General features: G+C 43.0%; 3 protein-coding genes and 1 long non-coding RNA gene across 8 annotated transcripts in view; 3 read left to right on the top strand and 1 right to left on the bottom strand.

Moving 5' to 3' along the window:
- The first annotated feature begins 3604 nt into the window (after positions 1–3604).
- Positions 3605–5083, top strand: LOC113010179 (uncharacterized). The gene is made up of 4 exons (XR_003270291.1): positions 3605–4045; positions 4130–4174; positions 4259–4323; positions 4400–5083. It is a non-coding gene; the product is annotated as an uncharacterized LOC113010179 (long non-coding RNA).
- A 19833-nt stretch (positions 5084–24916) lies between these two features.
- Positions 24917–45660, bottom strand: LOC113019590 (NLR family CARD domain-containing protein 3-like). The gene is made up of 10 exons (XM_026163362.1): positions 45572–45660; positions 45368–45487; positions 45150–45269; positions 36907–36985; positions 36004–36229; positions 33999–35805; positions 32876–33049; positions 29801–29971; positions 25663–25709; positions 24917–25505 (listed from the first exon to the last, which is right to left on the bottom strand). The coding sequence occupies exons 1-10, from the start codon at positions 45658–45660 to the stop codon at positions 24976–24978; spliced, it is 3363 nt and encodes a 1120-aa protein (XP_026019147.1). The 3' UTR covers positions 24917–24975.
- An 8816-nt stretch (positions 45661–54476) lies between these two features.
- Positions 54477–55366, top strand: LOC113010094 (N-lysine methyltransferase KMT5A-A-like). Its single transcript, XM_026148942.1, has 3 exons — positions 54477–54500; positions 54630–54875; positions 54965–55366. The coding sequence occupies exons 2-3, from the start codon at positions 54806–54808 to the stop codon at positions 55300–55302; spliced, it is 408 nt and encodes a 135-aa protein (XP_026004727.1). The 5' UTR covers positions 54477–54500; positions 54630–54805; the 3' UTR covers positions 55303–55366.
- Positions 55367–56742: 1376 nt separating this feature from the next.
- LOC113019575 (CST complex subunit CTC1-like) overlaps positions 56743–63666 on the top strand; it is an 11235-nt gene continuing 4311 nt past the window's right edge. For 2 of the 5 annotated variants that reach the window (XM_026163342.1, XM_026163343.1), the window contains exons 1-16: positions 56743–57335; positions 57569–57653; positions 58033–58132; positions 58208–58430; positions 59431–59660; positions 59739–59868; positions 59940–60236; positions 60317–60439; positions 60526–60755; positions 60876–61020; positions 61094–61296; positions 61369–61538; positions 61637–61751; positions 61895–62300; positions 62426–62515; positions 62840–62977. In XM_026163342.1, coding sequence (XP_026019127.1) covers positions 57033–57335; positions 57569–57653; positions 58033–58132; positions 58208–58430; positions 59431–59660; positions 59739–59868; positions 59940–60236; positions 60317–60439; positions 60526–60755; positions 60876–61020; positions 61094–61296; positions 61369–61538; positions 61637–61751; positions 61895–62300; positions 62426–62515; positions 62840–62977 — 2988 coding nt within the window. In that variant the 5' untranslated portion in view covers positions 56743–57032. Of the gene's footprint in view, positions 57336–57568; positions 57654–57765; positions 57923–58032; positions 58133–58207; positions 58431–59430; positions 59661–59738; positions 59869–59939; positions 60237–60316; positions 60440–60525; positions 60756–60875; positions 61021–61093; positions 61297–61368; positions 61539–61636; positions 61752–61894; positions 62301–62425; positions 62516–62839; positions 62978–63666 lie in introns of those variants that run through there. The other 3 variants (XM_026163341.1, XM_026163344.1, XM_026163346.1) reach the window with 3 other exon arrangements.

Below are 63666 nucleotides of genomic sequence, written 5' to 3' on the forward strand. Positions count from 1 at the left end.
GATTTGTTCTCTCTCTCCTCCAACCTTATGTGCGTCCCTACCCGCCTAGACTAGGGGCGTAACATAAATGGGGGCTCGTCCCTTTCTGTTCGTGTGATTGGTTCGTTTCCTTTTTGCGTTTGTGGTGGGGGGGAAACGTCGTGCGCGAGTTTTGCGGCTCTGGAGTGCGCGGATGCGGTTGGGTGTCTGCGGTGTTGTGTTTTCCTTTTTCGTTTTGCTCGTGATGTCGTTTGACATGGATGATTTGCGCAACGTCCCTCCATTGAAAAGTTGGGGCGGTGCACAAAAGCAGATTTGTTGGTAGTGGCTAACTTATTCAGGGGTGGATGTTCCGTTGAATGCTAAGAAGGCGGAAATTAAACACTGTTTGGTGGAGAGACTGGTGGACAGGGGAGTGTTTGGGGGCAGAAAACCTCGCCGAGTGGGTCTGGGAGTTTGGAGACGGCAGTGGGGGCGGAAGCTGCTGGGGCCGTCCCGAAGCCTTCCAAGGGGCGGATGCCGTCGGGGGCGGAAGCTCCTGTCGCCATTCAGTCTCCTGTATTTTACCCGGCTGGCCAGGTTTGGGCGGTGTTTGGTGACGGAGGATCTCAGGCTTGCCCTTCGCTTGAAGGAGGTGGAGTTGGCGGCTAAGGCTAAGGAAGTCGAGCTCATGCATCTCCGCATTCGAGCTATGGAGCTTGATCGTTCTCGAGCGAGTGACGCTGCTCCCGTTCCTGTAAGTACACTCCCCGACACTTCCACCATAGAACAGTTTTTAACGCTAGCAAACAGGTTGTTTTGGTACCTCCTTTTAGGGAAGGAGAGGTTGACTCATATTTCACTGCTTTTGAGCGCATCGCAACCACTTTAAAATGGCCAAAGGACGTCTGGAGTCTGTTGCTGCAATGCAAATTAATAGGAAGAGCGCAGGAGGTCTGTGCGAGTCTTCTTATTGCGGACAGCTTGGATTATGAGGTTGTCAAATCCACTATTTTGCGGGCTTATGAACTTGTCCCAGAGGCGTATCGACAGAAGTTTCGTGCCTGTCGCAAGCTTGATGGTCAAACGTTTGTGGAATTTGCACGTGAGAAAACTGTCTTATTGACAAGTGGGTGGCTGCCAGTCACGCGGAGGACTTTACTCAGCTAAAGGAGTTGATCCTGCTGGAAGAGTTCAAGACATGTCTCCCTGAAAACATTGTCGTGTATCTTAATGAGCAGAAGGTGGGGTTACTGTCTAAAGCCGCGGTCCTTGCCGACGAGTTTGTGTTAACTCATCGTGCTGCACTTTCGACAGAGCGCCGTGAGTACACTTCCTCACCTCGTCCTGTCAGAAGTTATAGGGTTTCCCCTAAGCGCCAGACACGTTCTGCTGCTATTCCTATGTCAGATCGCAAATGTTTTTATTGTCATGAAATCGGCACCTCGTTGCTGCTTGCCCATCACTACACGCAGGGAGCAGGCCAACACGGTGAGGAAGCCGAAAAGTGTGGGTTTTCGTTCGTTCTATGTCAGCTTCCACTTCACCTAGCAATGGAGTGGGAAGTGAAGGCTTTGATGAGAGCTACCGCCCTTTTGTGTCGGAGGGGTTTGTTTCGTTGAATGAAAAGAGGAGGATCGGGTGCCGATCATGATTCTGCGTGACACTGGGGCCGCGCAGACTCTTATTTTGAAGGGTATTCTACCTTTTTCTGATGACTCTTTTTGTGGTTCGGATGCTCTTGTCTGGGGTGTAAAAATGGATGTACTACGTGTGCCATTGCACAATGTGTTTCTCAATCGCCGCTCGTTTCGGGTTCGGTACCGGTTGGCGTGCGCGACCAGTTGCCAGTGCCCGGAGTTGCGATGATTCTGGGGAATGATTTGGCTACGGAAAAGTGTTTTCTACCCCGAGAGTGGTTGAGATACCGGTGCCTGATATTTCATTACCTAACCCTGTCGCTGAGGAGCATTCCTCCTCTGTTTTTCCTGCTTGCGCGGTAACTCGTGCGCATAGGCGCAAGTACGGTGACGTGGATTTATCTGATTCTTTTCTCTGTGCTGGTGGTGGTCCGGAGTCTGAATCTGAAACCCGTGTTCCACTGACGGGCGACTCTGAGGCGATGCTGCCTATTAGCCCATCAGTGACACCTCAACTGTCTTTGGAAATCAACAAAAAGGAGTTGGTTTCGGCACAGCAGAGTGACCCAACTCTTGTGAGTTGTTTTTCGCGGCCAACTCTAGCGACCAGTACCCTCGTGTTTATAGTGTCGAGGATGACTGTTGATGCGTACTTGGTATCCGCCTACAGCTGGTGATTTGGGTTGGAATGTGTTTAAACAGGTTCTGGTGCCTCAACAGTACCGACCCAAAGTTCTTTGGTCTTGCCCATGACAGTTTTTCTGGACATTTTGGTATTAGGAAAACCTACACCGCATTCTGCGTCATTTCTTTTGGCCAGGATTGAAGAATGACGTTGCTCAGTATTGTCGTTCTTGTCACACCTGTCAGATTAGTGGTAAGCCTAACCAAGTCATTCCACCCGCTCCATTACACCCTATTCCAGTTTTAGGGGAACCTTTTGAAACACATCCTCATCGACTGCGTTGGTCCGCTCCCTAAAACAAATCGGGTCACCAGTACCTCTTGACTCTGATTGTGTGTTGCTACCCGTTTTCCCGAGGCAATTCCGTTGCGCACCCTTAAGTTAAACCAGTTGTTAAGGCATTGGTGAACTTTTTCCTTATCTTTGGTTTACCAAAAGCTGTTCAAATACACCAAGGCTCTAATTTCATGTCTAGGATTTTTGCTCAGGTTTTGCAGTCACTTGGCATTAAACATCGGAAATCTAGTGCCTATCATCCGGAGTCGCAAGGTGCGCTCGAGCGGTTTCATCAGACATTGAAATCGATGATGCGGAAATTTTGCCTTGAGTCTCAAAAGGAGTGGATGAGGGGTTGCCGCTGCCTTCTGTTAGCCATCCAAGTATATCAGTGTTAGAATACCATTATTACTTTCGGACTCAGAGTTTAACACCAAAGTCCGGGCTGACCCAGGACCATTGCTGTGCAGTCACATGCGCAGCATACAAAGTCCCTCACATCGGAGCAGGATTGCTGCAATGTTAATGCAACTAAGCAAACGGATCCAGAATTTGTTACGCGGCTGCTGGCTCTGTGGGTTTTTGCCAGCAGCTCTACCTGTACTAGATGCACCTTGCTCCTTGTCTTTCTTATCTCGGACTTTATGTCCTTACAAGAGTTTTCTTTTTTCCTTTGGGTCTTCAAATGTTCAAAGGGCTTTGGAGCGTGATGTCACGGGGTGCGTTGGGAACGGATTTTGGCCCGCCATTCCGCCATTTTGGGTCTAAGTGAACAGGAGGCGAAAACATAGCCATGGTTCGTTCTTGCTGTGTGGTCGGCCGCAATGTCCGGATCGCCAAATCCCGCCCTGGTTCCCAAGCCAAACATCCAAACCAGTTGTAAGTAAAAAAAGTGATTTTATTTAAGGACAAGAAGCATAGCTCCAGGGTGAGCCCAGGCCAAAATAATAAACAAAACCAACTAAGTCCCACCAGAAAAGACTAACTAAACCCTAAGAAAGAAAAAAGAACAAACAAATGACAGAGCTATCCCTCGCTCCCTGACCAAGAAAACAGGAGAAAATGATTCCAAAAGAAAAGGCAGCTCACCCCTTCCGCTTCAGCCCACGAGTGCCTAAGCTTACAATTCACACTCCCACAAATACACAAGATAAACGCAGGCTGGGAAAACCAGGGTCAGGACTGCGACGGCTGTCAGGCTACTCGCTCGTTCCACACTCTCTCTCTCTCTCTCTGGAGCTGTCAGAGCGGCTTTTTGAATGTGGTCACCTGTTCCATGGTCCAATCAGCTCACTACTCTTCATTAGGGGAGGTACCTGTAGAGAGTCTTAAGCACAGTAAAGAGACACAGAACAAACAGCCCACACAGTGTTCTTATGGCCACAGCCGTAACAAGGGATTTTATTAACGAGCCTTTATTTTCAATGTAATACAGGGTTTTCCAAGCCAAGACTATGGAGTTGACTGTGGGATCTTCATGCTGATGGTAATTTTTCTCTTCTCTTCTTGAGATTCAGAAGCTAATTTAAGCTTCTAAAAAAAGGACATTTTTATTTTTTCTTCCAAATAGTCTGCTCTGTACGTGGCACTGGATGCTTCATTTGACTATACTATAGTAAGTATTCTATTTACTTTCACAGCAATGGAGTCTTGAATCTTTTGAAAGTTGTTAAATATGTTTCATATTAATATTTTACAGTCAGACATGCCCTACTTGTGTAAATGGTGGTGCTTGCTGTTGATGGAGAACTTTGATCTCAGGAGGTATTTATATTTTGACTTCTGTTCTATGTTGTGTCAAAGTTTACACACCTTAACAATATCAACAATTTCTGTTAAGCTCTGGCAAGCTATTTGCACACTGGAGAGAGGAAGCCAAAGCTGTGCTTGAAGGACAACACGTGCCCATTGTCAGACTGAAAAAGTTCCAGGAAGTCAGTCATGTCAGTATTCACTTTAAACAGTAATTACATGGTTAGTGACATTTGAATAACTGTTAAAAAACTGTTCTGCAACAGAGAAATAACTATGTTTTCATCCCCGTTTGCCTGACACAGGAGCCAGCAGTTGTTGCAGATCTGCGTCCTGCTGTGCAGTGGGTTGTCCAAAATAAGGCACTTTTCCGTGGACACGTAACAATGCCCAAATATCTGTCCTTAAATCAAGAGGACCAGCAGAGGGTCTTAAGAGACATGTCAGAGGAAGAAGACACTGGAGCAAGGGACTTGTTCCTCTTTGTTTTTCAGTTTGCAAAGGACATGGAGCTCTTTTTGAAAGCATGTGCTGATGAGCAGGGACTAAGGGTCAGTGCTATGTTTGACATGTAATGGACAAATGAAGGCACTGGCTGTGTTTGTTTGTTTAATATGTCGTTGTTGTTTTTTGTTTTGTTTTTTGCATAGTACAAAATTCCAATTAAACTTATTTCAAAATGTTGTTCACTTGATTCTGTGTCCATACTTATAATAAAGGATTACAGTGAAACAGCATTAAATGTAAATGTAACAGCATTTTTTTTAAACTTGTATTTTCAAAATAAAAAGCTTATTGTTGATATTAACAGTAAAGAATTGTAATCAATAATATTTTTATACATTTTAAACACTAACACTGGGCTCTATCCTGGCCATCTGTGGACACTTCACTTATTCTTTTTTTTGACTACTGCACTGGAGTGGACCAAAACAATGACACGGGTTTGATCTTAAGGATCTAATAGTTGTGTGTTGTGCATGACATTGCCACACAAATATGTATTTGCAAGATAGAGTAGAATAAATATTACACAGGCTGCAGTGAATCTCTGTTGATACAGACTATTGAGCTTTGAGTTTCCCAGTCAAACTTAGCTTGGAAGCACCTGCTAAAAACACTTTTACTCTTGTACATTTCATAACAAGACACCATAGCCAAAATATTAACAAAATATATATTATTAAAAAATTCAAAGCTGCAGCACATACAGCAACAAACACCGTTAGTAAATGTGTCCTGGAGTTTCTGCAGGTGCAGAAAGTGCTGCTGCTGTAAGTCAGCCTAACAGCTTCCAGATCACTTTTCTGGAAAGATGGTAGGAAGGGCATCACTGCTCATTTCTACAGTCTCCCAGATCTTGGAATACAATCCCTTTGTACCACGAAACCACTTCGCAGTACTAGGAGTCCACTAAAACCTATAAAGAGAGTGATCCTGGAAGAAATGGGGCACACACTAGTGACCTCAACAATTGCAAGACAGCCTTTTTCCCGATGCTCAGATGGGGAAAAAAAGGAAGTTTCATGAAAACATTAGGACTTTATCACCGTTTTATCTGAAAAGTTAATGGTAATATATAACCTAACTGGCTATAAAGAGTAAAAAATTTAGATACAATTTTGATTTTGATGAAAAGGACTGGTGCTATTTTAAAGAGTCACGTCGGCAAAAGTAGATAAATGTTTTAAGAAATATACATTTTATAGCATTTTGTGAACATACACAAAAAGTGGCCATTTTTGGCAACAAACAAGCTGAGAGAGTTTTATATTTTTTGCTCTCCTTGAACAAAAATAATAGTGCATAATAATCAATGTTGATGTTAATCAATTAGATGTCCCAGACTCTACTATTAATAATACAGCAGTCCCTCGTTTATCGCTGGTGTTACGTTCTAAAAATAACCCGCGGTAGGTGAAATCCATGAAGTAGCCAACTTTATTTTTTACAATTATTACAGATGTTAAGACTGTAAAACCCCTCACTACATGCTTTATACACTTTTCTCAGACAGACATGAACATTTTCACACTTTTCTCTTTTGTTTAAACACTCTTAGAGTTCAAACCTTCGTAGAAACATAAGTCCAGTATCATGGAATGAAACCTAAAGGTGCATTTGAGGGTGCAAAACGTTTCGTCGGCATTGTTGTGTTTGTTTGGGAGAAAACTTACAAACATACAGTACAGCACTTCAGAGTTACACTGCTAGCGAAGATATATGTAAATTCGACAAGCTAAACGCATTCTGTACTGTACAGCAGGAGTCCCGAACCTTTTTGCACCACAGACCACTTTAATGTCAGACAATATTTTCAGGGAACGACCTTTAAGGTGTCGCGGATAAATACAACAAAAGAATTTAAAAAAGAAACTGTGGTATTTTGTAAATATAATAATAAACGTGACTTGAGCTGTGTGCCAACAACAATGACAGTGACATCCTCCTCTCTGCTTCTTAATGCTCTCTGGTCGCTATGGTAACGCGTAAATAGTTCTTTCAAAATAAGACACACAACTACAACCATACATTTCACATCGGAGGATCAACTATCGCAGAACGGTACCAAAGGACTCACGGACCGGGACCGGTCCGTGGGCCTATTAGGGACCGCTCCTGTACAGGAGACACTGGACTAGATTGATTGACAATGGTCTACAGCAATCAGAACGCACAACACGATGTACTGTAAAATAAATAAATCAGCGAAACAGCAAGTGTCGCGGAAGGTGCGCCGCGTTATAGCGAGGGACCACTGTACACTTTTGGCCACGAACAATTTAGGGGATGGTGAATTTTTTTGAACAAACCCAGAGTGTTAAAAACCCCACTTAAAACCATTTTTATTTCTCAGCAGCATCAATAGTAACAAAAACGCAATTTAGTTTTCGCTGTCAAAGTCGATTTAACTGAAGTTACGTGTTTCCGGTTACTGTGGAGCTCCACAGTGGCTGCAGCCAGGTGCTCTTGGTTAAAAGACGCGCAGCTGCATTTTGAATTAACTGGAGCCGGCAAAGAGAAGAGTGTTGGAGGCCCGAGTAGAGGGAGTTACAGTCGTCCAATCTGGATATTCTGCCCTCACTAGGGTGTGAAGCTGGTTTCTAGCTTGGCAGATAGCTAACAGGTCCACAATAAACATCCAGGAGTCAGCGGATACGTTTTAGATGTTTACTGTTGAAGCACTGTAAAACTGGTACAGAAACAAAAATAAAATATTACATTTCTGCTGTAATTGCATTTTCTTTACAACATCAAACATTAAGCCATGCACTACAATGTATATAACACATAAACACAAACTTATCCAAACCCTTTCACTGGTTATTAGGCCCACGCATTTAGCGATTAGCTTAATGCTAACATTACATGGGAAATCCCATAGACGGGCTAACGTGTTAGCATCGCGGCCGTTTTACCTCACAAAAGAAAGTTTTCCACACAAACCTCTAAACTGCTACACAAAACTATCGCGGGAAAGCTTACAAAACAGATAGCAACTACTTACAGGCATGTGCTCTCTCAGGCTCAGCAAGAAAAAGTGAACAAAAAGTGGAACAGACAACAGTTTGGCTATAGGACTGTTTTTCACTGGTGAGGTACTACGGCAAGTCTGCTGGTACAAAAAACACACACCCAAATGATCATGCCTGCCTTAAAGGGGCAGCACACTGGATGTATTATGCGTGGATAAGCTTTTCAAGGTCCTTTAAAGGAAGGAACGGCTTTGCTTTAGATATCTGACGCAACTGGTAAAAGCTGTTTTTTTATGTTGGTGTAATGCAACTGAAGTAATGTTGTTAAGTCTTTGAACTCATATTCGTTTATTGTCATGACTGTATTTCAGGGCTGGACTGGCCATCGGGCATACCGGGCATTTGCCCAGTGGGCTGCTCGTGATTTTTCGTTTTTATTGGCCGATGGGGTTTTCTTCCTTTTCTTTTTTTAACGGTATAAATGAGTGGTGGTGGATTGGCCAGTTGGTCATGATCGACTCTGGGCTGGACCAATTACAGCCGAGGAGGTCAAACTTTAAAGTTAAGGTGAAAAGGAACGGGATTTGTGCCGTACTACTTCAGCTAGAAAGTTGCTAATTCAATCATGAAACTGATCAATGATCAGCTGATCGGCTTTTCTCTCTGCGCCAGAAAGAGGAAACCAGCGGAGGTCGAATTAAACAACAGCAGCACGTTTAAGCTTGATCAGCTGTTGTTAGAATGTATTTAATATTAATTTCTAGTATCAGCTGATGTTTGCTGGAGCCACAGCTGTAAAGCTGCTGGTCATGATATGGTTTGGATATGTGGTGAGAGGGAAACATGAAGATGAAACCAGGAGATGTCCTTACTGAATCATCAGAGCTGTGATGGAGAAACAGGTTTACCTTTCAGGTGACAGGAATGAGTTGAAGGGAAGTTCTGAACTGTTTCTGTGTGCTACTGTTTAGAATACCAGAATAGGGAAGGTGGTGTAGGTTTAAGTTTAATTATAAAGGCTTTAAAGGATTTTTGACTTTTCCTATAATACCATGGTGGGCCGGTCACTAGTCAAAATGCCCATATTTTGTGCCAGTCCAGCCCTGCTGAATTTGAAGTTATTTTTATTTTTGTATGATACCTGATTTATATTGAATATGACTGAAGTAAACTAAAGTCTAAACTACTTAGTCATTTGTTTAATTGTAATTTAGGATTATATAACTCACATATAAAACTATCAATTGTAATTTTAAATGGTTTAAAAGCATGTAGAATAGCATATGTAGACAAGTACATTTCTCCTTTTTATCAAGAAGCAAAGACAAAAAGGAAAAAAAACTGAATCATTCGTCCCCACCAATGCCAAAACGAAATCTACGCCCTTGCACACAGCTGTGTCCAGCAAGCTCCACCCACTGCTCCTAAAAAGGTGTGGTCAGTGATGGATCTCAGCTTCCCGTGCCCCTCCCCTCCCCTGCAGCCGAGCCACAAACATCCACAGATACACACAGTGTTGTTAACGGTTACTCCACATGCACATGACACTGACACACCTTATATTTGGTCAGACTTACAGAAACAGCCAACAGTGCACTTTCCAAGAACACAGGTTTGTAGGAGTTTATACATTAGCTGTGTGATCATACTGAGAACACACAGGACTCAACAGGCCTCAGTATCAGCTGACAGCATCTTCAGCACCATCTGTTCACTGATGTCCTTCACTGATCAATAATCAAATAAACACATCAAACTGATTGATCAGTGATCAGAGCAGATGGATCAGTGGAGCTGATCCTGATGGCCTCTGCTTATTTCTCGGCCTGATTTTTCCCTGCAGAGGAAACAGAAGAGTCACTCCTCACACACACACACACACACACACACACACACACACACACACACACACACACACACACAAACATGAATGAACTAACTAACCTTTGACTGTGAGCCACACCCTCTTGTATCTCCAGGCCTCCTTGCTGTTGACCTCACATCCGTATCTCCCAGCATCTCCCACTTTGAGGTGTCTCAGGGTCAGACTGAGGTCTCCAGACTTCAGAGCGTCTTCATTCATCTCAGTGCGACCTTTGTAATGGTCGTCCTGTTTGTCGGGCCAATCAGAGCCGTTCTCATACACGTGGACCTTCCTGTATTCTGGTTCATAACATTTCCACACCACTTCACTGTCGTCAGGCAGGTTTTCTGTGGTTTGAAAGGGAAGACAGATGGACTCCGCCCCCTCCTCCTCCTCCACCTGACACTCTGAGAGGACAACAAACAACGTGAGCATGTTAACATTTTACTTGTTATTGATGACACACCAGTCGTGGACTTTATGTTTTTACTTAATCCCCCAGTTTTTATGTTGATTCATAAAAGCTGAATCAACATAAAACGTCTACAGCCTGTTCATAGCCCAGCATCATCCTTAAACCATTGGCTGTCTGAGTGGTGTGTAGACTCATGTGGGTCTCTGAGATTCTGATGAGGAGAGACAGCATCTATCCAGCTTTGGAAGAAGCATTTAGGGAAATCTGTATGCAACACTGAGACCAGGATGTTTCCGGCTCACACGCCTCTCTGCAGACACCTGCTGCTGTTGTAAAGGTTTCCATCACTCGTCTCATTTTAGGACATTGGGAACAAGCTCAGGGTTTGTTTTTGCAACACTATAGCCGGGCTGATAGAGTCAGAGCTCTGAAGTCTTATGTGTGATTCTCTCACACTCATCTCATCTCATGAACGTCCTCACAATATCTGAACCACTACAAAAATGAATCAAATTTACAGTTTCCCACAAACTTATCTTTGAGCCTGGTTGATGCTTTAACTGCTGACATTTACCAGTTTCTCTCCCACAAACTACTTCAGTCATTACAAACCACTGACTTACCAAACACAATCTGTGAATAAGGATCATTTGCAACACTGACCTTTGACTTTCAGCTCCACTTTTTTCTCCATCAGGACTTTTCCCTCCCTGCTGTAGGCGGTGCAGGTGTAGGTGTCCCTGTCTGTGTGTGTGGGGTATGTCAGGGTCAGATTGAGGTCTCCAGTCTTCAGCGGGTCTTCGATCATTTCTGTTCGGCTCCTGTAACGTCTGTGCTGTTTTTCAGAGTCTTCCTGATACACGTGGACTATCCTGCCATCTCTGTCCTTCCACACGACTTTATTTACCTGAGACAGGTGAACTGTGGCTTTGCAGGGCAGCTTGGCAGACTTCACACCTGAACCCACCTCCACCTCACGAACTGAAAGAACAACCAAGCACAACATGAGCTGCACAGCATCAGCACACTTCCTTTGACAGGATGAAGTGAAATGTTTGCAGTAAAACATGTTGGACTGGTTCCAGTCTGAAACGTGTTCCTTTGCTCCATGAAGAGACTGTGCTGTGTTTGGTGTCCAATCAGCAGCAGAGCTGAACTGAACGTGTCTGCCAGATACCACAGAGTCAAAGCTTTCTGCGTCTCATGGTTTCACTCCAGTCAAAGCTGTGAAGAGTGTAAAAGCTCGAGGGAGAGGTGGACGCAGTGTTTCTGTAACACTCATCACACATCTGACTGCACTTACAGTAAACCATGGACAGGGTAAGACATGGACCTGCTGTCCTGATGTTACTCTGTGTTTTCTGAAGTCCTGCTTCCAGCCTGGAGATGAGCTTCTTCAGTGGTTGTCACAGCTTTTTCTATCCATGGGGCCTTTTTTCTTTAACTATTATAAGACTAATCCATCTGACCAAGAGAAGGATCATCAGAGGAGAGCTGAAACTAACAGGTGTGGTTATTGATTGCACCTAACTGTTATGTTATCAGTCAGTTGCATCATCAGTGGATAGCAGGATGGACACTCCTGCAGGCACTTAGAGCTCAGCGCGTCTCCTCACTACCAGCTTTAGTTACTTTCTGTTAGCCTATTGTTGAAATCTCCCAATTCTTTGAATCTTTGGGCTGAAGGAAGGACAATACTCGGTGTATAAATGCTCAATCAACAATCATTTATTTCCATACAATTCAACACTTATGAGCATTAGAACCATCATGATGGGGAGACCTGCATGAAGAGGGTCACAGCAAGTCTCAAAATGGTGACGGGTTGCTCAGCTTCTTATAGCCTCTAGCGGCCCCCACCTAGTCGTAAAAGCCTAAACATTCACATTCTTTCTCTCTTACTAAGTTATGACCTCGGCTCCTTGTTTCTCTGCTCTCTGTAAGGTGGGGGTCTGTCTCTTCTATTATCGGCACAAGGTCCTCTGCACACAACATTCTCTTCATGATTCAGCAGTATGAAATGTCAAGAAACAGTGTAACACATTCAACAGTGTCGAGTAATACAGGTCAATCCAATAGATCTAATGATTTTCACACTCTTTTAAGTCAGAAGTATAATGCAAACTAAAACTACATACTGATCACACCATCTAAACTAAAGGATAATATCTGTCCTACAGCTGTTATCATAATTCAACTACTTTGATTACATATATAAGGTAACATATGGTAACAGAATAATATCACACTATAATGATAATACCAGAAACTTTGGCCCTTCAAACAAAGAGTCGGTCCAGACGTCTTGTACAGGATAACTGGGATCTAACAGTTCTTGGTAACCATCAGTGATGTAAAGATCACTAACAACTCATTCAGGACAGAGACGTCAGCTATGGTGCTGTCAAATCACCAAATCAAACTTTGCTGATTACCTTCAAGGTTCTGATATTTCATCAGATGGTCCAATAAAACACTCACCTTCTTTGTTCTTTAACGTTTTGTATCTACAAGACAGCCATGCAGCAAACATAACAGCCAGAAGAACCACAGGAACCAGGACACCTGAGAGGACTTTGAACCAGACTGCAGAACGAGGAGGAAGTTCTGTGATCGACACACAACAAACAACCTGAACATCAACCAACAGATTTTTAGAACTTCCCATGAGCATGCATCTGACCTGACAGCACTGACCTGTGACCTTCAGGTCTACATAGGCCTTGTGCTGATCTTGTCCATACTTGCGGTATGTGCAGGTGTAGTTTCCACTGTCAGAGACTGTGGGCTTCCTCAGAGTGAGGCTGAAGTCTCCAGTCTGCAGAGCCTCGGCTCTCAGTGATGTTCGACTGAAGTAACGAATGTTCTGATCTTTAAAATCGTCACCACTCGGCAGACGCACGTGGACCGTTGGGTCCTTGAGCTCCTCACGGTCCCACACTGCTGCTGTGGACTCAATGGTAACATCAGCTTGTACCTGACAGGGCAGCAGGACAGACTCCACCCCCTCATACACCTCCACCCCTGAGGCATGCTGGGAACCTGAGGATAAAAATATAAAGCAGGTGAGTGCTGTGATTTTGTAACAGCTGAGAGACACAGGACATCAGGTAAAGTTCCAAAGAGTTTCCAGATGGTTCACAGATGAACTAAACAGGTAAAGAGGAGCCGACTGAGTCAACAACCAGGAAAGTGAGTGACTGAGTAGAAGCAGACGTCCTCATGTGCAAACATGTCAGCCTGTCTGACTCTGAGCCGTCCCTCTGATGGACACAGCTCTGATGCTGGAACATTTTGTGGATTTGTGTGTGACATGTATACCTATATAACTATATAGACTATCTATCTATGTGCACTGAACATAGATATTTTAACTTTCACGCAGTCTTAAGCACATGGTTTATTAAGGGGGTACAGTGACAGTTGATGTACGGGGAGATTTCTCCTGAGTAACTCAACCTCCCCAATACACACTCGTCTTTCATGCAGCACAACCAAAACAGTTACACTGTATGCGTGTCTGTGATTATGTCATACGATATAATCACACACACACACACACACACACACACACACACACACACACACACACACACACACACACACACACACACACACACACACACACACAGTGAATTTCCTTTCAGTGTGGAGATGATGCAGCAGAATTTAGCTTTGTGTTGGGTTCTGATGAAAAACAATCAGTAAGGTTTCGTTTGTATATTTACAACAATTATTGCAAAATGAATCAGAATAATCTGAAGGAAGCTGACAAATATGTAAAAGATGCCACTGTGACATGAAACAGGTGAACAGCAGAGATGCAGTTTGTTCACAATAAGTTCAATATGACCTAATGTTATATTAACAAAGTTACCATTGAAATGTTAAGATACTGAAGTAAAAAACTGAAGACATTTACTTCAACCTTCAAATATAAACAGCTTCTAAACAAACTGCTGTGATGTTGTGTTTCATGAGTCATCAACCTGTTCTTCATGAGCTGCTTCAAAATGAATAAAACACTGAGATCTGTGTGAATGTGTGTCAGTGCTTTATTCATGATGAACTAAAACCTCACTGAGCTTCATAGTTCTCAGTTATTTGAGCCACATGGTGGGATCCACCCTGCATCACCCGAGCAGGGAGGGCTTCATTCAGCAGGACAGAGAGCAGACATCAGTGCACTGCATATATAATAACCTGTGTGTGTGTGTGTGTGTGTGTGTGTGTGTGTGTGTGTGTGTGTGTGTGTGTGTGTGTGTGTGTGTGTGTGTGTGTGTGTGTGTGCGCACATGCATGCAGAGTATCAGAGCAGCTTTCTTACCGAGTAAGAGGAGCATCAGCATCAGTGGCATCTTCATAAATCTGATCCTCAGTCAGACACACGCAGCAGCACTGCAGACACACCCAGAGGCTGCTGCACAAACACCAGCTTACTTTCACTTTCATTTTCACGCAAGGGTTAAAAATGATTGATTTTTAGTTTGAGATTTATTATTATTGTTGTTTTTTCTGTCCTGTTCAGCAGCTTTAGAAGGAGAATTATGATCTGAATGCTTCGTCAGTTTATTTATCTTGTATGTGAATAAATAATATGTATTGTGTAACAGTGTTTGAGCTGACAGGCTGGGAGGGGCAGATTATCAAGACGAAAGAACAAGCTAGAGTGATAAAGAGAAAGAGAAAAGAGGGAAAATGTGCAGTAAAGCTGTTCAGAGGCTCTGAAAGATAAAATTATCTGAGAGTCCCGATCAAAAGCTTAAGACTGCTTGAAAAATGTCAAAAAATCCTGTTTTGCTTGGTTGGATCTTAACAAGGTTCCAAGTAGAGCTTCAACATGCAACAAGAAGAAATGGGAGAAAACAGTTTTTGAGCCTGCAATTTATTTAAAACAATGCTTAAACTGAAACAGGCAGTTTTACAGCTGATCAAAAGTGAAACTGAACAGGAACATGCAACAATGTAACTATGACATAAACATGAACCTGAACAGTGAAATGCTCTGTGATGTGATGTGACTGGGCATGAAGACAAAACAGACAACCTGACAAGGAATGAACAGAAACACAGAGACTAAATGCACACAAGGAGGTGATCAGGGGAAGTAGAAACACACGAGGAAACAGCTGACTGGAATACACCTGATGACCAACGTTCCCTCTAATGTTTCATGTGTCTGAACACACAAACTGAGCGTCCCTTGGACCACTGTGAGCGACAGCAGACGTGTGCACTGTGGTCACGCCAGCATCCAATCCATCCAAGTTACATGTTTATTAAAATAATCAAATTACAGCATTTATGTTAGACTACTTTTAATTAACTGCTTTAGCCCACTTACAATGAAAATAAAATCTTGTTCCTGACCTGTGCAGTATGTTAACACTATTGGAAGTAAAAATAACTTGAACTCCAATTTTGAAAACACAACTTTATTATTATTTTTTTCTTAATCTTTAAATATAGTAAACATACCTTGTGTGCCACAGACTGCTCCCAAACACGAGGGGACAAGTAATACCTCTAAAACACTTAAGTTGGCTTTATTAAACGTTAGATCTTTAGCTGGGAAAACATTTTTAATTAATGATTTAATCACTGAGCACAGCCTTGATTTTATGTTTTTAACTGAAACTTGGTTGGACCAAAGTAACAGTGGAGCTGTTCTCATCGAGACGACCCCTCCTAACTACAGTTTTATCAGTGAGGCCAGGGTGAGCAGGAGAGGAGGAGGGGTTGCTGTCTTATTTAATGAATCATTTCAATGTAAGCAGCTATCTCCTGGAAGTTTTCAGTCTTTTGAATATGTGGCTTTACAGCTGAAGGCCCCATCCAAAGTTGTGTTTCTTAATGTTTACAGGCCTCCCAAATACTGCACAGACTTTTTTAATGACCTCAGTGAACTGCTGTCTGTGATCTGTGTTGATTTTGACTGTGTAATTATTGCTGGGGATTTTAACATCCATGTGGACAACCCTCAGGACAAAGGGACTAAAGACCTGAGTAACACTCTGGGCAACTTTGGGCTGACTCAGCATGTAACAGAGGCCACACATAATAGAGGACACACTCTTGACCTACTGATCTCCAAAGGCCTGAGCATTTCAAAGGTTACTGTGTCTGATGTGGGCCTGTCTGATCATTACTGTGTTTTCTTTGAAAGTAAAATCTCAGCCCACACAAATATATCAACAACAGTGATCACAAAACTGTGTATAACTGAACACAGTAGTGCAATTTTTAACCAGGTCTTCCCATTAACACCTGACCTGTCCAGAGGGTCAGTCAATGAGCTCGTCAATAGCTTCAATGCTAACATGTTAAATGTAATGGACACTATTGCTCCCATTAAGGTGAAGGTTATCTCTGGAAGGAAAAAGTCTCCATGGAGAAACTCCACACTGGTGAAAAATGAAAAAAGAGAGTGTAGGAAAGCTGAGCGCAGATGGAGAAAAACAAACCTCCAGGTTCATTATGACATTTATAAAGAGAAACTTCACAATTATAATTTACAACTGAGGAATGCAAGGAGGTCCTACTTCTCTGACATCATCACTAAAAACAGCCATAATGCTCGGGTCTTATTTTCTACAGTTGACAGGCTAACAAACCCTCCTGTGTCAGTGGCAGCTGAACTTCATTCGACCATGGCCTGCAATGACTTTGCCAAATTCTTCACTGAAAAAATCCAAAAGATTAGACAAGCAATTGGTACATCAACAGCAGATCCAGGATATGTACTGTGTCCACCAAAAAACTGTTTAAACACCATGAAACAGTTTCAACCTATTAACAGCAAAGACCTGGAGGACATCTTAGGTCAGCTGAACTCCTCCTCCTGCTGTTTAGATGTCCTGCCAACAAGTTTTTTCAAAAAGGTCTCAAAGACTTTAGAGTCAGACCTGTTACAGATCGTCAACTTTTCTTTATTATCAGGTGTGTTTCCAGAACCACTAAAAACTGCTGTAATCAAACCTATACTGAAAAAGGACAATCTTGACAAGACACAAATGAACAACTACAGGCCGATCTCAAATCTCCCATTTTTAAGTAAGATCATTGAAAAAGCAGTTTCCCAACAGCTCAGTTACTTCTTAAAACAGAATAACTGCTACGATGCCTTCCAGTCAGGTTTTAGACAGAACCACAGCACTGAAACCGCTCTGACCAAAGTGTTTAATGACATATGTCTGAATACAGACAGTGGAAAAATGTCAGTCTTAGTTTTACTGGATCTCAGTGCAGCATTTGATACAGTTGACCACAACATATTACTCAAACGACTGGAGAACTGGACAGGTCTTTCAGGAACTGTACTAAACTGGTTCAAAACATACGTAGAAAACAGGAAATACTTTGTATCAATAGGTAACTTCACATCTGAGCAGACAAGTATCACATGTGGAGTTCCCCAAGGTTCCATCTTGGGACCCCTTCTGTTTAACATTTACATGCTCCCACTGGCACAGATTATAAACAACAACAAAATAAACTATCACAGCTATGCAGATGACACACAAATATATATCACAATGTCACCAGGAGACCGAGGCCCTGTACAGGCTCTTGGTAAATGCATTGAGGAAATCAATGACTGGTTGTGCCACAATTTTCTCCAGCTAAACAAAAACAAAACTGAGGTAATAGTCTTTGGCGCCAAAGAAAAACGATTACAGGTCACCAGAGAACTTCAATCTATACATCTAAAAACCACAAACCAGGCGAGAAATTTGGGTGTAGTGATGGATGCAGACCTAAACTTAGAAAAACACATTAAGACAATAACAAAGTCAGCTTACTATCACCTCAAGAATATATCAAGGATAAAAGATCTGATGTCTCAACAGGACCTGGAAAAACTAGTCCATGCATTCATCTTTAGTAGGCTTGATTACTGTAACAGCATCTTTACAGGTCTACCTAAAAAATCAGTCAGACAACTACAGCTCATTCAGAACTCTGCTGCTCGAGTCCTCACTAAGACCAAAAAAGTGGACCACATCAGTCCAGCTCTGAGGTCTTTACACTGGCTGCCTGTCCGTCAGAGGATAGACTTTAAAGTTCTGATGCTGGTCTATAAAGCTCTGAATGGTTTAGGACCAAAATACATCAGTGACCTCCTGACCCAGTATGAACCTTCCAGATCCCTCAGGTCATCTGGATCCGGTCTTTTATCAGTTCCCAGAGTCAGAACCAGACACGGAGAAGCTGCATTCAGCTTTTATGCTCCTTATATCTGGAACAAACTCCCAGAAAGCCTCAGATCAGCTGAAACACTCAGTTTATTTAAATCCAGGTTGAAGACTCACCTGTTCTCAGCTGCATTTGAATAAAGCACCAAATCCACACTTTTAAGCTTAAATTTCAAAACTTACATTAACTACTGATCTTATCTATTTCTGATTTTATCTGTTTTGATTTTATATACTGTTTTGTTTGTTTGTTTGTTTGTTTGTTTGTTTGTTTGTTTGTTTGTTTGTTTGTTTGTTTGTTTGTTTGTTTGTTTGTTTGTTTGTTAAGTGGGTTTAGAGCTCTGGGTAGCTCCCCAGCTGGGTCTAGACTGGGTCTAGAGAGTATTTTAAATTCAGGGAATTTAAAATAGAAAGTAGCTCGTCCACAGAAGGACTGGTAGCTCCCCTTACGATAAGGGTTCAGATCGCGCGAACAGGTGTGAAATGTGTGTGTTTAGTTAGTTTGTTTGTTTGCTTGTTTTAATCAATTTTAAATCATGCTTTTTATTTGTTTTTGTTTCTAATGTCTCTGTAAAGCACTTTGAATCACCTTGTTGTTGAATTGTGCTATACAAATAAATTTGCCTTGCCTTGCCTTGCCTTAAATAGTATCATCAACATCAGTACATCTGTACATCAGTTGAAAAGCTGCATCAAAAATTCAAGTAAGGAGTTACTTGTCCAATGAAGCCTTCAATAGGTGGACTTCATTTTTAAAGCAAAAATCTGAGTAATTTTCAAGAAGCGACATTTGTGAATGAAAAATTTTGCAACTATAAACAAGTTGTTAATCCCAAATTCTATTTTCTTATTTTCTGTTTGTAGGCCAAATCTAATTACTTGAAAGGTTAGAGAAGGGCAGTCAATATTTTTAGAGGTTAACCAGGACTGAAAATCATCCCACAAACATCTGGAACTCTCACATGAATAAAAAAGGTGCTCTGTAGTCTCAATATCACTGTTGCAAAAAGTGTGTTCGTATCTATACTGAATTTCTTGTGAAGACAGTCGTTGGACGGGTATATGGCATTTAAGATTTTAAAGTGATTTTCTTTTGCTTTTGGTGGAATTGGAAAAGAAAGATACTCAGTCAAAAACCTCGAGTTATAATCTTTAAACAAATATTTTCTTTTTAATTGAGAAGGAAAAAGTTGTTTGGTTAGAATTTTGCATGTCTTTCCTTCAAATTGACGATCATCAATAATTAAGGACGGCTCACGAATTATAGAGGAAGAACAGGTTAAACTGGCTTTAGCCATCTGAATCATTGCAGGGGGAATGGCTTTCACAACTTTAATGAATTTACTCTGAGTACATGATAAGCCATAATTATCTATGAATTTATTATATGATAATAATAAATATATATTTTAATATTTAATTTAAATAAATACTTATTTTCCACCCTGATTTATGAATAAATTCTTTACAAATCCTACCATGTGGATTCATGGATTTTTTTTTCACATTCTGTCTCTCACAGTTGAAGTGTACCTCTGGTGCAAATTACTGACCTCTGTCATCATTTTAGGTGGGGGAACTTGCACAATCGGTGGCTGACTAAATACTTTTTTGGTAATTTATTTCAACATGTGAACAATATACAAGTACATTTAGAAAAGAAATGAGAGAAAAAAATATACTATACAAATTACATACAAAAAAACATTCTGATTAATTTACATGTTGAAAGGGAGTGGGAAGAAGTATACACTTATTTAATCCCACCCCTGTCCCATAAATTATCAGTTAATATTTAGTCAGCTTCCTTACTGATATAATTTGTAATAAAAATAGTGAACAGATTTCTGATATACTATATACTATAATATCACATCATGAATTTTTTGTTTGTTTGTTTTTAAATAGAGACATTCACTTAATTTAAATATTTTCCTTTTCTTTATAGATCGAGAAGATCATATTTTTATAACTCTTTTTGAACAGTTTTATGTTTGGACATTGCTTTAATTCCATATTCAGTTTGTTCCATAGTTTCACTCCTTGAACAGAAACACAAAGCCTTTTCTTGTAGTACGTACCTTCATTGTTTTGAAGTTACAAAACCCCTTAAATTATAACTTCCTTCTTTCAAAAAAAAACATACTCTGAATATGACCTGGCAGTTCTTTATTTTTTGCTTTGAATAGAATTTGTGCTGTTTGGAATTTCACTATATCATCAATTTTCAATATTTCAGACTGCAAAAATAGTGAGTTTGTATGTTCCCTATAACCTGCATTGTGGATGATTCGAATTGCTTTCTTTTGAAGAGTAAAAAGTGAATGTAATGTGGTTTTATAGTTATTGCCCCAGACCTCTGCACAATAGCTTAAGTATGGTGAAACCAGTGAACAGTAGAGAATATGAAGTGATGTTCTGTCGAATACCTGTTTTGCCTTGTTTAGTACTGCAATGCTTCGTGATACTTTGGAATGAATATATCTTATGTGAGCTCTCCAGTTAAGTTTTTCATCAGTTAACCCTTAACCCTGGTAGTTTGCCCTGGTTCAGCTTTGACAAAGTTGTCATCTTGTACCCTGTCAGAGCCCCTCTGTATGCTTGCAGAGACCCCTACAGTAGGGCAACATGCAAATGTCCAAACCTTTGTGTTTTAGCTTTATTTATGTCTTACACAGCATCCAACTCTTTAGCTGACTTAATAACTTCAGCTAAAGTGAATAGTTAGTCTAATTCATTAGTGCAGCATTACTGGATCACCTCTGTTTGAAGTGATATAACGTGATGTACAACTATCACTGAAACAGCAAACTTTGTAAATAAACAAACAACACTTCTCACAAAATGTGTTCTTTATACCTGACTGTATACCTTCAAGCCTGTAGTTATATTTATTATCAGTTAGAGCCCCTCCTCATTGTTCTTCTTTGGTGCAACCCTATAAATACAGTGTACCCCTTTTGCCTCTCCTCTTTTCTACAATTCCCCAGTGGGAGACGTGGGTAATTCGTATGGGACTCATGGACCATCTCTCTATGAGCACTCAGTGCTTTAAACAGTTCGTCTCAGTTTAACCAGCAGCCTTCACACCACACATCACACAGACATGGAAACTTCAAACCCTCAGACTGAAGACACCATCATAAATAAATAGATTGTGATGAAGATGAAGAACTGGAACCAGTTTGCTGTGGTTTCTTCTGTTCCTGTCAGAAATAAGAGTCTGGCAGCACTTTGCTCTCCTTCCACATGTTTAAGGAGGAAGTGAAGAAGAGCGAGTGAGTCAGTCGTCTTCCTCTGTGGGCCCAACATCAGGCAGCAGCCACGTATTTTTAAAAACCCAGCACACTGCTTCAGAAACACTGAGTCCAGGTGACCAGAGTCATGTGATCAGTGAGGTCTTCACTCAGGACGTCACTGCTTCAGGACCTGATTCGGAGGTTTATAAGGACGTGGATCATTGGTGTTGTGTGAGAGCTGGTGAACCATGGGGGACATAAATAAAAACCAGGCCATCAGCAATTTACCTCTCAGTTCTAAAACCTACATAATACACTATACATATAGTTATATGGGTTATAGTATGTTATAAATAAATGTAGCTTCACGCTGCACTTCATATGTTTTTCCACTAGATGGCAGCACAGAGGCCTGTGTTGGAAAGCTTTGAGTAATGAAGTGTTTTCAATCCAAGCTTCAGAAAGCTTCATGTGATCATCAAGGAAGCAACCAGGAAATATCTGCTGTGTGTAAAAACAGCAACACAAGCATCCAGGATGAAGACAAGAAACTCAAAGCTCACACACAAAACAGGTGGAGCTAATTTTGTGACGTGTTTCTGTAAAAACACCACAGAAGTGAATCATCAAAGTTTCCATGTGAGCTGATGATGCTGCTGCAGAGTTTCTGTGAACCTCCTGTGACCCCGCCTCCTCATACAGAGACATCTTATTGGCTTTATTCATTCTGCTCAGCACAGACCTGCTGCACCCTGGATCCCAACAAGAGCTCCAGTTGGATCCAGTTTGATCCAGTTTCTGCAGTAAATCTAATGACGGGCGTCTGTCTCTCCTTAAGCTTTTCTGCCCACAAGGAGAGCTCTGCCTCCTGCCGCTCACGGGTCGTGTCATTCTGTCAGGCATGTCGTGTGTGGAGGTGAGGAAGACATGACCCAAACGCTGGACTCACGGTGCAGGATAATGGTGTTAATGGTGTTTTATTGTAGGTAGGCTGGATGAACAGAACATGAACTGAAATGACTGACTGGGTGACTGAACTGAACATACATGCGGAGAGACAACATCAACATCAATGACACAACAAAGAACTGGAGGAAACTGAGGACTTAAATACACAGACTGATGCGGATGATAATGAGAGACCGGTGAGTACACAGCTGAACATAATCTGGCTAACGACATGAGAGACGAGCTGATACGGGAAAAACAGGAAGTGAGAACAACATTGATGTGGCAAAATAAACTGAACATGAACAAACTGAAATCACTGGGTCATTGACCCAGCAACCCTGACAGCTGCATTGCTGGCTGATCCCAAAAGGTTGATTCTGCTCATCTGGACGTTTTCAGTGGGAGAAACGTTTGGTCACTGATCCAGGTGACTTCTTCAGTCTTAGCTGACTGCAGGTTTCCAACCTTATAAACAGCACATTTGCACAATGATTGAAACTAGCAGCAGTGGTACCTGATATATATTATAGTAATAAAATACATAGACATATATAATACATACTAATGATGAAGGAACTGAGCTCACAGTCCATTTTTCATTTAGTGAACTTCTCAGTTTATTTTGGGGGGCTCAGAAATGCTCACTCTGTTTGTACATCACTTATTGTCAGCAATAGACTCATTCTGCTTTGTGGAAATAAACATGTGACATTATTTCCTGTGTTTTTGATGCAGCGTTTTATCAAACTAGAGCTGCATGATAAACAATGAAACGGCTTCTAAAAGTTTGACGTCAAAGAATAGAATGAATAGAATAGAATGCCTTTATTGTCACTATACAGTTGTACAATGAGATACAGAGCATCTCTGTCACCAAATTCCAGCATATTCTTCACCAGGACCCTTTGTGATATTTTTCATGTTTCATACAAACTAAAGTGATACACAACATACGCAGTGCTAAACACAGATATTTACATGTTTCTAAGAGTTTGATAACGAAGCTGTTACCAACATCCTGCACCATGTTCTTGGTCTTGTTCAAAATGGGAAAAACACAAGACTAGTTTCAAATAAGCCGCATGCATTATGATCCCTCAGTACAATATAATCATATTCTGCTTGAACTGCATTCAAAACAATTGAGCCAATATTTTCAGCTTATATGGCTGAAACATTTTGAAATGATGAGCTTCCAACAACGAGTAAAAGATGTGGAGAGTTTGGAAACATCCCATTAAGAAAGAGAAATCAAACATTTGGATTCATTTTAATGAGCTCAGACTTGTTGAAAATGCAGAGGAGCTGGTTGTGAACTGAGCTTCAGAGAAAAACAACATATTGATATTCACTCTGAAACTTTGAGTGTAAAAAGACAGAAAAACAACATGTGGATCCTGTAATAATGGGAGCTTCCATCTTTAAAGGACTGAAGAGGAAGAAGTTTACAAGGAATCATTTAGAACAGTTTCAAACATCAACTGATTGAATCCATGAATCTGAAAACATGTTTCTGAGTGAAAGAGAGACATGTACAGACTGAACTATCTGTTCAACAGTCAGAGTGTTTCTCTAACAGGAGGACACTCTTTAAACTAGGGCTGCTCGATTATGGCAAAAATGATAATCACGATTATTTTCACTGACATTGAGATCTCGATTATTTGACGATATTTATTTAACAATAACAATGTGTTGAATAATGACTTTAAAGATTGTCAAAAAAATAATATAAAATAGTGCAAATACTGATAACAGTGCAAATGTTTGCAATATAAAAATGAATGAAAAATGTAAACATCTGTGTTTAGTGAACTGTGCAGTGTTGCTCTGTGGTGCAGCTACAACACTGTAGCAAAGTTTACACACTATGTCTACTTGATCCACGTCTGACCCCTCAAACCCATAATGTTTCCACACCACTGAAGTTTTTTTTACCTCTCTTTTCAACCAATGGCAGTCACTCTCCTCTCCAAATAACTTCGGCTGAGCTTTCCGAGCTTCCCTCGGGTCCGCTTAATTAGCGGTCCCCAACCCCCGGGCCTCGGACCGGTACGTGAATCGTTTGGTACCGGGCCGCGAGAGTTGAGGCTCAGGTGTGAAATGTATAGTTTTCAGGGTTTTTATCAGTGTTCAGCGTTATTTTGTTATCATTTTTATCATTTACTCGGTTTTCCTTGGTCTTTTCACGTGTGTTAGGAATAAATTTTCTTTTTTTCGGTACCGGTACTAGTTTTATTTTGTTGTATTTATCCGCGACACCTTAAAGGCCGGTCTATGACAATATCGTCGGGCATAAACCGGTCCGTGACGCAAAAAAGGTTGGAGACCGCTGCTCTTAATTGTTGTGACGCGTGTTCGAAATGCAGAGAGGTGTGCTCGATTTGCCACACGGAGCAGCGCGAGAGTAAAGCACGAGGGAGGGGCTAATAATCGGCTCGGTCATTTTTAATGATCGTTGAAAGCCCAGATCGTAATCGAGATTAAAATTCGATTAATTGAGCAGCCCTACTTTAAACTCAGCTCAGCACAGGGACACTGAGGAACCAAGATACCTGAATCTAAACCCAGGATAAAGAGTTTCAGTGAATGTGGTGCTGAAGGTGTGAATATGAATCAGATTGTCAGAGGAGACTCTGTAGAAGGACAGAGTGCCGGCAGGAACGTCCACATACACTGCTACTCTGTTAGAGACAGAGATGGAGGAGGAGATGGATGATCCTCTGCTATTGTGCCAGACAGAATGAGGACCATCATCGTAGCAGATCAGGCTCCAGGACTGATCATTGTAACCAAACCAACAATCTTTACTGTCTCCTTTCCTTCTGATTCTTCTGTAACTCACTGACATATAAACCCCTCCTTTCCACTCGACCTCCCAGTAACAGCGACCAGTCAGACCATTTTTACACAGCAGCTGAGGCCAGTAATCAAATCTGTCTGGATGATCAGGAAATGACTGAACCTCCTCCACATGTGCCACCTTCCTGTTGTTGTCAGACAGTTGGAGTTTTGTGTGTACTGTGTTTGCGTCGACTGTGAGTTGACAGGAATCTGATGGAGAGAACAAACACAATCCAGCTGCAGTTATTGATCATCTGTTCATTGATTGACTCCTGACATCAGAGATGTAAATGAGTGATGTGACAGTTTGAAGATGGTTGAATGTGTGCTGCTTTGTTTTCATGAATCACATTAAAAACCCACTTACATTTCCTCAGACCTGGTCTCAACCACTGGACTCCAGCAGGCTCCACCCTGAAAGGAGGGGGGGGGGGGGGGGGGGGGTGTCAGACCAGCACAGTCTCTTTCAGCATACACAACTGGACATTACATGGCTCTCATATACATACTGTTAGACACTGATAAAGGAACAGTGCAACATTTTCACGAATACACTTATGAGGAAAACATTGAGACAACAGTTTATCCTGCCCCGGATAGGTTTACTGAGGCCCACAGCCAGAAGAGGGGACATGGGCCCATCCTCCTGCAGGCCCACCACCCGCATGAGGTGCCGTAGGGGTCGGGTGCATTGTGTGCCGGGAGACAGCCAGGAGCAGATGCCCTGGCGGACCGATCCCCGGCTACCAAAATTGGCAATTGGGACATGAAATGTCACCTCTCTCGTGGGGAATGAGCCTGAGTTAGTGCATGAGGTTGAGAGGTACCGGCTAGATATAGTCGGGTTCACCTCTACGCATGGCTTGGGCTCTGGAACCAGTCTCCTGGAGAGGGGGTGGACTCTGTCTCAGTCTGGCGGGCTGGGGTGTGTATGCTACTATCCCCTCGGCTTGCTGCCTGTACATTGGGGTTCTTCCCGGTGGATGAGAGGGTTTGTTCTCTGCGCCTTAGGTTCAGGGAACAAGTCCTGATTGTCATTTGCACTTATGCGCCGAGTTGCAGTTCAGAGTACCCAGCCTTCTTGGAGTCCCTGGGTGGGGTGCTCCACCTGAAGACTCTGTTTTCCTACTGGGAGACTTCAATGCTCACGTGAGTAATGACAGCGAGACCTGGAGGGGCGTGATTGGGAGGAACGGCCTCCCTGATCTGAACCCAAGTGGTGTTTTCTTATTGGACTTCTGTGCAAATCACAATTTGGCCATAGCAAACTCCTTGTTCGAACATAAAAGTGTCCATAAGTGCATGTGGCACCAGGACCCTCTAGGCCACAGGTCGATGATTGATTTTGTAATCGTATCACCAGACCTGCGACCATATGTTCTGGACACTCAGGTAAAGAGAGGGGCTGAGCTGGGGAGGACGCTGGACAGACCCAGTGCGCCTAAACATGTAGTGAGGGTGTGCTGGGAACGCCTCCCAGAGGCCCCAGTCCGTGAAATCTTCAACACACACCTCCGGCAGAGCTTCAACAGCATCCAGAGGGAGACTGGGGACATTGAGTCCTAATGGACCATGTTCAGCATCTCCATTGCCAAAGCTGCAGCATTGAGTTGCAGCCGCAAGGTGGTTGGTGCCTGTCGTGGTGGTATTCCCCAAACCAAATGGTGGACACAAGAGGTGAAGGGAGCCACAAGGCTGAAGAAGGAATCCTGTCAGGCTTGGTTAGCCTGTGGGACTTTGGAGGCAGCTGACAGGTACAGACAGTCAAAGTGGATTGTGGCTGAGGCAGTGGCTGAAGCAAAAATTTGGGTGTGGGAGGAGTTCGGAGAGGCCATGGAAAAAGACTTTTGGACTGCCTCAAAGAGATTCTGGTAAACTGTCAGGCGTCTACCAGTATTGTGGATAGTGTTGGTGGAGCGCTGCTGACTTCGACTGAGAAAATAGTCGGACGGTGGAAGGAATACTTGGACGACCTCCTTAATCCCACTGACACGTCTTCCTTTTTTTTTTTTTTTTTTTTTATTGTTTATTTTATTTTCACTTACTGAATACGGGACAGACTTGACTGGGGGAAAGAAGGGGAGAAAGAAAGAGGGAAAGAGAAACAGCTGAGAAGAGGGACGGGGGAGAAGGGCAAAAACCAAAAACCAACAGAATGGGCAGAGAAAAAAAATGCATATATCAATCACCTGGATCACCTGCTGAGAAAGAAAAAAGAAAGCAAGCAGAAGAGAACAAGAGTAATAGAATAAACAACATCACAATGATATATGGGAATATGACAGTAAATACTAAATGTTAAACATTATTGTGCAGCACATAAGATCAACAGAACACAGTGTGCTTTGAGGTAGGAGCCAAAAAGGGTGTAGTTTGTGGGTGTGATCACCCGTGTGTACACCTGTGAGCATGGACGCGCTTGTTTTTTTAAAAGGTTCCTTCATGTAATAATCTGCTAGAGGGTGTGGGGGGGCCATAGCCCCGTCCTCCAGGGCGTGAAGCAGGTGTGGAGGAGATCAAAACTCCAGACATCCAGAGGCCCCCAGAACACAAGAGACCAAGGAAGACCAACAGAGGGGCAGCCGCGCCACTGTCCCGGAAAGAGCTGAGGAGAGTCCCAGATGAGGGCTCACTCAGCAGCCGCGGAGCAGAAGCCAGGGGGAGTTGCAGTGACGCGCCCGTGAGCTCCGCCGGCAGCCAGCTGCGCCTGAGTGACCGAGCCCCAGGCCGAGAGGCCGGGGGCACCCCACCTCCGAAGTGGCCCGAGCGAGCCCCAGGCACTGACACGTCTTCCAAGGAGGGAGCAGAGTCTGGGGATGAGGGGGATGACCCGCCAATTTACGGGGGCGAAGTCACTGAGGCAGTTAAACAACTCCTTGGTGGCAGAGCCCTTGGTGTGGATGATGTCCTCCCCGAGTTCATGAAGGCTCGGGATGTTGTAGGGCTGTCCTGGTTGACACGCCTCTACAATGTTGCGTGGAGATCAGGGGCAGTACCCCTGAACTGGCAGACCAGGGTGGTGGTCCCCATTTTTAAAAAGGGGGACTGGAGGGTGTGTTCCAACTACATTGGGAATCACACTCCTCAGCCTCCCTGGGAAAGTCTATACAAGGGTGCTGGAAAGGAGAGTTCGTCCGCTAGTCGAACCTCGGATACAGGAGGAACAATGCGGTTTTCGTCCTGGTTGCGGAACACTGGACCAGCTCTTTATCCTCTCAAGGATACTTGAGGGGGCATGGGAGTTTGCCCAACCAGTCTACATGTGTTTTGTGGACTTGGAGAAGGCATTCGACCATGTCCCTCGGGGTGTCCTGTGGGAGGTGCTATGGGAGTATGGGGTGTCTGGCCCATTGCTACGGGCTATTTGATCCCTATACAACCATTAAGAGCTCGGTTCACATTGCCGGCAATAATTCGGACTTGTTCCCTGTGGGGGATAAGCTCCACCAGAGCTGCCCTTTGTCACCAATTCTGTTCTTAATTTTTATGAACAGGATTTCTAGGCGCAGCCAAGTGGCGGAGGTCTTTCACGTAGGTGGTCTAAGAATCTCATCTCTGCTTTTTGTGGATGATGTGGTTCTGTTGGCTTCATCGGTTGATGGCCTCCAGCTCACTCTGGAACGGTTCACAGTCGTGTGTGAAGCAGTGGGAATGAGGATCAGTACCTCGAAATCCGAGGCCACAGTTCTCAGCCAGAAAAGGATGGAGTGCCCACTCTGGGTCGGGGACGAGTTCCTACCCCAAATGGAGGAGTTTAAGTATCTCGGGGTCTTGTTTGTGAGTAATGGGAGAAGGGAGCTGGAGATCGACAGACGGATTGATGCTGCAGCCGCTGCACCAGTCCGTCGTGGTGAAGAGAGAGATGAGCGCAAAAGTGAAGCTCTCAATTTACCTGTCTGATCTACGTCCCTACCCTCACCTATGGTCACATGCTGTGGGTAGTGACCAAAAGAACAAGATCACAGATACAAGCAGTGGAAATGAGCTTCCTCCGAACAGTGGCTGGTCTCTCCCTTAGAGATAGGAGAGGGTAGGGAAGTTCAGCCATCTGGGAGGGGCTCAGAGTAGAGCTGCTTCTCCTCCACATTGAAAGGAGCCAGCTGAAGTGGTTTAGGCATCTGACAAGGATGCATCCTGGGCGCTTCCTGGGTAAGGTGTTCTGGGGGAAAGACTCAGCTGAACATTTCTATCTATTTCTTACCTTGGCTCATGTGATGAGGCACATAATTAATAATGGGTCAACGACCCTTTTTAGGGATAACCAAATTTTAAATTAAATTAAATACCTAAGTCTCTCCAAAATTTTATTTTAGAACTGAAGAAGCTTCTCATATGAAATGTCTGCAAGAAAAAGCCCAGTTGCTCTTTTCAAGCTCCTTAGATTGTCTGTAATGAGCAAGCACTTCCCTTCATTTGTGACATCTGCATGAAACAATCAGGAACTGAATGTAGGACACAGCAGATGTTTTCAACTTTTCCTCCTCTATCAGACATTCTCTCCATACCTGAGAGTGTCTAGTCTCCAATGTGGATCCTTCAGTCCAGCCAACAAACTCTGGACTGAGTTTCCTGGATGATTGTAGCTCAGGTCCAGCTCTCTCAGATGGGAGGGGTTGGAGCTCAAAGCTGAAGCCAGAGAAGTACACCCTTCCTCTGTGATCAGACAGCCTGATAGACTATATAAACACACACAAAAAAACCAATACATTTGTTAAAACTTCACTAAAGGCTTATTTTCAATTATTTTTATGGATAAAATACCCATTCAAATTCAAATTTTATTTGTCACAAACAAATGAATGATAGTCAAATGCCAAGTCCACAAGATACATGTAGACTTGTTGGATAAATTCCATGCACCCTCAAACACCTGAAGAAAACTTTGTGAGATTTCTTGTTTTATTTGTTTAAGAAGAAATAGACAATTTCATCAAATTCTGATATGTAATATTGTAATATTTTTTTTTTTATAGACCAAGGAAAACCAGTCATAACAGAGAATTTACACAGTTAGTAGGTAGTGTGCAATTTAGACATTTTTTGTTTGTTTGTTTGGTGTGTGTGTCAGAACAGTTGGACAATGATGGAATGTCACACACACTGCTGTTACGGCTGCCGTCGTGGGCTGGGATTATGACATGTAAATGTGAGTGTGCAGGTGCGCCTCCAGGAGTGGTGGATCCCGAAGATGGTACACCAGGAGTATAAGACGGCGCGGTTGAGGACGGCAATCATCCATCCTCGGTTTTACCCCAACCAGCTGGGGCTGCGACATGCCCTGTGTTGCTCTGCAAGTCATGAGGAAGTTCGAGTGGATCGCCTTTTCAGTTGGGTACAGTTTTCTCATGTTTAGTTAGTCAGGGAGGTAAGTGATTGTTGTTTAGTTATGTTTTTGGGGGCTACGTAAGCAATCGCTCCTCTGAGTTAGCTTCTCTTATTGTTGTTTACCGTTCGAGAAGCCAAGCAGGAATTCCTCCGTGTCAGCCCAGCTGATCTTGTTTTTGGACACACGGTACGCAGGCCGTTGCAATTACTTAAAGAGAAATTATTGTCCGAATCGCATCGGGTGGAGGATAATGTGTTGGATTATGTGTGTGCTTTTAAGGAATGTCTCTCTCGTGCAGTTGGCCCGCGACCACTTGAGGCGAGCCCAGGGCATTATGAAAGCACGTTTTGACAAGAAATCCGTGGTTCAGAATTTTGCCCCGGGGGAGAAGGTGCTGGTTTTGCTTCCAGTGACTGTGTCTAGCATTCGAGCTCAATTTTCTGGTCCTTATGAGGTGGATCGGAAAATAAGTGATACTAACTATGTCATTAAAACGCCTGATCGGAAGCGAAAGTTGCAAGTGTGTCATGTTAATATGCTCAAATGTTATGTGTCCAAAGAGCTCGCCACCGGTGATGTAATTTGCTCTGGGCACCACAGAGTACCACCCACAAGACGATGGTTTGATGGAAAAAAGTGGCTGTATACTGGGGGCTCGGAGATTGGAATTGCGAGATGTTGGCCACTTTGGAGTCCTCCCGCTCTCATTTGCCACCCCCTGCTCATAGGGATGTCCTTGCGTTAGTGAAAGCTCATCAACCTTTGTTTTCTGACTACCGTAGGCAAACATCTGTCCTGTGTCACGACATCACGGTGGAAACTGACAGGCCGATAAAACAGCACGCTTATCGTGTAAACACCACAAAGCGGAGCTTGATGCAGTAGGAAGTTGAATATCTCATTGAGCATGGCCTTGCTATTTCCAGTCATGACGCGTGGAGCTCGCCTTGTATTCTGGTAGCGATAGCGGACAATATTTCCAGAAAGTGAATGCGGTTACCAAACCAGACTCGTTTACGCTCCCGCGGATGGAAGATTGCCTCGATCGTGTTGGTTCTGCTCAGTATGTTACAAAGCTGGACCTATTAAAGGGGTACTGGCAGGTTCCATTAACACCTAGGGCTTTGGAGATCTCTGCGTTTGTAACGCCCGATCACTTCCTCCAATATACAGTGATGCCTTTCGGGTTACGTAATGTGCCCGCAACGTTTCAACGCCTTATGCGGCAGGTGCTGTGTGGAGTGTCTAAGTGCGAGGCATACTTGGACGACGTGGTTGTCTATTTTACCTTGTGGCCTGAACATCTCGCAACACTTTCTGAGGTGTTTGGGCGGTTCAACGATGCCTCCCTCACGCTCAACCTTTCTAAATGTGAATTCGGGAAGGCTACTATTACCTATTTGGGCAAGCAAGTGGGACAAGGGCAGATATGGCCCGTGACTGAAAAAGTTCAGGCCGTTGTGGACTTTCCAGTGTCACAAACTCGGCACACGTTGCGTCGCTTTCTGGGCATGGTTCTATCGGGGGTTCTGTAAAAACTTTTGTTTTGATTCAGGGGAGCACATTTTTTCCCTTGTAGTTTTGGCATTGGCTACGGTTCACGGTAGCCTGTGTTACTGTTCTTATAAATAAAAAAAAATAAAAAAAACACCAGGTAACCAGATAACATATCGTCTCTGTCTTCTGTCGGAGGGATGTTAAAATGTTATATAGTTTCGTCTGGCTTGATCGCAAATGGTGTTCTATGACTTTTGATGGTTATAACCCTTTATACTTTTTATATATGAAATTTCTGCACAAATTTTGGTCCTATTGAAATGAATATGAAACTACAGTCCATCTAGTGGTATGAATGGCAAACTACAGTCATGGTGCGTTTGGCTTCCTCTAGTGAAAGAAAGGTAAACTATACTCAATAGCAGTACATTTTTGCTCTAGTTAATATTAGCGGCTAAAGTTTTAAATGATTTCTTAAACATGTTGGTGATTTAATGCTAAAAAATAAAAATAAAAAACATTGTTTTTAAGTGTTTTTTGTGAGATTTTAGGTTGTGTTAAGGCAGTACGTCAAAATGAAAAAAACAAAGAAACTGCCAATTTAAACGTGAGGTTGTGTTGAATAGAATGCCAACAAACGAGACATTTTCTTTTAATGTAAAAGAATAGAAAGGTCACATTACAGTTAGTGAAAAATAGCCAGTTATACTTTTGACTGCTGAAGGATAAATGACTGCCCGACTGTATGAATTCTAACCTAAGAGTTTCCAGTGTACAATATGGACTCTCCAGTCCTGCAGAGAGAAGTTTCACTCCTGAATCCAGCAGATCATTGTTACTCAGCTCTAGCTCCATCAGACGAGATGACTGGGAGGTCAGAATTGGGGACAGAGCCTTACAGGTTCTCTCTGAGAGGCTGCAGCCACTTAGTCTGAAACAATTATTGTTGAAATTAGTTTTATTGTTTCATGTAGACAAGAGAAATACACTTCATACAGGGAGTGCAGAATCATTAGGCAAATGAGTATTTTGTCCACATCATCCTCTTCATGCATGTTGTCTTACTCCAAGCTGTATAGGCTCGAAAGCCTACTACCAATTAAGCATATTAGGTGATGTGCATCTCTGTAATGAGAAGGGGTGTGGTCTAATGACATCAACACCCTATATCAGGTGTGCATAATTATTAGGCAACGTCCTTTCCTTTGGCAAAATGGGTCAAAAGAAGGACTTGACAGGCTCAGAAAAGTCAAAAATAGTGAGATATCTTGCAGAGGGATGCAGCAGTCTCAAAATCGCAAAGCTTCTGAAGCGTGATCATCGAACAATCAAGCGTTTCATTCAAAATAGTCAACAGGGTCGCAAGAAGCGTGTGGAAAAACCAAGGCGCAAAATAACTGCCCATGAACTGAGAAAAGTCAAGCGTGCAGCTGCCAAGATGCCACTTGCCACCAGTTTGGCCATATTTCAGAGCTGCAACATCACTGGAGTGCCCAAGAGCACAAGGTGTGCAATACTCAGAGACTGAATGTCAGAAATGTATATTTGTGAATGTGGAGATGTTATATTGGTTTCACTGGTAAAAATAAATAATTGAAATGGGTATATATTTGTTTTTGTTAAGTTGCCTAATAATTCTGCACAGTAATAGTCACCTGCACACACAGATATCCCCCTAAAATAGCTAAAACTAAAAACAAACTAAAAACTACTTCCAAAAACATTCAGCTTTGATATTAATGAGTTTTTTGGGTTCATTGAGAACATGGTTGTTGTTCAATAATAAAATTATTCCTCAAAAATACAACTTGCCTAATAATTCTGCACTCCCTGTATCATTTTGTTACAAAAGTCTTTAAAATGAGTACATATTTACTTACAGAGCTTTGTTGGAGATGTTGACCACTGGCAGCAGCCTCAGAAAAGCCTCCTCTGAAGCAGAGTATTTCTTCAGGTCAAACACATCCAGATCTTTTTCTGATGACAGTAAGATGAAGACCAGAGCTGACCACTGAGCAGGAGACAGTTTGTCTGTGGAGAGACTTCCTGAACTCAGGGACTGTTGGATCTCCTCCACTAGAGAACGATCATTCAGTTCATTCAGACAGTGGAACAGACTGATACTTTGCTCTACAGACAGACTGTCATTGATCTTCTTCTTAATGTACTGGACAGTTTCCTGATTGTTCTGTGAACTATTTCCTGTCTTTGTCAGCAAACCTTGTAGGAGAGTCTGATTGGTCTGCAGTGAAAGACCAAGGAGGAAGCGGACGAGCAAGTCCAGGTGTCCACTTGGACTCCGTAAGGCCTTGTCCACAGAACTCTGGTAGAAGTGTGTCTCTGCAGATTCTCTTGTTTCACGTGTCTGGGAGGTTGTTTGCTGTTCTTCCAGCAGATTGACTCCAGAGTTGATGAAGGTCAGATGGACATGAAGAGCAGCCAGAAACTCCTGCACACTTAGATGGATGAAGGAGAACAGTCTTTTCTGGTACAGTCCACTCTCCTCTTTAAAGATCTGTGTGAACACTCCTGAGTACACTGAGGCTGCTCTGATATCGATGCCACACTCTGTCAGGTCTGATTCATAGAAGTTTAGGTTTCCTTTCTGCAGCTGATCAAAAGCCAGTTTTCCCAGTGACTCCATCATCTTCCTGCTCTCTGGACTCCAGTGTGGATCTGTCTCAGCTCCTCCATCATATTTGATCTTCTTCACTTTGGCCTGAACCACGAGGAAGTGGATGTACATCTCAGTCACGGTCTTGGGCAGCTGTCCTCCCTCTCTGGTTTCCAGCACATCCTCCAGAACTGTAGCAGTGATCCAGCAGAAGACTGGGATGTGGCACATGATGTGGAGGCTTCGTGATGTCTTCATGTGGGAGATGATCCTGCTTGCCTCCTTCTTATCTCTGAATCTCTTCCTGAAGTACTCCTCTTTCTGTGGGTCAGCAAACCCTCTGATTTCTGTCACCATACCAACACACTCTGGAGGGATCTGATTGGCTGCTGCAGGTCTTGTGGTTATCCAGACGCGAGCGGAGGGAAGCAGTTTCCCCCTGATGAGGTTTATCAGCAGCACATCTACTGAGGTGGACTTTCTAGGGTCAGTTATAATTGTAGTTTTGTGGAAGTCCAGAGGAAGTCGACACTCATCCAGACCATCAAAGATGAACACAACCTGGAAGTCTTCAAAGCTGCAGATTTCTGCTTCTTTGGTTTCAGTAAAGAAGCGATGAACAAGTCCCACCAAGCTGAACTTTTCCTCTTTCAGCACATTCAGCTCTCTGAAAGTGAATGGAAATATGAACTGGATGTCCTGGTTGGCTTTGTCTTCAGCCCAGTCCAAGCTGTATTTCTGTGTTAAGACTGTTTTCCCAATGCCACCCACTCCCTTTGTCAGCACTGTTCTGATTGGTTCATCTCTTCCAGGTGAGCCTTTAAAGATGTCTTCTTGTCTGATTTTTGTTTCTGCTCTGTCTGGTTTCCTGAAGGCCATTTCAATCTGTCTGACCTCATGTTCATCATTGACCTCTGCAGTCCCTCCCTCTGTGATGTAGAGCTCTGTGTAGATGTGATTCAATAGGGTTGGGTTTCCTGCTTTAGCGATGCCCTCAAACACACACTGGAACTTCTTCTTTAGTGTAGATTTAAGTTTACACTCACTCCAATAGACGTCTCTATTAGAAGTTCCTAAAAGAAAGAATAATTCAATTCAATTTTATTTATATAGCGCCAAATCACAACAACATTCGCATCATTGTACAGCAGAATAGACAACAAATATCAGTCCAGAATTTTTATATTTATGTTTGACTATCACTTTAGGGTTAGACATTAGTAAACAACCTGTTCAATCAGCAGCTTAAATCTTTATAGAAATCCTCTTACTCTTGTGCAGAAGGTCAGCTAGCTCATCCTGCTTCATTCTCCTTAAAAAGTCCAATGTGATCTTCACAAATGCCTCTCTGCTGCTATTCCTCTGCTCCTCGTCCTCACCCACTTTCTCTTCAACCGTTCTCTGACCTTCCAAGTATTTCAGATAATCTGGACTGACAACTTTTTGAATCTTCTTCAGTTCATTCTTCACAAAAGTGATGATGTTGTCCTGCAGTAGCTGGAACAGAGTATTGTGTGAATTAATATGTGACCTTAAAAGCTCAAGTGGTGGTGAAGTGGAAGAAGAGAGGAAAAACAAACAGAGGGAGACCAGGAACACCAGACAGAAATATCCAAGAGATATGAAGGTGTTGTCATAATCATATTTCTGTTGCAGTCCACAGCATATTTTGATTCTGGAAACAGAGTGAATATTGCTACATCATGGTAATTGTAGTCAGTATGTTCAAGGGAGGTTGTTAAATTGGAATGTTTAAAAAAAGAAGCAAAAAAATAAATCAAATTCTGAGATCAGATAACTCAACTTTGCATTGTTTAGAGTGGAATAAATGCTATAATAATATGATAAATTACTTTTTCTAAAGTTTTCCAATCATTTATCCAGCTTACATAGTTTATTAGACACTACCATGACAGGCAAAAATTAAAGGACCTGTCTGTAGCAATATGTGTCAAGGTGGTCATGGGTATAGATAAAATTACAAACACATCTTTTTGACCAGCCCAGCTGCTAAAGCTCATTGTTTATTTGAAACAGTGTTTAGTTGTGCTTCTAACTTGTCTTATCTTGCAATTAATACTACGAAAAACTAATACTTGCAATATGTTTGAAGTATAAATAGCCGTTCTTTTTGAGAAATTACTGAATAGAATAGATGTTGAACATGTACAGACCATAAATATGGAGTCCAGCTGTGTTTGATGCTGCTGGGTAGACTGACTTCTGGGAACCTCTGAGCTCTGCTGGCCCACTCTGTGGAGGAATCATGAAGAATTAGTTCAACACAGGAGAAAGATCAATATTTGAAAATGCTGAGTTTTGACTCTCAGAAAACACCATCTTAATGCTGCTGGCAAAAACAAGAAAAAGAAAAAAAGAAGAGAAATGGAAAAGGAAAAAAAACAGCTTACACCTTTAAATGCCTGGAGCTCTCACAAGAATAAAGATTGGTAAATCTTTTGTAATATTTCCAATGGTCTAATTATCTTAACTGTAATGACACAGATGACATGTGTCATTAGTGTTTTCTAACCTGCCAGGATTAAGGCACAGAGTTAGCCATCCATACCTGACTCCTTGGAAACTACATAACTCTCTGTGTAGTTTCTCAGTCATCCAGGTCATGGAGCTTGCAAGACAGTGATTGTAATAGCAGTCTAGCGAGGAAGGACCGGTTAGCAGGTCCAGCGGCCATGTGGTGTGGAACTTGAAGCCAGTCAGTTAAATCAATCAACAGACCCATACTTAAGTGTCAATATCAGGCGAGCGTTTCAGGCTAAGGGAACCATGTATAATTGTCAGAGGCCATAAGAAGATCATTTGTAACCTTCACTAAAGCTGTTTCTGTGCTGTGCTGAGCTCTGAAACCTGACTGAAACTCTTCAAATGAACCATTCCTCTGCAGATGATCTGTTAGCTGTTTGACAACTACTCTTTCAAGGATGTTTGACATGAAAGGAAGGTTGGAGATTGGCTTATAATTAGCTAAGACTGCTGGGTCTAGAGATGCTTTTTAAGTAAAGGTTTAACTACAGCCAGATTGAAGGCCTGTGGTACATAGCCAATTATTAGTGATAGGTTGATCATATTTAAGATTGAAGCATTAAGAGATTAGAGATTACTCTTATTTTTCATAAGTGCACAAATCGTACTCCAGAATAGATTATTTTTTGCTTGATTCTAAATTTATGTCTAAAGTTGTATGCTCAACTTATCATAACATATTGATCTGGGATCACTCTCCAACCTCTTTAGTCCTGGACTTCTGTGGTACGAAACAACAGGGTTACTGGCGTTTTCACCCGTCACTCCTGTGTGAGACATCCTTTTGCCAATTTATGACAACTAAAATATCAGATTTCTTGGAAGCTAATGATAAACGTTTCTGATTCGATTTTATGGGAAACATTTAAAGTGGTAATGCGAGGAGAAATTATTTCTTTTGAATCTTCGTTAAAAAAAAAAAGAACGCCGGAAACGCCTGTTCGAAATAGAAGCTGAATTAACACAGTTAGAACAGGACCACAAGGCCTCCTCTTGTCCCTCTTTTTTTCCAAGACATAATTAAAAGGAAGTTTGAGTATAACACAATTTTATCTAGTCAAGTAACAGATCAGCTATTTAGGATCAGACAGAAGCATTTTCAGTTTGGAGATAAGCCCCATAAGCTTCTTTCTCGGCAGCTAAGAGGCCTACAGGCCAGTAGGGCTATACACAAAATTTAATCAAGATCAGGCGAAATTTTAATTAGCCCTAAAGCTATTAATGAGCGATTTAGAGAATATTATGAAGAGCTCTATATGTCGAAATCATGGGGCAATATTACTGATTGGTTAGGGAAGCTGGATCTCCCGAAAATGAATGACGTTGCACGAGAGGCTTTAAACTCAGATATTACTATTGAAGAAGTTTCGAAAGCTATTAAGTAATTCCCCAATGGAAAGTCCCGAGGCCCAGATGGGTTTGGCATTGAACTGTATAAAAAATACTCTGAAAAGCTGGCCCCGCTTTTATTGAGAATGTTTAAGCATTCTTTCCATACTCAAAGATTTCCCCGTACGCTATATGAAGCTAATATTTCTTTGTTATTGAAAGAAGGAAAGGATGAAACAGAATGTCCCTCTTATCGACCTATTGCTTTGTTGAATTTGGATATGAAAACTTTCACTAAAATTTTGGCAAACAGATTAAATGGACATGTTGGATGAATTATCCATCCGGATCAAACTGGGTTTGTCCCCCAGAGGTTTTTCTTCTTTAATGTTCGAATGTTGATGAACACTATGTATCATAGGCACTAGGGAGCTTCCAAGATCGCAGTACTGAGCTTAGATGCTGAAAAGGCGTTTGACCAGGTCGAGTGGGCCTATATGCTTCGGTACTGGAGAAGTTTGGTTTAGGCGAACAGTTTATATCATGGGTTGATATGATATATAGACATCCCTCTTCTTCCATTCTTATTAACCAAGATAGATCAGCGCCTTTTCTTTTTTTACACCATGGGACACGACAAGGCTGCCCTTTGAGCCCTTTGCTCTTCGCAATTTCTATTGAACCTCTTGCAGTAGCCATTAGGAATGAGCCCTCTATTGACCCTGTCCGATTGGGGAATATCAAGCACTACATTTCTTTATATGCGGATGATGTTGTTTTGTTCTTGTCAAATCCTGAGCAATCGGTTCCTGTACTTTTAGATGTGATGAGGTCATTTGGGGAAATCTCAGGTTATACAATTAATTGGCAGAAGAGTGAGTTTGTGGCTTTAACTGCAATTTTGAAAGTTTTGCCTTTTAAAATTACAGACAGATTGAAATACTTGGGTGTTATTTTGCCTAAGGTTCCTAAATCGATGTTTAAGTTGAATTATCTTGAACAAGTTGAAAAATTGAAAAAGGACATTGAGAAATGGAGGGCTCTACCTATTCCCATGGTAGGTCGCATTAACGTAATTAAAATGATTTCCCTTCCTAAATTTCTATATTTATTTTTAAATTTACCTATTTTTTTGAATAAGCAATTTTTTAAAGTGATCGACTCAGTAGTATTACCATTTGTTTGGGGCTTTAAAACTCACAGGATATCAAAAGTTCATCTATGTACTGTAAGTCTAAACTTAAGGGTGGATTTGCTCTGCCACTGTTTCAGTTTTATTATTGGGCTGCAAATGCTAGAACTCTTGTTTACTGGCAGGAAGGGTACAAAAAGGTCATGTCTGCCGATACCGCACCTTGGGTGGTCATAGAGAGTGGTGGGGTTGAGAATAGTTCCCTCCCTGCTCTTCTGTTTTCATCCTCTAATCCACGAACCAAGGTCAATAATTTTATAGTTTCGAACTGCGTTAAAATCTTTAGTCAGAACAAAAAAGGTTGTGCTCTACCAGATACTTCGATCCATACTCCAGTATATTGTAATCATGCATTTCCACCCTCATGTTTAGACGCCTCTTTTGAGGTCTGGACACAGAAAGGTATTATTACTGTCAAAGACTTATTTATTGACAGGCAGTTTGCATCATTTACCCAGTTGCAGAACAAGTTCTCTCTCCCCGCATCACATTTCTTTCATTATTTACAGATAAGAAACTATGTTCGTCAGAGTATTCTTAATTTTCCATCTCTTCCGGAAGAGGGGTCAATTTTTACACTCCTTCTGAGTTCCCCGGATTCTAAAAAGTTGGTTTCTGGTTTTGTGAAAGCTTTTTCTGAGTATTTAAATTTTGAATCTGACTTTTTGAAGATGGCATGGGAGGAGGAGCTTGGTTTGCAAATAGGAGATGAGGTGTGGGAGAGGAGTCTGTGTAGGATCCATTCTTGCTCTATAAATGTAAGGCATCAGTTAATTCAATTCAAAGTGCTTCACAGACTTCATTATTCAAAAACTAAACTGCACAGGATTTGTGATATATGATCGTTGTAAACTTGGAGAAGGCTCTCTCACTCATTTATTTTGGACTTGTCCCAAATTGCTTAACTATTGGTTGGACATTTTAAAATATTTTTCTGGTATTTATAATTGCACATTAGAGCCGGACCCAATAATTGCATTGTTTGGAACTTCCTCTTCCCTTTTACACCTCAGCCCTGCTGCACAAACTGCAGTTTTGTTCGGAATGGTAATTGCTAAGAAAATTATCTTGACTCTCTGGAAGTCGGATATTGTACCTCAATTCAAAATGTGGCAAACAGAACTGAGTGCTCTACTACATATGGAGAGAATTAGGTACACATTAGCGGACAAACTTAGTAATTTCTTTGATGTGTGGCAGCCATTTTTAGACCATGTATTAAAGCAAAGTCCTGTTTGATCGATCACCAATAACTCGGCCTACCACCTTAGTGTTTTATTTCTGTTTATTGCCAGTTGAAGTAATTTTGAATAATTTACAATAGTAATTTTACTAGTAATACTACTTCAACTGATGTTGAAGTAGTATTTTTGTCGTTGCAGTGTAATATTTTGTCTTATTTGTGTGTTTTAGCCTTTGTTGTTATGTTGTCTGTTTTTTGTTTTTTTTGTGTCTTTCTTTTTTCCTTATATCAAAACATCTCAATAAACATACTTACAAAAAAAGATTGAAGCATTAATTAATGGCAGGACTTCTTTGAGCAGTTTTGTAGGAATGGGGTCTAAAAGACACGTTGATGGTTTGGAGGAAGTAATTATTGAAGTTAACTCAGAAAGATCAATTGGAGAAAAAGAGTCTAACTTAACATCAATGGTACTAAGAGTAGCTGTAGATAATATTACATCTGTGGGATGATTATTGGTAATTTTTTCTCTAATGATAAAAATTTTATTTGTGAAGAAGTTCATGAAGTCATTACTAGTTAATGTTAAAGGGATGGTTGGCTCAAAAGAGCTCTGACTGTTTGTCAGCCTGGCTACAGAGCTGAAGAGAAACCTGGGGTTGTTCTTATTTTCTTCAATCAGTGATGAATAGTAAGATGTTCTGGCTTTGCGGAGGGCTTTCTTATAAAGCAGCAAACTATTTCTCCAGGCTAAATGATGATCCTCTAGATTTGTGACACGCCATTTCCTCTCCAGATTACGAGTCATCTGCTTTAGGGTACGTGTTTGAGAATTATACCACGGAGTCAGGTACTTCTGATTAGAGACCTTAGTTTTCACAGGAGCTACAGTATCCAGTGTTAAACATAGAGAGGAGGCAAAGTTATTAACAAGATAATCGACCTCTGTTGGGGTAGCGTTCGGGTAGCTGCTCTGCTCTGTGTTGGTACAGGGCATTGAAGATGATAACAGTGGGTGGATTATATTCTTAAACTTAGTTACAGTGCTTTCAGAAAGACATCTACTTTGATAAAGTCTACTCTCCACCGCTGTGTAATCAATTATTGTAAATGTAAATGTTATCAGGAAATGATCAGACAGGAGAGGGTTTTCAGGAAACACTGTTAAATGTTCAGGTTCTATGCCATATGTTAAAACAAGATCTAGAGTGTGATTAAAGTGGTGGGTGGGTTCTTTTACATTTTGAGATACTTCAATTGAGTCTAATGAAAAAATTATATGCCATGTTGAGGCTGTCATTTTTAGCATCTACATGGATGTTAAAATCACCCACAATAATTACTTTATCTGAGCTGAGCACTAAATCAGATAAAAGGTCTGAGAAATCAGACAGAAACTCTGTGTAAGGTTTATACATAGGCTCGTGTGAAAAATTGCTGCCACACCGCCCCCTCGGCCTGTGATTTGAGGTTTCCAGTTCCAGGTCACTGTTCGTGTGGTCGAATGGCCGGTCAGCTGAGCAGTTTTGCATTCTTTTCTAACTTTAATGCTCTTTCCATTGTTGTTTTTCGCCGTCTACTCTGTACATTTCGTATTCTTTCCTTTTTCTCATTTTTGTGGACTTGTTTCTGACACTTCGACATGACCCCAAGGCTCACCTACACCAGAGAGTCCCTCATTCAGCTGCAGCCGCAGCCCAGGCTCCGGCTTTTCCGCTCTGCTCCTACAGACTATTTTCGCGAGGAAATACTCTTGGACACGGAAATCAAAAAACTCACAAAAACAAGGTAACCAGGAGGGGATTAAAGAAGAAGGGGTGAGAGCCAGACTCAAGAGGGAGACACACAAACAACGAGCACTCCTGTCCATTAACCTAATGTGTGTTCTCTCTGCAACAAGCTGGACGAGCTGCAAGCCTGCGTCAACCACTTGCATGAGTGATGACGACAGCACGCTGCACATTGATGGCTTTTCACTACCTCTTCATCTGGACGGAGACCATGAACGCACCATAAGCAACATGGCGGCGGCATGTCTGCATGTAAACAGCAGCTGGTGCTCTACAGTCATTGTGAGGGAGAAGCTGTGCACTACAGACATCAAGCTTCTGGCTGTTTCCCTGTTCCCAACTCTGGATAGTCATGTTTTGGGGGGGGGGGTTAATAAATTTGTCCATATTTCTAGAAACGAGAGCTGCTCCATCCAAAGGATGGGATGAATGACATCTCTCTTAAAAAGACCAGGTTTCCTCCAGAAAGTCTCCCAATTATCTAAGAAGCCCACATCGTTTTTTGGACACAACTCAGACAGCCAGCAGTTTAAGAAGAAAATGTGGCTAAACATGTCACTCCTGGTCTGATTTTGGAGGGGACCAAAGAAAACTACAGAGTCCGACATAGTTACACACGATTCAATATTGATTTTAGTGACCTCCGATTGGCGTAACCGGGTGTCATTACTGCCGACGTGAATTATAATTTTACTGAATTTACGTTTACAGTTTGCCAGCAGTTTTAAATTTCCTTCAATGTCGCCTGCTCTGGCCCCTGGAAGATAATTGACTATGGTTGCCGGTGTCTCTAGCTTCACATGTCTGAGAACAGAATCACCAATTACCAGAGTTTGAGCCCCGGCGGGTGTGTCGCCGAGTGGGGAAAAACAGTTAGACACATGAACGGGTTGGTGGTGTACCTGGGGCTTCTGTTTAGGACTATGCTTCCTCCTCACCGTGACCCAGCCGCCCTCTTTCCCCAGCTGCTTGGGGTCTAGCCGGGGAACAGGTAGCGGGGCCTACGCCATCTTCGGCTGCACAGGGGCCTGCTACAGGGGCCTGGCTAGCTACGGGTGTATCGGGGGGGAACCAAGTCTCCAATTCAGTAATCCTGGCCTCCAGAGCTGCAAATATGCTACATTTGTTACAAGTATCATTACTGCTAAAGGAGGCCGAGGAGTAACTAAACATCTGACACAATGAGCAAGAAAGTGCAGGAGGAACTGGTGAAGAAGCCGTGGTGCTAACGAGTCGGCTACGAGCTAAGCTAAGCTAATGAAACAGTAGAGACACAGTGAGTGAATACTTTGGCTGTAAATTATTTGCCAAGTCCGTTAACTATTGCACCTCCTCTCTATATGCTGACGAGACCCACCACAGTCGTGTCATCGGAAAACTTGATGATGTAGTTTGAACCGTGCATTGCTGCACAGTTGTGAGTCAGCTGAGTGAACGGCAGTGGGCTGAGCTGAGCCCTTAGGGGCTCCATTGCTCAGTGTGGTGGTGTTGGAAATGCTGTTACCGATCTGGACTGTCTGAGGCCTCTCCATCAGAAAGTCTAGGATCCAGTTACGGTAGGTGTTCAGACCCAGCAGGCTCAGTTTTCCAATCAGGTGCTGAGGAACGACTGTGTTGAATGCTGAACTGAAGTTTATGAACAGCATTCACACATGTGTCCTTATTGTCCAAGTGGCTGAGAGCAAAATGTAGGGTGGTGGCAATGGCCTCGTCTGTTGACCAGTTTGGGCAATAGGCAAACTGCAATGAGTCCAAGATGGTGGTAGCAGGGCCTTAATATGCCTCATAATGAACCACTCGATGCACTTGACCATGATGGGTGTGTGTGCAACAGAAACACCTCCTAGAACATCCATTCTGTACATTCTGATTGCTGTGTTTTTTGAAACAGTCCAACACACACCGCTTCACATATGAACATAGAAATGTGTGTGAAAAAGAGCTGAGCTGACATTAAACATGATGGAGATTTATTCACAAACACTGAGTCACAGCAACATTTACACACACATTACCTCTCTGCAGGAGGACACGTGCCTGATTTAAAATTAATGATTTTATTTCACTGGTGTTTCTTCACAAAGCAAATATTTCATTCTGTTGTGGCATTTTATTTCCAGTAATTCATGCAGTATTAAAATTTGTAATGTGAAGGTTCCTCAGCCGGATCCCAAACAACTACATTAACCACTTTGGAGAAGACCAAATTTTTTTTTAATATGTTTTACTTCTGGTTTGCTTAAGGCGATTTTCAGTTGTTTAGAACCCAAAGGCTTGTTTTTAAGAGACAGTTTAAAGGGGATCGAGGGAATGACGTGTTTGCACTGCAGTTTATATCCAACAACATCAAGCAGTTAAATCAAAGAGTTCACAGCTCACCTCTCTGCAGCAGACACAGGCTGGACTTTAAAATCAATAATGTCAGCTTTAGACCGGTCACTCTTTAAGGAGACAGAGCTGGGTCCAGGTTCATGTTTGCATTTAGTTCCCCGTTGGTTCCTGTGAATAATGATGGAGCAGTGAAGTGTTTGCACTACAGTTTATGTCCAACAACATCAAGCAGTTAAATCAAAGAGTTCATGTTACTAACAGCTCACCTCTCTGCAGCAGACACAGGCTGGACTTTAAAATCAATAATGTCAGCTTTAGACCGGTCACTCTTTAAGGAGACAGAGCTGGGTCCAGGTTCATGTTTCCATTTAGTTCCTCGTTTATTCCTGTGAATAATGATGGAGCAGTGATGTGAGTGCTGAGCTGTGACATGGAGAAGAGTCATGGACAGTTAGAGATGGTCATCTCACCTCTGAGCTTTGGTCTGGCTCTCATGTTCCCCACACAGAGTGCTTTTAGAGGGAGGGGCTCCCTCCTCTCTGTCCTCACACTGATCCATGCTGCTGAAGTCACATCAGCTCACACACACTTTCTACCTGTAGAGGAAACACAAATCATTCATGTGCACATCAACTGAAATCCTCCTTTCATCATGTGTGCCGGGGGGGGGGGGGGGGGGGGGGGGGTGTCTCTGTGCCCTGAGTGCTCACCTCCTCCTTTTTCCTTTTATGTGAAAGAACTTTCTCGTGGCAAATTTAGACCTACCAGCTTCAGTGGCTACATATACTGATGTCTGAAAGTGTTTTCAATTATCCTTCAAGTCTAGCCTTTCCACTGAGTTTGATTCTATAAACAGAATCTATGATGACACCATCTCCTCCACCTGCTGCTGTGGAGATTCAGAGAAATAAATCTACCATAAGAAAAGAGACGATAGAAAAAAGAAACTGATCTTATCTTTTGTTATTGGATTTCTCTGTTTGGGAAATATTCCACTCATTCCACTTGACCTGGGTAGTGAATTAAATCAGGGCTTTTTTTTTATCAAGTCCTACAGACACTAACATGAAAACATGTCGAGCAGCTCTCTGACATGAAGAACACGCTTTAGCGTCTTTTGAGTTTTTGTGTGTTGGATGTTGATGGTGTGTGAGCAAACTTTTAACAGCTATTTCAGTTAACTTCAGTCAAATATGATGTTAGCCTTCATATAGATGTGATCTCCCTTTGGACCTCAAAGCTGAGCCTCACATGTTTTTGGTCCTGGGATTTTGATACAGCAAAGCAAAACTGTCAGAGTTTAAATACTCGTGGTTGAAGATGAGGAATCATATGCAGACATTAGATACAGAAGGACTTATTTTGTAGAGGGAGCTGCTTATTGGGGTTAAACCCAAGAAAAAAGAACACAAGCAGCTCCCTCCTCTATGTGACATCATACTCATGAGGAGGGAAACAAGCTTTTTTTATGATGTTGGGTGCTTTAGTCAAGGATACTTCATAAAAGTTCAAACAAACAAAACTAGTAACCCCATGCAGCACAGCTGACCTTTGTGAAGTATCAACAATAACAACATGCTATTTAACAGAGCCATATAAAGACTAACATACATCAGTAGTTTATTTGATTTGCACCCTAATTCACTGATCTGATTTATGTTGTGTAAATAGAAATGTCCCACTTCCTGTTATAATTTTAAAGAAGGAAACAAAGCAAACTTAGAGTTTCTTCACACACCAACTACAGGCTCCACGCCACACCCGGACACTAAACACGGACACACAGGTGAGCTGCTTCCTGGAAGGAGGCGGGTTTAAACCTGAAGCTCAGCTCAGGAGGGTTGGAGCGGAGCCAACAGTTGATGTCTCCACTTTCTTCTTCTTTGAAGAACAACAAGTTGAATCTATATCTAACACACATGTAAACAAAACATTCGTTTATGATGTCCGCTCTCCGTCTGCTGCTGTCGTTGCGAATAAAAAGTCGCGGAGCTCTCCGGTCGAGCTCAGGCAACATTCAGTGTGTTTTATCTGATCACACACACTTAGAGAAAATGGCGGACACACACTCGTTGAAAAACATTACACACTGACTTTAATGGAGAGACCGGAAATACAAACACACAGTTTGTTGTGTGAAGAACTCAAACATGAGCTGAACAAACAGTAAAGTTCCTAAAGACAAACTGTTAAAGGAGGAAACAAAGCAAACTTACAGTTTCTTCAAACATACACACCAACAACAAGCTCCACTCCACGAAGCTCAGGAAAGTGAAAGTAAACTTTGAGCAGGACGGAAACACCCAGAGAGGCGTTTGAGGACACTCACGAGCATCGAAACACTGTGTGCTGCGTTCAGGTGCACCTCAGAAACTCCCAGATTGTTGGCAGGTCGTGATTTATTTCGGTTTTCCTGTTTGAAGCACAAACATCATGCATCACTTTGTTGTTCTTCTTCCTGCAGCGTTTGAATATTTCAGCACTAAACGGATGTTTGTTCAAAGCTCATTTCAACCTGTTGAAGTCATGAATGAAAGTGCAGACTGAGAGTGGATCACATGATGTTTGAGGTGTGTCATGTGACATGTTCAGTATTGTCACATGTCTAGATTGTCCCTGATATCATAACTGCTCAAACACTGATGATTATATTTGAAGAATTATTCCTGATGGCAGCAAAGTTTGAATGGAGCTCTCTGTCTGTGCTGATTTGTCGCCCTCTGGAGGTCAAAGCACAAACTGCATGATGTCGCTGTAACCACCACAGTGACAGGAAGTGTTTTTATGACTGAAACACTGAAATGATGCTAACGGCTGTCGTTAGGCTCACTGACAGCAGTGCTGATGTGTTCATGTCAAACACTGGATCAGGTCAGACTCCTTCATCCTTCTCCAGCATGAGGCCGCCCTCAGACCCACAGGAGCTCTGACCTTTGACCTCCTGACCCTATCCACTTCAGTCTCTTTGCATCTTTAAATGCAAATCCATCCAAACTGTAGCCGAGCACCAAAAGCTGGAAGTTGTTATATGAATGATGATCATAGCAGAGTTCCTGTTTCCAGCTCAGACGTGTTAAACGCTGCTGCTGTGCTACATTTGTCATTTCCTGCTTCCATGTCAAAGTGCTGAACTCATCTGATCACTTTAATGCAGTAAAGCAGGAGCTGTAAGTCTGACATTTATTTAATGTCATCACAAACACACACAGCTGGATCAGCACCCAGACAAAGGGCTGAAAAAATCAGCATTTGATTATTATTATTATTATTATTATTATTATTATTATTATATATCCTGTTTATGTGGATGCACTTTACTGATCACATGACTCTGAGGGATGTTTCCAGCACCTTGCTGAATCTGAGCCATGAAGATTTAAGGCTCAGCTCTGAAGGCAAAGCAGGTCTGAGCCTGTGTTAGCAAGCTGTACCTAATAAAGTGGCAGCAAGGACTCAGTCAGTAATGATCAGAGCCAGCAGGGGGCAGCACAGAGAGGCGAGGCGCTGTCAGAGAAGCAGGCTGACATCAGACTGGTCATATTCCATCATCTATACCTGAAATAATCATCAAACACATGCAGAGAAGAAACATGTGGAAACATCTGGACCTCAGTCTCAGTTTGACCCCTCAGAGGTTTACCTCAGACCTGCTCCTCTGCTTCCTGTTTACAGCGCACATCATGCTGTGTACTGAGAGTCATGTGGTCAAAGCGAGGCCCTGGTACTCTGACAGAGAGCTAGCACAGTCATCCTAATGTATATCATCACTACCAGAGAGCATTCAGCTTTCACAGCAGCCAACATCCTGTCACACTGAGCATGTGCAAACACAGCAGCCAACATCCTGTCACACTGAGCATGTGCAAACACAGCAGCCAACATCCTGTCACACTGAGCATGTGCAAACACAGCTCTCAGCCTCCATCACTCACAAGCTCCAGCCTCCACTTAAAAGCCCAGAACAAAGCTTGTGACCAACACAGCGCAGACAGAGGTGATGTCCACACTCTGTTTCTGGGTGGGAAACTCACCTGTGGGCGTGGCTGTTCCTCCCCTACAATCTGTGATGTCACAGCTGCTAAATTAGACTGAAGCCAGACTCAAACAGAAAACAGCCTCAAAGACTCAGAGAGAGCGCTGCTCCATCTCTGGACCGTAATATATGTTCCACCACTATGCTGCAATGCATCTTGGGATAGGGTGGGCCTACCTGTGCTTCAAATCCAGGGAGAAGGAGGACACGTTTGTGGGAGCCTGGGAGTCTGGACGGCCTTCGTGGCCTCGCTGTGATGTCATGGACCTTCAGAGGAAGCAGAGGCTGAATTGAAACACACCTGCTGACTTCCTGTGTTCTGCTCTGACAGCTGCCATGTGTCACAGCCTGGATAATTAAGCCATCAAACTTCACTCAGCTCCAATAACACCATCAGTGTTTGATGTCCAGAGGATTCATCAGCTTTAACCATGATAGAAGCAGGGAGTTAAGATGAAGATGAACCATGTTGTGACTGAAGGACAAAGCTGAAACATACAGATGTGTACAGATGTGTGGAAAACTAAGCAGCAGCCATGTTTGGAGGCTCACTGAAGTCCTCCCAGCTGACAGTAGAAAAGTCTGATTTTTACTCTGAAAGCCACAAACATGTTTAATGAATCATTTTTAGAACTTAGAGAAATTGTTCATGTCCAAGATCTTTCCAAACACCAAATCTATACAAGCTTTACATGAAATGAAGCAAAAGTAAACTCAGGTATTATCTGTACAAATACTTTAAAGTGTTCCAACAACAATCAGGTGCATATACAATAAGGCATGGCAAAGCAAGTTTATTTATATAGCACAATTAAACAACAAGGTGATTCAAAGTGCTTTACAGAGACATTAAAAAACAAAAACAAATAAAAAGCACGATTTAAAATTGATTTAAAAAAACAGTAGATAAAAATCAGAACAGTAGATAAAATCAGTAGTTAAAATTTAAATTTAAAATTTAAGCTTAAAAGTGCAGATTTGCTGTTTTATTCAAATGCAGCTGAGAACAGGTGAGTCTTCAACCTGGATTTAAATAAACTGAGTGTTTCAGCTGATCTGAGGCTTTCTGGGAGTTTGTTCCAGATATAAATGGCCTGTATTTGTATAGCGCTTTTCTAGTCCCTAAGGACCCCAAAGCGCTTTACACAACCTGTCATCCACCCATTCACACACTGGTGATGGCAGCTACATTGTAGCCACAGCCGCCCTGGGACGCACTGACAGAGGCGAGGCTGCCGGACACTGGCGCCACCGGGCCCTCGGTGGAGCATAAAGGAGCATAAAAGCTTAATGCAGCTTCTCCGTGTCTGGTTCTGACTCTGGGAACTGATAAAAGACCGGATCCAGATGACCTGAGGGATCTGGATGGTTCATACTGGGTCAGGAGGTCACTGATGTATTTTGGTCCTAAACCATTCAGAGCTTTATAGACCAGCATCAGAACTTTAAAGTCTATCCTCTGACGGACAGGCAGCCAGTGTAAAGACCTCAGAGCTGGACTGATGTGGTCCACTTTTTTGGTCTTAGTGAGGACTCGAGCAGCAGAGTTCTGAATGAGCTGTAGTTGTCTGACTGATTTTTTAGGTAGACCTGTAAAGATGCTGTTACAGTAATCAAGCCTACTAAAGATGAATGCATGGACTAGTTTTTCCAGGTCCTGTTGAGACATCAGATCTTTTATCCTTGATATATTCTTGAGGTGATAGTAAGCTGATTTTGTTATTGTCTTAATGTGTTTTTCTAAGTTTAGGTCTGCATCCATCACTACACCCAAATTTCTCGCCTGGTTTGTGGTTTTTAGATGTATAGATTGAAGTTCTCTGGTGACCTGTAATCGTTTTTCTTTGGCGCCAAAGACTATTACCTCAGTTTTGTTTTTGTTTAGCTGGAGAAAATTGTGGCACAACCAGTCATTGATTTCCTCAATGCATTTACCAAGAGCCTGTACAGGGCCTCGGTCTCCTGGTGACATTGTGATATATATTTGTGTGTCATCTGCATAGCTGTGATAGTTTATTTTGTTGTTGTTTATAATCTGTGCCAGTGGGAGCATGTAGATGTTAAACAGAAGGGGTCCCAAGATGGAACCTTGGGGAACTCCACATGTGATACTTGTCTGCTCAGATGTGAAGTTACCTGTTGATACAAAGTATTTCCTGTTTTCTACGTATGTTTTGAACCAGTTTAGTACAGTTCCTGAAAGACCTGTCCAGTTCTCCAGTCGTTTGAGTAATATGTTGTGGTCAACTGTATCAAATGCTGCACTGAGATCCAGTAAAACTAAGACTAACATTTTTCCACCGTCTGTATTCAGACATATGTCATTAAACACTTTGGTCAGAGCGGTTTCAGTGCTGTGGTTCTGTCTAAAACCTGACTGGAAGGCATCGTAGCAATTATTCTGTTTTAAGAAGTAACTGAGCTGTTGAGAAACTGCTTTTTCAATGATCTTACTTAAAAATGGGAGATTTGAGATCGGCCTGTAGTTGTTCATTTGTGTCTTGTCAAGATTGTCCTTTTTCAGTATAGGTTTGATTACAGCAGTTTTTAGTGGTTCTGGAAACACACCTGATAATAAAGAAAAGTTGACGATCTGTAACAGGTCTGACTCTAAAGTCTTTGAGACCTTTTTGAAAAAACTTGTTGGCAGGACATCTAAACAGCAGGAGGAGGAGTTCAGTTGACCTAAAACAGGGTCCCAGCTTCTCCTGGGAAAAGTCACCACTGCCATAATCCTCACAGCCCGGACCCTTCACACATCACGCATCAGACTGTGGAGACAGAGCATGAAGGTGGTAAAGAGGAACTAAGGGGGGCGAGGCTGGGCAATGTGACTTCGATTGCTCTGTTGAGGGTGGGGCTCGGTGGCGAACCTTTGGCCGCTCTGGTGGGAGGTTTATGGGGGACAAAAAGGGATTGGGACGGGGGGTAGATCTGAGCCCAGCATTGACCCGCTCCATCATCTCTTCAGTGAATTTCAGGTGTGGGGAGGAGGGAGAAAGGGAGGGGGAGGAGGGTGATGGCCTGTCAGGGGTTTGGGGGACTGGGGAAGATCCTGGTCCTGGTCGTTGGTGTTGTTGAGAGAGTTGGAGGCAAATAGGGACCCCTCTTCTTGCCTCAGATGTCTCTCCTTTCTGAGGCTCTTCCCGGGTGGGGGCAGATGGAGCTCCTCCTCAAGGTTTCTGCTGGGCTTTGTCTGTTCTTGGAGTACTGTTTGTTCCTCTTTATGAGATAACTCCTCGTTTATCTCAGTCTTGGCACCAAGCACAGATGGATGACGTATGGAATAAAACAAGTTGGAGGTGAACAGTTTCACCCCTGACTTGTTAAAATTAAATCCATTTGCTTTAAACAGATGTCTGCGTTGAGGATAAGGTAACTATAAAAATGCTGCTGTTTCTGTTAAGAACACTTTAGTCCTGATGATCTATAAGTGTCCAGAAGCTATCACAGGTAAGCTCATACGCAAAAAAGAGAAAAAATCAGCATAAAAATCAAAAAAAGAAGCAAAGCATTTAAAGAGCAAAGAGAGGAAGCCCTTAAGCACCTTCTTCGCTGCCGCATATTCTTTTCTTCTTCGTTGTATCTCCGGGGCATAATCAAGTACAAGTACTTAAATAAATAAATCATTAAATAATTAATTAAAACTGTCAATAATTATTTAAATGTGTTATTAATTAATTAAATATGTCAATAATTAATTAAAACTGTCAATGATTAATTAATTACATGTGTTGTAAATATTTATGTAATTAAATATGGTGTATTTAATTGATTCATTATGGCAGTCCTGGCGTTCCTTACCTCGGGGATAAACTACATGTTTTATGGCAAATGTGAGATGAGCCTTTGTGGTGTTCTTGGTCAGCAGTGGTTTTATTCTTAGAACTCTCGCATGGAGGTGATTTTTGCCCAGACCTTAAATAAGTTATTCAATTAATCCCAATTCAGGGTCTGCAGCCTTAAAGGTCGCATTTTAAGGCCGATTACATCAGAGCGACGCGACGAAGGCTGTCCCAATTCAAAGGCTATACATATATCATACATATACATATATCATACATATACATATATCATACACATACATATATCATACATATACATATATCATACACATACATATATCATACATATACATATATCATACATATACATATATCATACACATACATATATCATACACATACATATATCATACATATACATATATCATACATATACATATATCATACACATACATATATCATACACATACATATATCATACATATACATATATCATACACATACATATATCATACATATACATATATCATACATATACATATATCATACATATACATATATCATACACATACATATATCATACACATACATATATCATACATATACATATATCATACACATACATATATCATACATATACATATATCATACACATACATATATCATACACATACATATATCATACATATACATATATCATACACATACATATATCATACATATACATATATCATACACATACATATATCATACATATACATATATCATACACATACATATATCATACATATACATATATCATACATATACATATATCATACACATACATATATCATACATATACATATATCATACATATACATATATCATACACATACATATATCATACACATACATATATCATACATATACATATATCATACATATACATATATCATACACATACATATATCATACATATACATATATCATACATATACATATATCATACATATACATATATCATACATACACATATATCATACATATACATATATCATACATATACATATATCACTGACTTTCAGCTTGTTGTGTTTGTGGATATATGACTGACTTTAATTATTAACCATTCGCACATAAATAACTGACGTCATATTCAGTACTTTTGACAGTTCACTCTTCGGCCGCTCCATCTTATTAGGGAAATTCCACACACATAAATGTAAATTTCAAAACTCAACCCCATCATTTAATTTGTTTTTGATTGAAATTGAATATTACTTAAACTCTCTTAAATTAACTTCCAATAAAAAAGGTTTCTCATTGATTGAAGTTCATCCAGAAATGTTTAACGAATGAGCTGTCACAACTTTCAAGTACAAAGTTGTTATGAAGTCTGTCACATTCCCCCCTTTTTTTTCCCTTTTTTATCCTTTATTTATTTATCCTTCTTATTTCATTGTGCTGTATATTGTTACTCTTATTTGCCTTGTATGTCTACTGTACAAACTGAACTGGAATGACTGACTGTTCGCTTTATAAGTTCAATAAAGTTTGGAGAAAAAAAAAAGCTTAAGCAGAGAGTTCAGCACATCCTCGGTAAGCCCGTCATGCTAATGGACGCTCTGCCTCCATTATTTACAGCTCTAATATATACACATAGCTCAGCAATTCTTCACATCACAGAGGTTCAAATATATATGATTGACTCAGATGGTTGATTTGCAGTATTCCTCACGCCTCGCTCTGGGACAGGGTGTGCCAGAAGAGGCAACGCCCCTCAGCGTGCAAGAGTACAGACGGCATTAGATAAGGAGACCTGGAGCACCAACAAGCCCACTGTTGATGCCGTCCTACGGGCCTGGGGTGCTCCACAGCCCAGGATCCAGGACAGCCCGTCCCTCATGTCCTCGATTTCAGAGCAGAAATGGAAGGGCCTGGCTTTGAAGGACTTCGGGGGGGAAAAGGGCAAAGGTAAATGCACCTATCGTTTGGACCACACCCTCGTTTGACAGCAAGTCAACATTTCTAAAGAGCTTATGATGACTTCCTGTTGCTCACAGGTGTCATCGCCCTGATGCCCTTCAACAAAGGAGACGTCGTCTGCGACTACCATGGGACGTGCATCACCAAAGCTGCAGGGAATCAGAGGCGGCAGTCAGGGTCTCTCTTCTTCTACAGGGACGAGTGCCACAGGGCTGATGCCACTGCGTCCCCCTGTGCCTGCCACCTGCACAAGGACTCCTATAGAAGGCACATGAACCATTGCCAAAGGAATCCAAACGTGAAGCCACAAAGGTTCACCATGAACTTCCCTGCTGGTCCTCGGGAGAGTGTGCTGTTCATCGCCCTGAGGGACATCGCGGTTGGAGAGGAGCTCCTGTGGGACTATGGAGTCTAGAGATGGCACCGTGTTTTATGTCCCATATCCTACATTTGGATTTCTGCCCACACCGACATGACTCCAATAGAGTGTATTTTATAATCAATAAAACTGTGTTTTTTAATATATTGCTGCGTTTTGTATAAGTTCAAACTCAAACTAAAGCTATTCTGTTATATATCTTTCTCAGAGGTGAAATGCCGGTTGACTCGATCCATCCCTGATGGAGTCTCCCATAAATCCTTTGGCTGGACATTTGACTTGTCTTTATTTTTCCTTTGTTTGATGCTTTGCTTGGCTTTTGTTGTGTCTGACCTTTTCTGATTAAAAGGAAATTGAGCTCACAGGACACCATGTTGCCTCAGCTGATGCAGTCCTCTTTGCAATAATGTTTATTTCCAAAGGAATTTCTAGAAATTGAGAACAGTAAAATTCACAGAATGAATTAGAAGATAACTCTGATGTAGTTAAACTAAAATCCTCTGTGGGGGTTAGTATATAAACTCTTAACACCTAGTTAGCATGAATAAGTGTTGAATGATCAACTCCAGACAGATTTGGTATTCAACACTAAGTCAGAGTTAACGTTCCAACTCTCCAATAAGAGTTAAATTAACTTATAAACACACTTTAAAAGAGCTGAAATCAAATCTGACAGTCTTCATTTGGACATGTTGGATTTGCTGTGTGGTAAGGCACCTGGGCCAGATGGCTTTCTGACTTTACAAAACCTTCCCAGAAGAAAGAATAATTCCACTTTTTAACATGTATGTAGAAGCATATCACACGGAGGCTCTCCACCCACTGTGAGACAGGCAGTGAGTACTGAGAAACCTGCTAAACCTGCAGAACACTCATCATTAGAGTCTGACGGGGGTTGACACTAAAATACTTTAAATGTTTAGCATGAAGATCAAAGCCTTGGATCCCACATTTGATTCGCTTTGTACCAAAGCATCAAGGGTTTCACAATATAAGAAGGGTTCTCATATAATTCATGAGAGATGTGATGCTAACGATGCAGCTTTATTATCACTGGACGCTCGTCAGGCCTCGGACAGAATAGACTGGTCAGATTTATTTAACCTTCTCCCAAGATATGGATTTGGAAATCATTTTCTCAGATGGGTTCAACTTTTGTAACAAACAATAAGATAAGATAAGATAAGATAAGATAAGATAAGATAACCTTTATTAGTCCCACACGTGGGAAATTTGTTTTGTCACAGCAGGAAGTGGACAGTGCAAAAGTTATGAGGCAAAAATTAGAATACAATAAGAATAAATACAGTACACAACTGTACAGAATAGAATAAAATACTATATACAGTAGAATAAAATAGAATAAAAATATTTGTGTTTTTGTTTGAGATTCCCGAGGTTCGCACGTGTCATCCTCCTGAAAAGGAAACACCTTGTGGCGTCAGGTGAGCTTCAAAAGGTGCTGTCAGTCACATGACCCTGAGCCTCAGCAGGAAGTCTGACCCCTTCATAATAAAAGCATGTTCTTCACCTGCACTAATCAGGCTGAGAACACGCTGGGCTGGAGTCACGTGATCGACTTGTAGTTCAAACACAGCTGTTTCCTTTCCTGAGTTCTTATCACATCTCCTAAACACATTTCCTCCACCTCACAACGTTTCTAACAAGGAAAAGTGCTTAGGAAAGGAGGTAGGAGACCACTGAGTGTATGTGAACGTGAAGGGCTTTTATTGTGAAATGCAGGGTAGGGAAAAGTTGTTCCGCACATGCGCAGTAGAGATCCTGCGTCAGCAGAGACTAGTCAGTTTAATAAGTTTGATGATTTGTTTAAAATACAGAACAAAAGTAAACAAAGTAGGACGGTAGGGCATCATGGCGGCTTTATGAACGGTAAGAGGCGGGAACACGGGGGCGACGGTCAGAGGGAGGACATCAACAGGAGGAGGACCGGAAGCTGTTTGAAAGCCGTGAGCGGGAGTTTGTCTGCAGGGGGAGAAACCGGCACCCGGAGCGAAGACATGGACCCCCTGCAGGAGCTCCTGGACCGGGTCAAGCCCAGCACCGAGGCGGTGAGTCCCAGTCTGACCCTGTTTGCCCGAACTGAGCGATAAATAACAGTCTACGTACACGCACAGCCCTGCGTACGTAGACTGTCTGCGTCATGACGTAAGGCAGAGCAGCAGCCGATCGCTGTTTCGAGCTAATTCTATAGCAGAAATCCACACAGAAAAGAGAATATAAGGATGTGAGCCTGTTCTACATTTATTATTGTGACCTCCGACCTGCTGCTTTGTTTCTTTAGGAGTCCCTGTGGTTAAAGAACATCTTCACCTCCATCTCTGAACACCTGAGTCCTGTGGTGTGTAGCTCCGCCCCCTCGCAGACAGGTGAGTTCCTGTTTGTTTGAAACAGCTGGCTGATAAATCAGCTGTACTTTAAATCCTTAATGACGATGTTCACTTATGAAACCAAATACTATTTAAACCATTATTTAAACAGTGAAAGCAGGGCTCACCTGCCCTCACAGGTGTCATCAGAGCAGTCCAGTGTGTAGATGTGAGTGTGGTTCAAAGGTCAGAGCCATGAAGGTGACCGACTGTCAGTGAGGAACAGGGAGGACTAAGAGTCTGAGGATGAAGAGCAGCTGCTTCCTCAGGTGGTCCCACCTGTTCACACACCAGCTCTGGTGTCCACTTCAGGTGTTCTCAGTGGGCGGGGCTTCAGTTGTTTATGTTTGTGTTTACCCTTTAAACTTTGTTTTCCCAGGTAACCACGGTGACCTCAGCCTCTTTGATCTGAGCATGTGTGCGGTGCAGGCGATCCAGCAGCAGATGTGTGTGGCCCACAGCTTACCTGTCAGCTACAGGTAACGCCCGCTGACATCATCGCTGTCGCAGGTCACGTGACCTGGCCTTACCGCTGTCCTCCCGTCTGTCCCCAGGCTGCTGTCCGTCTCCCAGCTCGTCTCCCAGCAGCACCTGGCCTGCGTCAGCAACCTGTCCTGGAGCACCAATCAGCAGAGAGCCTGGGTCAGGGAGGCGGAGCTCGCCGTGCCGGGTCAGAGGGCGCTGCCGAGGGTCAACCTGCTGCTGATTGGCTGTCTGAGAGAAGGCCCTGACGGAGAGTACAGGCTGACGGACGCCAGCGGCAGCGTCATGTGTGAGGTGAGTCAGAGGGGGAGGAGCCTAACCTTAACCCATGGTCCATCAGCTGGTTAGTTCTCAGGAGCTTCTTCACAGCAGCGTCACTAAACCGGATCTGGTCAGAACTGATGGTAACGAGGTCACAACAAACTGCAGGTGTTCATGTGCAACGTGAATGAAATCGAATTCCTCTTTAATTCAGCTCATTCTCTGTGCAGGGACACAAGTGCTGATAGAGTCTGGTCATCACACGCTTCTCTGCTGATGTTTACATCAGCATGAAACAAGCAAACAAGCTCAACAGCTGACTTTCATTTCTGTAACTCAGAAACATCAGGACTTGTTAAATGTGAGCTGTGTTTATATGGATTCACTTAGCTGGTCGATAAGTAAGGATGTAAAGACAGAGTCTGTCAGCAAGTGAGTAACTGTGCTGGCACAGACGTGATGACAGCAGAGCTTTATAAAGATGTGGAGCCTCCTCCTCACATAAAGTATACAGATAGCATCACCTGCAGTAACCTGACAGATTACAGTCAGACAGCTGCAGCAGGCTCAGTGTGGTCCTAGCATCACCGCACGGATTAATGACTCACAGTACTTGAAATGTGCAATTCCCTTGTGTTCTTATTGCTATTTATTCTATTCTTCCCTTTTCTATACTCTGTATTTGTATATGTGTATATTTCTGCTCACCTTCTGTAACTTCTGTCAGTGCTGGGCTGTTGGAAACCGAATTTCCTGGAGGAACGCAGCCGAGGGATCAATAAAGTTTCATCTAATCAGATCAGATTAGATTAGATTAGATTAGATTAGATCTGACCTAATCTAATCTAATCTAATCTAATCTAATCTGATCTAATCTGATCTAATCTAATCTGATCTACTGCAGCTATAAAACAAACGGCATCACTGCAGATCAGAGCTGATGAAGCTGTCATCATCAGTACAGGCTTCCAGCATCCACCCAGGACACACTCCGCCTCTCTCTCACCCGCGTCTCTCTCTCTCCCTCATCCAGTGCCTGTCTCTCTCGCCCCTGTGGCTCGATCGTCCCGTTTTCCTCCCTCACTGGAACTACATCCCCCACAATGCATCGGGCCAGGAAGAGGCCGCAGGCTTCTTGGAGCTGATTGGCTCCCCTGTCCTGTTGTGTCCTGGTGCTGAGCAGGGATTGGCTGCTGCTCCTGGAAGGGTGGAGCTAAGCGGAGCGGTGGGAGTTGGAGAGGCCGGCAGGCTGCTGAGGCACAGGTGGGTCACATGACCTCTGAACTGCAGCGGAGTTTCTGAGCAGTGTGTGTGACAGATGTGTGTGTGTGTGTGCTCCAGGGTCAAAGGTCAGCGGCTGAGCGTGTTCGGAGAGGTGGGCTCAGTCTGCCCTCTGCTGGCCGTGGCAGGAACGACCTTCTTTTGCTTCACGCTGACGGATGAGTCGCGCTCGCTGCCCGTGCTCGTACAGGTACCAGCTCTCTGAGGATGATGATGGTGAGGAGGGACGATGAAGCTCAGTGTGTGTGTGTGTGTGTGCAGGACAGCAGCCGGCTCAGCTGGATCCAGCGTGTGTGTGTCGGGCAGAGCGTGTGTGTGACAGCTCTACGTGTGTGTGCGCTACGAGGCTGGAGAGGAAACAACATCCTGTGTGTGACGAAGCGCTCCGAGCTGCACGCCGACTACACGCACACACAGGAACACACACAGGAACACACACACTCTGAGTCCCTGCTGTCACAGCCTGCTGAGGACGACTGTGAGGAGGCGGAGCATGAGGAGGTGGAGCTGGACCAATCAGCTGTGAGGATAAAGCAATCCAAAGTCATCAGCTACCAGGTGAGAGTGCTGTGAGCTCTGATTGGCTACCACAGGTTTGTACCTGTGTGCTGATTACTAAGCCTCCTCTGCTGTGATAGGGCACGGTGACTGAGGTTGTGAGTGAGGGGGCGGGGCTCTACGTGCTGGATGGGAAGGTGGGTCTGTGCGTGGCCTATCAGCCGGCGGCGAAGAGGAAGCTGAGGGCGGGAGACAGAGTGGAGGTGAGTCACATGATGTGACATCATCATGCCCGTTTGTGTTCGTGGCAGCCACGACTAATAAAGTTTGATGGTTCCTCCTCCTGCAGTTGCATCACGCCCACTTCCTGTACCGGCCCTGCCCGGACTTCCCTCCCAGCATGCTTTGCACCTGCCTGCGCTCCAGCCTGAGGGTGACGGCCTTCAGCAGGGCGGGAGGCTCGCCACCCGACAACCGCTGCCCGGGAGATGGGGCGTTACCACGGTTACTGCTGCAGAGAAACACAGATGTGTCCGATTACCTGTGGACCTGTCACCTAAGCTCGCAGCTGGCACACAGGTGAGGCTCCACCCACCACCACCTGTCCACAGTCAGAGACAGCAGAGCCTAACCTTTGTCCTCCTGTCCTCCGCTGGCTCTGGCTTGTTTCCTGGTCCTGGTTCTGGTCTTGGTCCTCAGTCTGGTCCAAGGTGTGTGGAGGCAGCAGTGTGTGTGCTTGCTGTCCTGGAGGCTGATGGAGACTCTGAGCAGAGCTGGAGGACGAGGACGCAGAGACATCTACGCTGAGATGCTGGACGAGCCTCACACCTGTCCTGTGACGCAGGTAGGTCCCACTCTCACCTGTCTTCCTTACAGGTGAGTGTGGAGCATGCTCAGTGTGCTCTGTGTCCCTGCAGTACAGCGTGTCCTCGGCGGTCCGGCAGTACCTCGGTGTGTCGGAGCTCCTGGAGTCCCTGCAGACTGGCTGCTGGTCTTCGGCCCCTCTGAGCTCTCTGCTGCCCCCTGATGGCTCCAACCTGACCTCCGCCCAGATCAACGGGTTCCTGTCCTGGTCTTGCAGGACTCTGTCCTCCGAGCCTCGGGGTGGAGACGCTGTCAGGTAAGGTGACAGCAGCTCCCACATGAAGTCATGTAATTACGTACCAATGGTTTTTGCCGGTTTGTGTGTCAGGCAGCGCCCCCTGCTGCTGGTCGGCGTGCTGGAGCTGCCGTCACAGACGTCTGAGTTCAAACACTCGATGCAGCTCAGAGACGCCGCGGGAGCTGCAGCCTGCGTGCTGACGGAGAGCAGCGAGGAGGAGGAGGGAGCGCAGAGGGCGGTCTTTAACAGCGCCTGGATCGGTACAATGCACGCACACAGACACACACACAGGGACACACAGCTTTATTCTTTAATGTGTGTGTGTGTGTGTGTGTGTGTGTGCGTGTGTGTGCTGCAGGTTGTCTGGTGGGTGTGGTGCAGTTCACCATGGTGACAGAGAGATTCCTCCAATCAGATTTCCCCTCCTACCAACACCTGGACCAGGACAGGTTCATCACACACAAACACTGCAGGTACACACACACACAACCTGCAGCATGCTGACTGCTCATTGGTCCATTCTGTGATGTAGGAGGGCGTCTGATTGGTTCAGGGTGTGAGCTTCCTTCCTGGTTGTAAACATTATGAGTTAAATAAAGCTGGGTTCAATTCACAGGGTTTACCTGCAGTTCTCTCTGGACCACCTGCACATCCTGAGTCCATCTGTTGCCATGGAGACACACCTGAGACACAAGGGGGAGGAGCCAGGAGGGGATGTCACTGCCAGGAAGCAGACAGTAGAAGAAGAAGAAGAGACTGCTGGGAGTAAGAGGAGGAGAAGAGAAGAAGAAGAAGCCAAGTCCGGCAACCCCTGGCCCTGTGTCTCCATGGTGATCAGGGTGGAGCAGAAGGAGGGTGTGTCCTGGAGGAATACAGGGGCGGAGGCAGAGGATCAGGAGGCAGGGCTCAGACTGTGCTTCTCAGTGAAAGCTGCTGTGATTGGTCCAGTGGTCAGCTGGAGGCGGGACCCAAAGAATGAGCCAATGACAGAGAAAGAAAGTGAACAAAAGCAGGAGAGACAGGTGAGAGACGCACCTGTGTGTGTTTACCTGAGCTCACCTGGATACACAGTTACGTGTGTGTGTGTGTGTGTGTGTGTGTGTGTGTGTGTGTGTGTGTGTGTGTGTGTGTGTGTGCGTGCGTGCAGGTGGTGCTGGCGTTCTCAGGTGTGTGTACGCGGTGGTTTCCTGTCCTCCAGCCTGGATGTTTCTACAGACTCATCGCGGCTAACACTCAGGTATCAACCCAGCTTTGATGATGTCACTAAGGGGCGTGGTCAGAGGTTGGCCTCATCGGTCTCTGCTCTCTGATATTAGTACACATGAACACGTTTTTCAGCTTTAACTGTAGTTGTTCACACACTGAGGTTAATTATGGAGTTCCACAGGGTTCAGTGCTTGGACCAGTTCTGTTTACATTATACATGCTTCCCTTAGGCAGCATCATCAAAACACAGCTTACATTTTTACTGCTATGCAGATGACTCCCACCATTCCTGTTTGTGGGGAGTTGATCTGACCTGAATCCTTGCAGCTGATTGGCCCATGTGTCTGTCAATCAGGATCCCAGTGTTCTGATTGGCTGTGGAGTTTCTGAGCGCAGTGGGGTGGATCTCCACGCTGAGTCGACCCTACAAGTCAGACGTGGTTGGAGATTCCACACTCTGACACGCCCACTGCTGCTGCCCACCTGCAGACAGGTAACACTCGGTTTGCTCCCCGTCTTCCTCCAGGACCCTTAAACTTTTTTTTTAGAGATTGACAGACCATGTGACTTTCACGCACTGCATTGTGGGTACAAGTGGCAACAAAATCAAAACCCTGCATTAAGCGCTAGCATTTCCAGCACTTTGGGGTCCTTCAGGACTAAGTAAAGAATACAAATACAGGCCATTTACCATTTATTTAGCTGTTGTTAAATATTTTATCTCCTGTACAGGCCAACACAATCTATTTGTTGTTTCAGGTTGTAGTGTTACACAACATTTTCAGATCTAATATAAATAAAATGAGTGTTTCGTAATTCATTCAATTTATTGTCTTTATTTCTAACTGGCATCATTGTTTCATTCTATTATAGAATCTTACAAGAAAGAAGCAACATTGTAAAAATCCATCAGCTTTATTAGCTGCTTCCTGAAAAACAAATCAACAATGCAAAGAAAAAAAACTTTGCTAACAACAAACTGGAAAACAGTTATTCATCACTTGCTTGCTTCAGTACAACCCTTGGGCACATATATATGCGGACGTTTCGTGGCTGTTTCGATATCGCTCTCTCTCTTAACCAATCAGATCTGGCTGTGGTAGCAGCTTTAAACTCGGTATGACCCAGGCTGATAGAGGGGCCAGTCTGGATCACATTCCTGCATTTTGTTTCTGGTTTTCC

The sequence above is a fragment of the Astatotilapia calliptera genome, chromosome 3 (assembly GCF_900246225.1).
Source record: "Astatotilapia calliptera chromosome 3, fAstCal1.2, whole genome shotgun sequence".
NCBI classification, from domain to species: domain Eukaryota; kingdom Metazoa; phylum Chordata; class Actinopteri; order Cichliformes; family Cichlidae; genus Astatotilapia; species Astatotilapia calliptera.

Excerpts from the sequence above, each read along its gene's own strand:
- LOC113019590 (XM_026163362.1), bottom strand. The coding sequence starts at position 45,660 with ATGGATCAGTGTGAGGACAGAGAGGAGGGAGCCCCTCCCTCTAAAAGC. Across the intron at positions 45,488-45,571 it reads AGCCAGACCAAAGCTCAGAG|GAATAAACGAGGAACTAAAT; the intron begins GTGAGATGACCA and ends CATTATTCACAG. Across the intron at positions 35,806-36,003 it reads AGCTGACCTTCTGCACAAGA|GAACTTCTAATAGAGACGTC; the intron begins GTAAGAGGATTT and ends TCTTTCTTTTAG.
- LOC113010094 (XM_026148942.1), top strand. The coding sequence starts at position 54,806 with ATGTCCTCGATTTCAGAGCAGAAATGGAAGGGCCTGGCTTTGAAGGAC. Across the intron at positions 54,876-54,964 it reads CGGGGGGGAAAAGGGCAAAG|GTGTCATCGCCCTGATGCCC; the intron begins GTAAATGCACCT and ends TGTTGCTCACAG.